The 70,126-nt window shown below is 36.9% G+C and overlaps 6 protein-coding genes and 2 non-coding genes across 18 annotated transcripts; 4 read left to right on the top strand and 4 right to left on the bottom strand.

Moving 5' to 3' along the window:
* Positions 1-1,888: 1,888 nt before the first annotated feature.
* LOC105043833 (tobamovirus multiplication protein 2A) lies at positions 1,889-10,041 on the top strand. The gene is made up of 7 exons (XM_010921551.3): positions 1,889-2,042; positions 2,210-2,574; positions 4,078-4,177; positions 6,089-6,169; positions 6,247-6,351; positions 9,358-9,567; positions 9,677-10,041. The coding sequence occupies exons 2-7, from the start codon at positions 2,330-2,332 to the stop codon at positions 9,782-9,784; spliced, it is 849 nt and encodes a 282-aa protein (XP_010919853.1). The 5' UTR covers positions 1,889-2,042; positions 2,210-2,329; the 3' UTR covers positions 9,785-10,041.
* Positions 10,042-14,416: 4,375 nt separating this feature from the next.
* On the top strand, positions 14,417-26,236 carry LOC105043834 (uncharacterized). Of its 9 annotated transcripts, none has more exons than XR_012140631.1 (7): positions 14,665-14,804; positions 16,983-17,297; positions 19,071-19,167; positions 19,325-19,378; positions 23,584-23,722; positions 23,846-24,092; positions 24,247-26,236. XR_012140631.1 is itself a non-coding variant. In XM_073255572.1 (5 exons), the coding sequence occupies exons 2-5, from the start codon at positions 17,253-17,255 to the stop codon at positions 25,872-25,874; spliced, it is 270 nt and encodes an 89-aa protein (XP_073111673.1). In that variant the 5' UTR covers positions 14,665-14,804; positions 16,983-17,252; the 3' UTR covers positions 25,875-26,236. The 9 variants fall into 9 exon arrangements, 2 of the variants coding, with proteins under 2 accessions (XP_010919855.2, XP_073111673.1); XR_012140633.1 differs by having other exon boundaries at positions 23,846-24,583; positions 25,801-26,236; XR_012140632.1 differs by having other exon boundaries at positions 23,846-24,820; positions 25,801-26,236.
* A 4,029-nt stretch (positions 26,237-30,265) lies between these two features.
* On the top strand, positions 30,266-33,711 carry LOC105043837 (S-norcoclaurine synthase 1). Its single transcript, XM_010921554.3, has 4 exons — positions 30,266-30,736; positions 31,966-32,213; positions 32,503-32,821; positions 33,294-33,711. Exons 1-4 carry the CDS (start codon positions 30,302-30,304, stop codon positions 33,537-33,539), a joined length of 1,248 nt encoding a protein of 415 aa, XP_010919856.2. The 5' UTR covers positions 30,266-30,301; the 3' UTR covers positions 33,540-33,711.
* A 3,936-nt stretch (positions 33,712-37,647) lies between these two features.
* LOC105043838 (S-norcoclaurine synthase 1) lies at positions 37,648-41,161 on the top strand. Its single transcript, XM_010921555.4, has 4 exons — positions 37,648-38,253; positions 39,203-39,450; positions 39,708-40,029; positions 40,662-41,161. The coding sequence occupies exons 1-4, from the start codon at positions 37,984-37,986 to the stop codon at positions 40,905-40,907; spliced, it is 1,086 nt and encodes a 361-aa protein (XP_010919857.2). The 5' UTR covers positions 37,648-37,983; the 3' UTR covers positions 40,908-41,161.
* A 320-nt stretch (positions 41,162-41,481) lies between these two features.
* LOC105043839 (protein PHOSPHATE STARVATION RESPONSE 2) lies at positions 41,482-47,343 on the bottom strand. Its single transcript, XM_010921556.4, has 7 exons — positions 43,519-47,343; positions 43,274-43,430; positions 43,078-43,154; positions 42,952-42,991; positions 42,285-42,339; positions 42,116-42,191; positions 41,482-41,978 (listed from the first exon to the last, which is right to left on the bottom strand). The coding sequence occupies exons 1-7, from the start codon at positions 43,981-43,983 to the stop codon at positions 41,784-41,786; spliced, it is 1,065 nt and encodes a 354-aa protein (XP_010919858.2). The 5' UTR covers positions 43,984-47,343; the 3' UTR covers positions 41,482-41,783.
* A 2,583-nt stretch (positions 47,344-49,926) lies between these two features.
* On the bottom strand, positions 49,927-50,015 carry LOC114914172 (small nucleolar RNA snoR14). The gene has a single exon (XR_003800792.1). It is a non-coding gene; the product is annotated as a small nucleolar RNA snoR14 (small nucleolar RNA).
* Positions 50,016-50,149: 134 nt separating this feature from the next.
* Positions 50,150-50,236, bottom strand: LOC114914169 (small nucleolar RNA U61). The gene has a single exon (XR_003800789.1). It is a non-coding gene; the product is annotated as a small nucleolar RNA U61 (small nucleolar RNA).
* Positions 50,237-53,311: 3,075 nt separating this feature from the next.
* LOC105043840 (ribose-phosphate pyrophosphokinase 1) lies at positions 53,312-59,354 on the bottom strand. Of its 3 annotated transcripts, XM_010921557.4 has the most exons (8): positions 58,997-59,352; positions 58,658-58,825; positions 56,949-57,197; positions 56,542-56,685; positions 56,226-56,393; positions 54,877-54,946; positions 54,427-54,508; positions 53,312-53,653 (listed from the first exon to the last, which is right to left on the bottom strand). In XM_010921557.4, the coding sequence occupies exons 1-8, from the start codon at positions 59,114-59,116 to the stop codon at positions 53,473-53,475; spliced, it is 1,182 nt and encodes a 393-aa protein (XP_010919859.2). In that variant the 5' UTR covers positions 59,117-59,352; the 3' UTR covers positions 53,312-53,472. The 3 variants fall into 3 exon arrangements, with proteins under 3 accessions (XP_010919859.2, XP_010919860.2, XP_010919861.2); XM_010921558.4 differs by lacking the exon at positions 56,226-56,393 and having other exon boundaries at positions 58,997-59,354; XM_010921559.4 differs by lacking the exon at positions 54,877-54,946 and having other exon boundaries at positions 58,997-59,353.
* Positions 59,355-70,126: the final 10,772 nt, after the last annotated feature.

Here is a 70,126-nt window from a genome sequence, read left to right as displayed (position 1 = left end):
AATAATCTTGATTGAGGTCACTAGAGATTATTGAGGCCACATGATATGAATATAGTTGTGATGCATGAAACAGGGTTATGATGATGAGCAACCCTTGTACTCCAAAAAAAAAAAAAGAAAAAGGGGTGAACTTTACTCCCTGAAAAATTGAAGTTATGATGATAACCAAATTGACAGAGAGATTATTCTTCAAATCGGGTTTACTTCACAATTTCCTTGCTTTAAAATAAGTCGCATTGATAACCATTTATTCAATATTGAATCAAAAAATGGATGCAAGCTTTTCAGGATATGTGAGAGAACAAATGTAATGAAAGGAAAAGAAAACAAAATGGCTCACGAATAACGTCTTTACCGTCTTTATTCACATCAATGTTTCTTAACAAAGATTATTTTCTTTAGTATAAGTTTTAAAGCAAAACTTGGAAAGTTGATTTTAAAATTATGTTATTAAGAAAACAGTAAAAATACCAGATAATGATGGTTGGAACAGTATGCAACCCATCACATCAGCCTTCGTTTTCTTCCCATTTTTAAGAAATATATAACTTAACGGAAGGGGCCAAAGCCGGTTGTTGCACCGTACCAGCTGTCATTTTAAACCATGCTTCGTGATCCTTGAGCAATACTCTGGTGCTAAAATAGTAGCGGCTAAGGGAGCATTAATAAATAGGATGTGACATTAATGTCATCCTATAACCTAAAATATGTTTTTTAATAAAAGTTTGTAGAACTAATCCAGAAGATATCCTACCGAATCGCGGAGCTCACATTCTCATTTTGATGATTCATACTGTACGTATATTTATGCAATTATTTTCAGAAAAAAATTGAAATCAAAGATTTTGTGGACGCTTATCGGAATTCCCCAGCAGATCAGACGAGCAATTTGAATTCGGCGGCGTCCGGATGCCAAGTACTGTCACCAACACGCTCTTTATCTGCTGGCCCGCGTCTTACTTTTGACGGTTAGCTTCGGGCGGCAAGCCCGTGACTGCATCCACCAACGTTGCCTGCGTCGAGGGACCACACTTTTTTCCAGCGAAGCAACGGATCCCACTCCCTCTCGTGGGCATCCGGAATATTACCGAAACTATCCTTTTTATCTCGATCAAAGTCCGGCAATGGTTGAACAATCTTCGGTCCGGCAGCTATTATTGCTTTACAGATATCCATCCAGCGTGCCAAACGATTCGTGAAAGACTGAACGTTTTCGTGCGGCAGAAACTGACACATCTGCTTGCTAGACATTTTGTTTTTTTAAGATTTATACTGATATAATAAAAGATATGAGATGCTAATTATATTAGTTTGAAATTTCCTACCTTTCTCAAATAAACGATCCATTTAAAAATTATTCATTTTTAAAGTGATAATTAATTATAAATAATTTTATTGTGGTTTATGAATGAATTTTATCAAGCATCCACTAAGCAAAAACAACATAGAAATATATAATAAATGTTTTCTAATTATTTTTTATTTAATTATCAATTATTAATAGAGTATAGTTTAAGTTTTCTTAAAAAAAAATTTAAATCTCCACTTTAAGCATTGAAATTTGCTGTTTATGGCTAGCAGGTGAACCCAATTTCAGGGCCTAAACTGCACCTTTACCGCTATTTCTCGGTTACGAGGCTAAATCCTGATTTGCATCACGGTGGCCACGTGTGAGGCGATAGCCGGAGGAAAACGCTGTGTCTTCCTCCGGAGGTGCAGCACAGCAGAGACATCAGGGGCGTTTTCGTTGATAAAGGTCGGAATGAGGTAAGATTCCAGGCCGAGGGGACGGGGACAGCACTCGGAATGAGGTGGCATCCACCGCCTCCTGTCGTTCCCCAGGCTACCGTCCCCTCCTGATCCCGCCACGTGGTGGGACGACATTCGTTCGGCCGGTGCGGCGCATGCAGATTAAAAAAAAAAAAAAAAGGCAAGAGGGTAAAAGAATAAAAAAAAAGAAAGTTGAAAAGAGAAAAAAAGAAAGCCCATTGGTCTTGGCTCGAAGACTCTTTCCTCGACGAATTCGCCATCGCCCTTTGAAGGTAACCGTGAAAACCTCGGAATTTCTTCATGTGATTCTTCATTAGTTCTCATTAAATCCGTCGTTTGTTTGTGGGATTCGCCAGTTTCACCGTTTTTATCTGAAAATTCTGATATAAATTCTTTTCTCCATTCATAGCACTAACGGCTTCGATTTCTTGGGAATCAGTTTTATGGAATTAGGGTTTCTGTTGATGAGATCGCGGTTTAAAGAGTGATATCTGATTTGAATTGGGTAATTGGAAGAGTACGAGGAGGAGGGGCTTTGATCGGAGGCTTTCAGGGGATCATGGCGTGTCGAGGGTTTTGGGAATGCCTACTGAAGCTTCTCAATTTCTTGCTGATGCTCACCGGATTGGCGATGGTGGGGTATGGTGCGTACTTGCTGGTGGAGTGGATGAAGATTTCTTCCAGTGAAGATGATGATCCGATATCGCCTGTTGGTGATAATTACGAATTATTGAAGCTTGGCCGACCCATGCTTGCAGTTGCTACTCTGTCCGACAGTATTCTTGATAAACTCCCCAAAGCTTGGTATGGTTCTTTTGACTTCTATTGACGCTGGGGTTGTTAAATTGGATGCAGTTTTAATTTTATGTTGGTTGGTGTGATAAATTCTGCTCTAAGCATTGTGCCGTCAAAACAAAAATATGTACTGATACGACGTAAGAGAAACTGGACTTTCTCTATATGATCTTTTTAATTTGGATGAAGTGAGGAGAGTTTATCACAATGGTAGTACTTGATCAGATCGTGAATGCATGAGCGATGGGGATACAAACATTAGATTTATTATTTAGTAGACAAGTTCATTGTTCCCTTATTTATTTACCCATCAGCATTAAATAGGCCTTTTATGTGACATGCTTCTATGTGCTAAACTAAAATAACTTGTATGTAGTTTATATTTGTATAATTAAATGGATCATATCTCACGGGGGCTTATAGTTTTTAAAATTGAAATCTATTTATAATTAACATGGAATATATTCTCATGTAATATCTTTGAATATAAAGTATAAATAAATGTCGAACTAGATTTTCATGAAGGCATCTCCAATGTATGAGAAAAGGCTTGCTTATGTTTATAACTGGAGCACACTTTGGGGAAGTTTTTCTACTTTGCTTTTGGTAGTTTATTTCAAAGAATACCACTGTTTCTTATATCATCGCTGATTATGAATTTATATTTGTAGGAAAAAAATCTTGAATAAATATAATGCAACCCTTATCTTTGTGGGCTTAACCCTCAGATTTTTATTGCACATTTTCCCAGTTCAATGTGTTGTACAGGCATTGTCTTATATGCTAACCATCATTCAAACTAGTGTACATTCCTTTGTAAGCATTCCAGAAGTTAGCAAAGAGTAAAAGTTCATCCATGATGGTTTAACGTGTTTATCATGAAATAAATTTTGAGCTCTAAAATATCCTTCAAAGATTACTGTGTGCATGCCCCATCCTTTAAACAAGAGGTTATCTAATATTGGCTGTATCATACCTGAGGGCTTATCATGGAAGCACATTCGAAAAATATGTTATCATGGATGATTCAGTCCTCTCATCATCATCAGCTAGATAGCTATCATTCAGTGACCCATTTGAGGAAGGACAATATCTGGCACTACCTATTAAACAAATGGGTTATCCTTTGCTTTGATATCCTTATCTGCAAGCCCCTTAGTGGACCTTATCTTAAAGGTCCTTAGTGGATCTGAGATTTAGATTCCTTAAACAGAGTGCCAAAATGGTGCTATGTTCTCTTCTAGTGGAGATTCCAGATTCTTTGTTCCAATAGTCTGGGAGCCTAGAAGTTGAATCAGAGAAAGGATAATTCTACCATAGTTTTTGTTATGTTTGTTGGGTAGTTTTGGAGGGTTTGGCAACATTTGAATGTGTATATCATTTCTAACTACGATACCAGGAATATAACCTATAGAAAATACAGCTTCAAGGGAATTTTTATTTATACATTCTGTCACTGCCAGTTGTTAACAAGATTCTTTTAGTTTTACTAACAATATGATGCTTTTGCAGGTTCATTTACTTGTTCATCGGTATTGGAGTTATTCTCTTCATCATATCTTGCTTTGGTTGTATTGGGGTAGTAATGAGGAATGGATGCTGCATATCTTGCGTATCCTTAGTTCTTGTTGATCGTATCTTTTATTTTCTAGTGGTTTTTTATCATTATAATCATTTCCTTGTTTCTCTTGTGGGCCCTTCATGCCTTCCATTCATAAGTTTCTTATAGTACTTGATGTCAATGATTGGTGTGCCAGTACCACGGCCTATACTGATTGGCCGGTGGCACAATTCAATATGCCCTCGTGTTGTTCCATGCCGGGCCTATTCCAACACAAATAAAGAGGGTGGGGGAGAGGGAGAATAGGAGAGAGGAAAAGAGAGAGAGAGGGGGGCGAGGGAGGAAGGGAGGGAGTGAGGGGAGAAGGTCGGTAGAGTGCGGCCTAACATAGCAAAGAGGGCGGGGTAGAGAAAGAGGAGGGAGGAAGAGAGAGAGAGGGCGAGAGATGGAGGTTGGCGGATGGCGGGGAGGGGGGGGAGTGCCCCTCTCCAGCTCTTTGTGGCCCTCTATCGTCGGCCTTCGTTGGCTGTTCGCCACCTCCATCTCCCTCCCTCCTTCTATTCCTCTCGCTTTTCTTCTTTCCTTCTCCCTCTCCTCCATCAATTTTTCATTTTGATTGCCAGAACCGTCTCGGTCCATTGTTGGTATAACTTAGTATGCCTCGAACCAGATGGTTCCGCATTCCTTGCTTGAAGTGCTTTTGTTTTGTTTCTTATTTTTGTATTTTTTTGGGGGTGGGTGGGTTGTGGTATTTGCAAGACTCTTCTTGTTCAAAGTGCAAGTTATTTGTAGAACAAAATGATGACCTCATGTATTTGCTTTTCTTCTTGTTAAAGAAAATCTTGGTGCCTAGTAATTTATAAGTCTACCTGTTCTCATGATTAAAAACGTCACTAGTGTTTGCAATCTTTTTAAGAAGTTACATGAAAGGACAAAATGCACTTTAGTTCAGAATCTTTTGTAATCAGCAGCATACTGGAAAACCTAACCTTACAAATCAGTTGAGCAGGTACAGTATGGGGATATTGGGCTGAAGTTACTTTAGACCGCAGGCCTGGAGATGGACATGGTTGCGTAAATCTGGATGAGTTAGTTTAGGATGGACTATTTGAAAGTTGCATTTACTTCAAACTGGGTGTAGTATAGTTTTATAAACTTTTCATGATCAACCACTAAAATTTGTCAACCTGTCTGTTCCTGTCAAGCACGCTTCATGTCTTTAGCCATCCAAGTGTTCAATCTACATAGATCAGTGCTTACACAATCTACATTGACAAGTGTTATGGCACCATTTTTCAGTTTTAATCTTTGGTTTATTATTTATTCCTTTAAGCGTAGTTCCCCATGTCGGACCTTGTTATTTTCTTCTGGATTGATATAGATCTCTCTGCCTTCCTCTTTTTAGGATTATGAGTCATGGCAGGCCCTCTTGTACCTAAATTTTCCTTGGTTAAAGGGTCAACATCATTCTTAGAGATTTAGATGTAGTGTCATGTGTTATTTTTTATTTATTTGTTTGTTTGTTTATACAGATTTGTATTGTGTCCTGGCCATACGGAACAAAGACAAGAGCCCCCAACACCACCTATAAAGGTGGTGGATCAAACAAAGCATGGAAAAATTTCAGATTCAACATAATAAGAAAGGAGAAATGGCATTTTAGTATGATATAGGGTATGGTCCTTGACAATGAAAAAGGTGAAGATTGGTTCATCAAGCTAACATCATGTAGCTAGGACAAGGTTTGTGATTGGGTGATCCTGATCTGAATTAATGCCAACTCATTCACACCTCCATCCACTATTATGCTCTATGCTTTATGTAATTTTGTTTCCTCACATTTTTTTAAGTGGAATATTTGATGTTGTTTACACATTCCATATATTTGTTTTACTTCAACCATAACATATGCTGTACCCTGATTTGGTCACGCTGATTATAGTGATTCTTTAACCCAAATAGTATTCTTTCTTGGTGATCTTGTTGATCCTTGTTGAGCTGGGAGCTGCAGCTTTCATATTCTTTGATCATAGATGGAAAGATGTGAGTATTTCCATTTCAAAATAGTTTGCTTTGTAACTTTTCTTGTTACATGATACTGACGGTAACTTCCCGTACAGGTAATTCCAGCTGATAAAACAGGGGATTTTGACATGATATACGATTTTTTAAAGAAGAACTGGAAGATAGCAAAGTGGGTTGCTCTTGGAGCTGTTATTCTGGAGGTAAGCGTGGAATGATTCAATTTTCTAATTTATATTTCCTTAACATTTTAATTTTAAAAGTGGAAAAAGAACACAAGAAAACTGAAATGACATATGTTGTAGGTTATGTCTCAATTTCATGTCTTAGATCGCATTCCATCATCCATTTGTATATATTCTATTAATATGCATCCCCCCCCTCCCCCGCCAACCAAAAAAAGAAAAAGATGATTATGGACTTTTTGCAACTTTCAACTTTGTCGAATGGAAGTGTCCTGGTTGCAATTGCATTAAAGCAGAGATGAATGTCCATTGTTGCTCCCAAACCTATATCTTATGTTCCTTTAATTTATTATAGAGACAGCCTAAAACGACCATACTTAACCTATGTTTATTTGTGGACAAATCTTAGGCAATAGTTAATTCCAAAGCAATTGAAGTAAACTCAAATAGGTGACCATGTGCTGCAGTTTTTATTGGAGTTGGTGTTCTGATGCATATTCATATGTGCTGGGTTATTTGGCTGAAATAGGGTAAAAAAAAAAAGAGATCATAATCAGCAAAAGAGCCTTACGATCCTAGTTTTCTCTGCCAATTTTTATAAAAAAAAATAATTTCTATTTTAAATGTGACCTACCTCTTCTATATAGGTTCACTGTGAATTTGGGTTTTAAACACTTCCTACTACAAAAACATTAAAAATCAATGTCTGATCCATTTAGGTAACAGTTTGGCCACTTCATGATATGCAGGAAGTGTAATTCAGGTTGGAGATTTTCCAAAAATGGTCAAGTTTTGTTTTTCTCTCTGGATTCAGGCCACTTATATCTTTTATAGGAGTGATCCAGTTTCGAAAGTTTCAGAACTCGTTGTCCTGAATGAAGCAAATATGCTCCAATGTATGTTTGAGTGGAGTTCAACGCACATATTTTTTAAAATATAAATGCACATATTTTTAATATTGGTACATATCTATTGACTGCTGGATGGATTTCATCTTTGAGGGCAGAGGCTGGGGTACTGGAAAATTTCTGAGCTGGGCCATTGATGAAAAAAATGAAAAACCAAAGTATCCAAATCTACAAAAGTTAAAACAGGCCGTTTCTGCAGTACTCCCGTTTAGGTGTATTTTGGATCTCCACTAGTCTACTTTATAGTGAATCCAAATCAAGCTAATTATGGGGTTTATGCTAATGTATTATTGTCATCAGTGAGTAGTATTCTTAGTGGAGGGTTAAACTAAATGATGTAACATGAGGTTTTTATTAGTCATGAATGTATGGGATACTAAAAGTTAAATTTAGCTATATAGTTAATGTACTTGAAAGAATGTAAAATTTTCCAATCTTTTGACGTCACACATGTTTATAGAGAGGCAAACAATGCTGTCAATTGGATGGTGATATATGTGGCTAATTACACGGGATCTACACTATGGACAACTTTGTTCCTACTGAATTTTCCAATATTTCATTTGCCGATTCCCATGAATGCTTTTATTCTAGATTGGTTTAATAAATCCGGCTTACCCAAAAAAAGAATGTAAAATTTTGAATCCGAGTCAAGTTATTTTATGTTAGCCAAGATTGAAAGTTTTCCTAGTTGCCCGTCTTTCTTTCAGCTAAAAGTGTTTTGGAAGTTAAAAAAAAACATTCTTTCCCTTATTCAAATTGTTATAATGATAATGGCCTTTTGGAAGGTGGCAAGACCGTTATTTATCGTATTCTCTCCCTTAAGGAACTATTTTCTTTCAGGTTACCATGACGATGAAATCTTGGCTGTGTGGACAGCTTTGCTGTTGTTGCATCTTGTTATGATAGTGATCAATCCTGTAATTTATCACTTGAGTACTGACTATAGCTTGAGTAATTCGGGGATTAACTTGGCTCAGCTGTCTTCTGTCTCCCAATCAAGCAACTGAAGTGAAACCATCTGTCCTTCAAAGAATGGATTAACTAAATCTGGAAGTGTCATTTGGGTTTAAGATCATCTTAGATTTCTATCTCAATTTTACTATCCCTTGCTTGCATTGTGATTTGCATGGATATGATGCTTTTGACAACATCATAATGCAATTTTCCTTTAACTTATCTGTTCCTATTTTGGACAGAATGAATCTGTAATTTTTGATATTTTTGAGTCTGCAGCTGTTCCAGCTAACAATTCTTTCTTGTTGTCTTAAACAGTTTAATCCTTAATCATCAATGAGGCCAAATTCATGCATTTTTTCTCATTATAGCCTGGTTATATGATACCTGTGCAGGAGAAGCTTCTGGAAGTTCAATGACTAAGAAAAGCTAAAATGCTTGCAAAATCTGTTTAAATTTGGCATACTTCATCTCTTTGAAGTCATTGATTGCCAGTTCTAGGGAATCATAAAATGACATCACTTGTTCAACAGCTGATGGAAAATCTGGAGAGAATTGTTACCATGAATTTTATTTTCACTCTGTAATGGTATGACCGTCTTGGTTCCAGTTGATGATATTGCTAACTATCAATGTCTTCTAGGTGATTACACATCTTTAAGAGTGGATTACTGGATTTAATCTGGTCAGAACTTGAACAATTCTAGGTGATTACACATCTTTATGGTTTGGTTCGTGTTGGGTCTGGTACCGGGCAATTTTAACAGTTCTCCATATGACCTATGTGGGTTTGGTTGGGTTTTTCATGTTTGGTCCAATTTTGCTAGATCCTTACCAAATCCATTTGGATGCTCCATTCTTGTTCTGCAGTCATACCCAATCTGTGGTTAAGATTTTACTATGATGGTTTCAAATCAGTTGCTCCATGTGTCCACTTTGAGTCCAATGCATCTTATTTTTTATGTTAAATTTTATCTCTTGATTTCTTCTTTGCTCCGATCTAATTTGCTGCAGCATGGTGGTTTCTGTAATTTAATTATTCATACACTTCATTGAATGTTCAATCCAAATCTCCCACCATGAACCTTGCCCCAAGAGTCAAGCTCATGGGAAGGGAAATAAATTACATTAGCAAAATGACACAAGTATTAATTTGCAGGCATTGTTGTTCTTGTTAGCTCTTATGGTGAGAGCAGCAAACACACCTGCTGACTACGACAGTGATGATGAGTATATCACCCCAGCATCTGGCATCCGGCAACCATTGATGCATCGACAAGGAGTTCCAGCAACTGGGGTGCCTGTACATGGTACACTGGATCAACGTCCAAGCAGGAATGATGCGTGGAGCCAGAGGATGAGAGAAAAGGTAATTTCTGTACACAGTACTTTCTTTTTCTTTAAATTATTGTTCGTAGTTGCTGGGCCTCTGCATCTTTAGTTGCGACTTATTTCTTGCTGCCTTTGCCTGTGGACAGTATGGTCTTGATACCTCCGAGTTCACCTACAACCCATTAGACCCGAGCAGGCATCAACAAGCCTCAGCACCTCCTCCAGATGAAAGGGGCCGTTGTACCATACTGTGAAACTTACTGTGGCTAGCGGAATTCCATGGTCATATTTTGCTAGTCATTGGTTGCAAAAGTGGGAAGCTTTTGAGAGTAGTCTGCTTCAGTCGGCTGTGCAGAATAGACCAATTGTGTAAAATTGGCATAAAACCTGGCATGTCAGACAAACCCTTCTTCGCTTCATTGTGTGGCAACTTGGATCGGATTTTGATAATAATCGTTGATCCTGATGAGTGACCGTCCCATAACCTTATAATCAGTGCTATTTTTCGTCATATCTTTGTTTATATATAATTCAAAAACTAGCAGTTACCTTTTATTGATAAAAACAACCCAAAATTACTGATTCATAGTAATGGAGGGTAGCATCTAATTTGAGCAACTACTAAAATTACATTGATTTATACTTTGATGGACTGTGAACTGGAATTGGATAGTGCATCTACAGTGTCTACTGTGAAGGTTGGCAGATTTTATTATTATTTTTCTTTGCAAAAGAGTTCAATAAGGCTGGATCTTGTTTCCTAGTTAGCTTTTGCATCGGAAGTATCTTTATATTTGTTTAGGTCATGGTCTTCATGATGCTCCAGGGGATGACGTTGAATTGTCTAGCATCAATTAGGGCTGTTTACTCAGTTTTAATCAATCTATACCGATTCGATCCAAAAATTAAATAATAAAAAAAAAATAAAAATTGAAAATCAATCTGAATAAGAAAGAAACCTTATGAAAATCAAATCGAAAATTTGGATTCGATTTTTTGATTTTTTTTAATAATTTTTTGATTTTTAATTATTTATTTTTGATATAATATATTTAAATAATTATTATAGATTTATTGTTAGTTTGTTATATTAGGATTCGTTGAATATATTGATTGATAATTTTTTATATTAAAAATTGATAATTGATAAGTAATGATACGTTGATATTTGATAAAAAATATGTTGATAATAAATAAAATATAATATATAAAAAATTATATCATTTACAATATAAATAAGCATTCAAGCATTATAGTAAATTATAATAATAGGTTAAATCTAAATATTCGATCATTCATCCAAATAACCAACAAATTTTCAACATTGTAAACAACATAAATTTAAATTATGATTTAAATTTTTGGTTTGATTTTTAAAATTTTTGATCTTTAATCAAATTGAAAATCAAAATTTTTGAAAATAAAAATTAAAAATTAAATCAAATTATATCATGTTCGATTTTTTGATTTGATTTGGATTGATTTTCGATAGATCGTGCATATTATATCATGTTCGATTTTTTGGTTTGATTTGGATTGATTTTGGATTGATGTTCAAATTATATCATGAACAGCTTTAGCATCAACCGTTGCATATTTCGTATTCTTGTGGTTGTATTACTACACCTTGTCCTCAACCTTAAGTTTTCCCTGTTCCTCCCTCTCTCCCCTGGCTATCGTATGCTGATGAAATTGGTGTGATGTATCAGAGGGCTTGATCCGAGCATGCGTACCCGCCCAAAAAAACCTGTGGAGATCTTGATCCACTTCAACACGCGCCCACAAAGACGCACAAAAGCGAACGGAAAACATCTCAGAATCTACATAAAGCTGGCTATTTCTGCTCATAAGTTTTGCGAAATGGAGGGGAAAAAGGAAAAAGTTCTGAACTGTAGCCTGTCTGTAATCAATAATCACCTAGATTGTCTGGATATTCCGAAATTCGAAGCTTGTGAAGCTCTGCTAATTGATTAGCTAATTCAACTGCAGTGCAGTTGCCTTGCACGCAGAGACAATCACACATTCCCCATTTGACGTTAGATGGTAGATCTCTTCAAATGCTTCTGCTGCTACTTTCGGTGGTGGAAAGGTGTCATTAGCCCACCCTATGATTCCAAGAGCATCTGCTTCAATCATCAATTTGGTATGGTAGATCTCTTCAAATGCTTCGGCTGCCACCTTTGGTGGTGGGAAGGTGTCATTAGCCCAACCTGTGATGCCAAGAGCATCTGTGTGTGTGTGTACGTATGTTAAGACCTTCTGCCTGCTCTAACCAAAAAAAAAAAAACACCTTCTGCCTGCGTAGAATTTGTGAAGATAGATTTTTCCGATCATCAAATTGAATTACTGCCGCATTTTTCTTAAAAGGAACACATCGCGGTGTTACGCAAGATCCTTCATACCTTCAAGCTATGGGGGAATTTTTGTATTGACATGTTGCGGCCAATCCTCTCATCGTCTGATCGCCGGGAACGAGCGCCTGCAAAAAAAAAATCCGCACTGATCGGAGGTGGCTCCGGCGGGGACCTCCGACGGTCAAGTCAGAGAGGAGACTAGGCAACAGTGAAAAAAAAATAAGGAGCTCAACGAGAGAGAGCGAGAGCTAGAGAGGAGGGGTTCAGGGGTTTCGAATGGACCTCCTCCAGCACTGTTGTCTTCTCCGTTTTATAGTAGAGCGCGACATGGCGCCGTCATTAATGACGCAGACAATGGGAGGAGTTGTCAAATCATCGGAGGCTGTCAGAATCGTCGTGGGTTGTCAAATCGCCGCAGGTTGTCAGAATCAACCCATGTCCTTGGCAGGACAATGTTTCAGGATGGTCACACAGCACGTCCTTGACAGGACAGCAGCCCATAACGGTCGTACGACATTTGGGAGGGCTGGCCGATCATACATCGGTATTCGGCTGCCGGGACATCGGATGATGATCCGGCGGCACCGTCGGCTGGTCTGGTGTCTTGCTTAAGTCGGACGTCGGCTGCCACCCCCGACAGTGAGTCGGTAATATGGGTTCGACCGTTCGGTCGGTCGGGAACAGCATGGGTCGGTTCGGCCGACACACCTTCGGTTTATCCGACACACCTTCGGTCGGATATTGTCGGCAGCCGTCTGTCGGGGTCGTCGGTCGGAGTCGTCCGTCGGGGTCGTCCGTCGGTCGTCGATCGGGGTCGTCCGTCGGGATCGTCCGTCAGGGTCGTCCGTCGGTCGTCGGTCGGGGTCGTCGGTCGGGATCGGTCCGTCAGAGTCGTCCGTCGGTCGTCGGTCGGGGTCGTCCGTCGGAGTCGTCCGTCGGTCGGTCAGGATCGTCCGTCGGAGTCGTCTGTCGGGGTCAGTCGGAGTTATCCATCGGAGTCGTCCGTCAGGATCGTCGATCGGTATATCCCAACATGACAAATTCTTAGAAGGCCACAAAAAACCCAATGTCCACCCTCTCTCCATTGATGGTCACCCCGGACCTTGTACCACCCTCCCATCCGTAAATAATTATATTTATCAATAAATCTGAGGGAAGGGCCTTTTTTCCTCCGTTTTTACTCAAGAAAAAAAAAAAAAAATTACTGCAGCATATTGTCAATGTGGTTTTGTACAGTGGCAGCAGCATCTCAAGGACCGTAAATCAGTTCACTGGCCGAAATACTTTTGAAAGATCAGTATTCATCAATTTTTCACTAAAAATTCGTTTGGTTCGTAGGAAAAAATTTTTTTATAAAAAATTATTTTTTAAAAATAAAATTTTCATATATTTAATTGATTATAAAAAAAATAATTTATTATAAAATAATTTATGTTAGATTAAATATTTATTTTTTTGTAAAAAAAAATTATATAAAATACTTATTATACTCTTAGTAGATATAAGACTACACCTTTTTGCTCTTAAATTTTATATAAATATAAATATTATATTTATATTAATATAAATATATTTAATATATTATAATATAATATTAAATTACAATAATTTATTATATTAATATAATATTATATATATTAAATTATATATTAATATAATATTAATATTTTTAATATAACAAATTTATTAATATAGATATAATATAGTATCAAATATAATATTATATTCATATAAATATGAAGATAATATTAATATTATATTATATTATTAACCAATATTTCATTATAATCATCGCTCGTAGGTTTTTTACTTCTCATGAAATATAGAAAGTATTTTTTTATTAAAAAATATTTTTTTATGAAAAAATATTTTTTTATTTTTTTTAAATTTTAATTAAATAAGAGATCTTCTCTCTATTTTTTAGGAATTGTCTCTTTTCCGTTCATTTTTTGTGAATCAAATGAATCTTAAATTTATTTTAACAACCAAAAAAATAAAAAAAAAAAAGCTAACAACAATTCTTACTCCAACTAGGACACCGTGCATTGGAAGTAACTATCTGTAATTCTTCTCGATTTTTATGCTGGCCTGAGGCCGGTGGATTAAAACATCCACCAAGTTATTTACGCATAGAAAGCTCCCGCCAACTTGAGCTTGTAAGTCGGGGACTTGTAACTAAACCTTTGCTGGAGCAGCGATTGTTAACAAATTTATAGGTATGTTCCCCCACCCCCAAAAAAAAAAAAAAAAAAAAAAAGGCATAGTCCGTATGAACTAACCTTGAAATTTAGAAAGTTATAAAAGCCTGTTTCCGAACTTCCCTTATAATCCGGTGCGATAGCCTAGGATGGAAAACAGAGGGCAAGCAGAGGAAGAGCTCGTGGTCACGTGGCCCGCTCCCAGCGAGATTACACACAAAAAAAAAAAAAAAAAGGAAAAAAAAGCCTAGATCTTGGGAGGTCCTTCCTTTTGGGTAATCCTAGTGAGAGCGGGGCGCTGATCTCTACGTTCCTACTTCCTCTCGTACTCCCTCCCTTTTTTTACCCGGTGCCCCGATCCTAACTTATCCTGTCGGATTTTAACCAAACCAACCCTAAAGTATGTGGATAATCTTCCTGTAGAGAATATAGAAACGTAGTCGGCAGGTGGTTTGACGACTAGATCTGAAGTTTATAAATCCGGATCCCCGCATAATTTTCCTCGAACGTTGTGTGAGCTCTGTAAATTATCTCCAACACCTTACAGAACCTTCAAAACGGCTCTCTCTAGTTGCGCGCCGGCGATGACCGCGTTCACGTCCGCCTTCCCACTGCCTCCGGGCGATTCCGCCGCCGCACGTGACGGCAGCCCTTTTCGTCGAAAGGAGAACGGTTCGTCGCGTCTGGGTTTCTCGAGACCCTCATGGATCGTCCGGACCGAGGTCAGCGCCCCCCAATCTCTCCTCCTCATTAGAATAATTCTGCCTTTTTACAGTGTTCGCCTATCGAAACGACGAAAGAGCTCGACAAAGGCATGGAAGTAGGCGTAGCTTAAGAGTTTATTTTGGAGCCAGTTTCCCTCAAATTTGAAAACGAGGGGTTCAAGATCATTGTAAAACCACTAGCTCAAAGAAATTTGGACATCTTTTTGGGCAAAGAGGAAAATTTTCTGTTGATCAATTGTTTTTTTTTTTAAAAAAAGAATCTTAGGGTTACTGTTCTTTCGGAAGATAATCCATCCGACGCATCAAGATCGTTTCTTGGAAGCTATTTACTGCGTGAGAGCAAATCTAAAGGCCTTACTATGCCTTTGGTAGCCTTTATTCGGCCATGTGGAAGTAATTTTTCCGCATGGTAGTTTGGGGGGCTACTTGATTGAAGAGGCTACCGCACGCTTGGCGGCTGATTAGATGTCTACATGGCTACAATGAATTATCTAATTATGTTGTTTGATATCTTACACCATTATTAAGCTCTTTAGCTGGCTTGCTGTGAAGATATTTTTCACAAATATTAGAGTATAACGTTCTTCATATGATTACAGGTAATTAATAAACTGTGCAGCACAAGTAGACCAGCATGTAATCCAGGAATCATTCTCTTAAAAATTCTACATTCTTAGTAGCTATAACGTCTTTGGGAATTTTTGGACTTTTTGAAACTTTGTGTGTGGAATTAAGAAAAGTTCGGCTTTAACAATTCTTATAACTGAATAGATGCGATAATTAAAGATGCTTATAGCAATACTTAGTTATTTATCATCCTCTAGCATCACAGGAAAGGTACGCATACATTATAGTTAATGATTTATCAGTTGTTTTGTAGTTAGGTGATCCATAGCTGACTGGTCCTTCTGTCCACAAGTGAATGAGTCATCTTTCAATATCATCCGAGCACTTCGACAATCATGGCTATATTGTGCATGACCTTTGGAACATTTTGTTCCTTGCATTCCTGTTCCCTACTGTGACACGTGATATTCTTTTTTGAGGATGGCACTTGTGACCAATCATTTGCTATGATGTTGGAAGTTGACTTATATGTTATACTGATTGACAAAGAATATATGACTGCTAAGAAGCATAATGTCAAAAAAATATGACGGACAGAAACATATTTTTCAAGGGTTTTGACTTAATGAAACTTCCTTAAAATTTAGAGGACACCTAATTTGAAGCTTCAACAATAATATAACATGTCTAATTTCTTTGTAGGAGAGGTTTAAGCATGTTTTCTGTACAAATGAGAGGCAGTGGACAAATCCTATAATTTAATCCAAATCAACAAGTATCAAATTCCAATGCTTTTTAGAGCTAAATGAATTCCTAATATTACCAAGATAACCTCCATAAAGTGTTACCCAAGCAAGTTAAATATCAAAAACCATCCTCAATTGCTACCATTCAGTTCCTAATCAAAATTTGAAGTCGGTTTAAATTTTGGTTTCAGCTATACCTAATGATTTATGGTTTCAAGAGTTTCACTATTCTATTGGTTTCTTGCTCATGTTTCAGCAATTTTAATTGAAAATTATTGAAAAATAAAAAGAAAAAAGTTTTAAAATCGATATAAAACTCGCTTACTTTAAAAAAAAATGAAGAAAACACAGATACTTAGGATATTTTTCCTAAGAGCCAAAGATCACCGGGTCCAATTTTAGGCTTGTTCGATAATGATTAAAATCAATAAGTTTTAGATGGTCTTTTTTGGGATCTTCAGATATGTACCAGGGTTTAAAGTGTAATCACGTCCTACCCTGTCTTGTGTTGCATGAGTCATCTTAGCTGGATAAAGAAATGATTTAATGGTGCAAAATTGCAAACTGCTATCTCACTAGTCTGAGCCAGGTGACATGACTCCATCCCAAAACAGCTCCCTGACATCTTCTGACCATTTTATTTTATTTTGGTTTCTATTGAAGGGCTCACCTCAAACCTTAATCTTCAAATCGAGAACATTAGTGATGCGAACCCATCACTCTACTACCATGAGCAAGCATAAAAATCATCTTTTGAAATCAATTTATTGTTCTGATAAGTTACATTATGCCTTGATAGAATAATCAAAGGAACATAAGAAATATTTATAATAAAGCATACAATTAACTCTCAATGGTCCAGGCAGCTGGGGAGCTTCTTTCGATGGGGTCAATCATCATCTACCCCTATCCCTGTTTCTTGGTTCCCCACAACCAAGAAAAGTGAAAATCAATTTCAATGGTCACCGGGAGCTGATGGTGAGGCTGGAGTAATCAGGAATCATGAAGGTAGAATCTTGGCTGCTGGTGCTTCACCTGTGCCAGAAAATACTTTGCCCATTCTGGATCTTCAGGCTGCATTGGACGGAATTTGACTGGCCATTATCTCCTCAGCCCATAGGATTTGGCTTGAATGGAAAAGGCGACTGCATTGATGCCTACTATTCTTTCTTCTTTTGTAAAGTTTCCCATCTTCTCTACTTCTCATTATCTATCAAGAATGGAATGAAGTTGCTGATCTGTTCTCCAAAATTGGCCATGGCTGCTAGAATGCTACTATCTGGTTATTGGGGTTCCCTCTATTGCTCAAATTGCTAATGCTGATGCTGTTAGTTATATTCATAAGAACTTAATGGACTTAGGCCCTTGTACTGACTTAAAAAAGAGGTGAGTAGTTTTAGAGGGTGCCAATTGGCTGAGTCTGTAAAGTCTCTTCTACGGATACAAGGGAGATGGGTTTGATCCAGCCTCAAACTGTTATTTAGCTGGGCCTCCTCTAGTCCTAGTTCTCAAAAGAAAAAAAAGAGTTGAGTAGTTTAAGAAATAATGGGAAGTAACATTAAATAAAAATGAACATAATCTTTTAAAAATGATTTGGACATTTGACGTGTACATATGATGCAAATTATCAAAAGATGGATTAAATTTGAGATGCTACGAAAGAGTTAGTTGACCAACATGACTTGAATGAGAGTCATGAAGACATTTTGAGGACTTGAAGGTTTAATAGGACTTGTAATATGAAAAAGATCAGTGTGGTCAACTCCAAATGCATTGGTAAAAATTCATCATTTCTGTCATTTTCTGTAAGGGGATCAGTGAATTATCTTTTCTTCTAAGAAAAGCATGCCGCTATGACCCCCCTTCATATCTTGTATCATGAATTATAAGTTTATATGTGTTAATAAGTAAATATATTTCTGTAAGGTTAATTGCATAGTAAGTTACCCAAAATGATGCTATGCATATATTAAAATAGCAATGGATATAGATTTTTCTATGATTATTTGTGATGTTACATGCACAAATTAACTATTAAAGTTTGTTTATTTGTGTAAAACATGTCTATGCGTCAATGTAAAATGGTTGAAATTTTTCCTAGGGGCAAAAATAATTAAATTGTTTAATCAAAGTGTGCCGGCTGTATATCGTCTCTCCATATGTTCATCAAAGATTGTCATTGTATCTGCTTTATCCTGGTTATTTCCAGTTCTGGTTGTTGCTTTGGATACAGTTCTCTGAGAATTGTTCTGTGACCACTATTGCTATGTGTTTGTTTTATGCTACTCTGATATGGGCATTAGATAGCTTATCTGATTAAACATGTAGTTCTGCACTGTGTTGCGCTTCATTGAACCCCCACAGTCAGGTTTCAAATTTATTCATCATCAAATAGTGTTTGTAAGCAAGTATCAAGCATAAAGCTTTCCCCCTTTCAGCACTCAAATATTCCACGAATGGTAATAATTAATGGGATGATATACTTGTTTCTTGCAACATTCTAATTTGATGGATATTAGTCTTTGGTTAATATTTTTTGTCCTGTCAGTTATATTTTATGTATTCATAGCTAGCTGTTTTTGTGAAAATATCAGATGAAGTTGGTTGGGCCTTCCACAATCTTTCTTTCTGAAGAATAGAAAAGATGAAATGGAATACTGAAATTTGGAAGGCATAAACAGGGTAGATTGGAAATTGATCATATGAGCATGTCATCATATTCATATATTCAAGTGCTGAAATTAATTAAGGAAAGGCCACATGTCAGGACTCTTTCTTTATTCCCTACAAAATATGTAAATTAGTAAAATTGGCAAAAGGACTTAGGTCAAAACCTTATAATTTAATGGGAATTTTTATGCATGATAGAAAAGTACTATTCTTTATTTTTGGCGTTGGCATTTGTCTTGGCTAAGGGTTTCTGGTATTCCTACAACATTATACTTTGCAGTCAAATGTTAAGAAAGAGAGAAGGAAGAAACCAGATCCATCTTGTGTAGTCTGCAATGGAAGTGGAAGAGTTGATTGCCATTACTGTCAAGGAAGAGGTCTCTCTCTCACTCCCCACCCCATCCCCCCCCCCTCTCTCTCCTTCCCTCCCTATATGCATGCACAGTGTTGTAAAATTATTCATACTGTCATTACTTTATGCTAGTTATTTTTCTAAGTTATTCACATCCTATGCATCTGGCTGGACATTTGCAGGCAGGACAAATTGTGTGCATCAAGTCATGCTTCCAAAGGAGAATGGCCAAAATGGTAAGTTGCCCGTTCTCACTTAAAAAAAAAAAAAAGAAAAAAGAAAAAAGGCAAAGAAGGGTGAGTCCCACCTTGCTTTATTAAAGAATAAAAGAATAAACACTGGTGGCTCTGGCGAAGGAGCCGAAGATACATTCAGCCCACCCCTAGCTGACTAGAACCCTCTTGCATGTTGCCATACTTTTAGTATACAACACAGAACCGATTCTTAACAAGGTTACAAAGATTTACAATCTTCTTTGGAGTCTCCTTCTTGAGAAAAATGCGGTTGGTTCTTTCTTGCCAGAAACACCAAGCAGCAAGCACTGACTTGTCCCCTCCTTCTATGAGTTTTCTTTGTAGTCGTCTATTCCTCCATTCAGTCCTCAGGGATAGCAAGGATATTCGCTGACCTTTTATACCCAACTTGTCCTCAAGTTTCTGCCATACTTTCTTCACAAAAGTACAATTCAGAAGAAGATGGTCCACAGTTCTTTATGATGATTACACAAGAGACAACCTTCTGGCACTACCCAAACCTTCTTTGCCATTACCTCTTTAGTGTGAAACCTGTTTCTAATGGCCAACCATGAGAAGATTTTATATTTTCTGGCACTGCTACCTTCCACGTGTCTTGTAATATGGGCACTTCGCTCCACCTTGATTGAGGAATCTGTAGAGATACTTAAGTGTGAATAGGTTTGACTGTCTAGTTTCAAACTTGGTCTATCACCCTCCTTTCCAATTGATACTATTCTTAGAATCTTTTCAAGCTTTGACCATTTCTAGACTGATCATAAGTCAGTGGTCCTTTCCTCACCACTCTCTGACTGCCAGCTCTTCTTCTACAACAATATGCCACTGCTAGGTTCTTCTCTAATTTCTCACAAAGCTTGGGAAAGAGAGAACAAGAGGTAAATTGCCCATCCAAGTATCATCCCAGAATCTGAAACTGCTACCATTACCAAGTTTGAAGGCTAGAGAGCATCTGAAAGGCTGGAAGCTCTCAATGTCTCGCTAAAGTGTGGATAAGGAAGAGAGGAATTTCTTGGTTCTAGGACCAAACCTTCTCCTTCTGTAATGGATATCATTAATTAGACTTCTTATGGGGATTTATCATTATAGAAGTAATGCAATACCACTTGCCTAAGATAGCAATGCTAAGATCTTCTCAATCTTTTACACCAAGACCTCCCTCTTCTTTTGATTTGCAAACAATTTCCCAAGCAGTAAGGCATGAAAACAATGAAACAGATGTTATCCCTTTCCATTCAATTTTCTTTAGCACCCCTTTGGCGACTGAAGATAGACATGTAATATATAGGGATATTTGATATTACTGCATTTGCTAGAGTGATACAACCTGCAATTGACAGGAGAACTTCCCTTTCCAACTCTCTAGTCTCTTCTCAACTCTAACTACATGTAAACATCTCCTTTCCACCTTCCTCAGTCTCTTTATGCTCAGTGGTTGCCCTAGGTACTTAACAGGCAGCTTTTTGAGTTTGCAACTAAGGGCTGCAGCATGTTGAGCTTGGTCCTCTTCAATTCCCACACAGATAACTGAGCTTTTGGTGTAGTCAATCCCCTATGCCAAACACCCTTTCAAAACTATACAAAATCAGTTTAAGAACTTCAAGCTGGTTGATTGGATATGCCTGGGCAATTCCCCACATTACTGAGGCCATTTGTAAGTCCTTCTGTTTCAGTCTGATTGATCATTCTAGAAAGGACATTAGCAGCAATAATAAACAAGAAGGGAGATACAGGGTCTGCTTGTCTCAAGCCACTCGAGTTTGTTGGAGATCCGTTCAAACTTTGGACAGTTTTGGCAAGCAAATAAGGTTTCTCATCCAGTACACCCACTTCCTGAGAAAGCCTCTGTATCTCCAACAAGAACCCAGTTCAGCTTGTCATAAGCATTTCAAAGTCTAATTTTAAGAGAATGCCATCCAGCTTCCTACAAAAAGCCAAAGCCTCAGAGCAGCCAAGAAGTCTAGAAGTAGCCTTCTGTTTATGAATGCAGACTGAGAATTTTGAACAAATTTCTCCATCAAAGGCACCAATCTATTAGCAAGAGTTTTGGGGATTATCTTGATAGTGCTTTGAACTAAACTGATCAGCCTGAAGTCATTTGGATGTGCTGCTCCTCCTCCTTAGGCACCAAGGTTAAGAAGCTATAGTTCATTTGTTCCAGATCTAGTTACCTGCAAAAAATTCATCAAATAGTGAGATAAAATCCTGCCTAAATAGGTCCCAAAACACAGGAAAAACTACATTAAGAACCAATTTGGGCCTGGTGCCTTGTCAGCACCCAAGGAAAATATCAATCTCCTTTTCTGAGAATGGCTCAATGGGTACATTCAAATCCACATCAGGTCAATGAGTACACTCGAGTGCACATCAGTTTCACCATAAAGTCTTCCCCAGTCCATACTAAATGGAGCTGTAGGGGCTGCTTCATAAAGATTTTTGAAATACTCCACAAACACTCCCTGAGCAATATCATTCTATGCCATCATCTCAGTGCCTCCATCAACTAAAACAGTTAGTCATTTCTTCTTCTCCGGCCACTTGTTCATGCCTTCTGTCTCCAATAGATTTCCACCTCGAGGTAAATCTTGTTGAGTTCAGCTTTGTTTCATCTCCTTTTTTCTTGTTCAGACACTGTGAGCCTTGTGCTTTTCCTTTTTCTTATCGAGAACGTCAAGGGATTTTAGGAGGATGTTTTTCTTAGCAAGTATTTCCTTCCTCTTCTTAGCAGCCCATTCATTTAGTCAAAGCTCTATATTCTCGCAGCTTAGTTGCCTGCCTGCACCAATGTCCTCCAGACCGTCCTTCCTCCTCACTTCTATCACTTATCAAAATCTGCCTCCTGTATCCACCAGTTCTCCAATCTGAAGGGTTTTTGTTTAGCTTTCATCTCCTCTGTGCTGACTCCAGTAGGTTCATGGTCTGAGCAGGAACAAATAAAAGGTTTTTGGATGGATACGGGATTATTGTTTTCCACTCCGAGGGATAGGGATAAGGAAGCGATCAAGCCTTGCTGAGAAAGGGTCCTCATGTCGGTTACTTATGTGAATTTTCTTCCCTTGAGTTCGATGTCAATTGGCTCTGGGGCTCCTGTAAAGTCAGATAGTTGTTCTGAGTCTAGAGGACATTGTTTCCTGCCCACTTAGTAGTCCATAGACCTTGTTACATTATAATCACCACCTGCAACTTATGACCCTGTGAAACAAGCTCTTCTTCTGCACGGTTCATTCCAGGATTCAGTCCTCAGGACTCTTTCATTTGGTCCATACACTGATGAAAAATAGAATATGAACTGGCTCGCTTGTTCCTTCAGATTCACTGATACAGTGAAGACTCCTGTATCACCAGCAACTAACTCACATTTCCTGCTGTTCCAACCGACAAATTTCCACCAGGCACTGCCATCTCCATTCAAATAACCCCACGCTTCAATCAGACCTCCTCCTCCTATAGCCTTTAGAACAGCCACTTGTGGATTTTGCAACTTAGATTTCTGAAGCAAAATGATAACACATTTAGTTGCAAGTAATAGCTGCCTAACAGCCTATTGTTTTGAGGCCATAAACAGGCCTATTAACATTCCGCACATTAGCAACATTAGAGGGAAGAGGGATCACAACCATCCATAGAGACCATCTCACACCGTAGGCCAACATTAAAGCTGAAGCCCAACCATTTCCAGTCTTCCAGTACAACCAGCAACTACTAAAAATACCCCTCAGAAATGGGGTGACAAAAACAGCAGCCCCAAGCCCCATACGCATCCATAGCCCAGTAAACATTAATGATATGAAAGTCCACATTACGTTAACATCATAACATGATAAAAACACAAGAAAATGAAAGCAACACCGTGATGGCAACCGAAGGTCCATGCAAAATCAAGCCACAGGGCTTGCCATCCCCTGAGAATCTACAACAGCAATCTGAGCTGCCTTTTCAGCTTCATATATTCTTCAGTTGCAGTTCAGCCTCCTTTCCCTTGCTCAACACAAAGATCAAGCCACATTTTCTCCCTAACTCGATTCACACTTCTGGTTCATGTGAACTGAGAATCAGCTCACCGTCTACCATCTTTTTTGCAGATTTTTTTTTTTTGTCTTCCTTGTCTTCTTTTTCAATTGTTTTGTTGTCTTCACAGTATTTATTGTTAAGTGCCTGAATTCTGGTGCTTCATTTTGGTGGTTTCTTAGATGAAGCTTGACCCACTGCAGTCCCTAGTAGAACAGTATCTGAAACGACCTTCACACAGCTGAAAGTCCATATTGTATCTACTCCTGCCAGGTCAACAGCTCCTGCTGGGTTGCCCCAATACCAGGATGACCCAACAAGGTATTCTCCATTCTCTTGGTTATTAAATCTAGACTGCAAACTTCTAAAATCCTCACCCTTTGAGGGGACAAGACTTTCTAAACTTTCGAGAGCAGCAAGTACAGAGTCTGATTACTAATGTAGCAGGAGTATGTTCACCTGGAAGGAAATCAGCCACCTGCTCGTTAATGACCCAATCTACAACAGTAAGTTTTTCTTGAGGACCATCAAGGTGCAGAGACATGGGAAGATCCATTAATGCACTAGGGATTGGTTCATCAGCAGAAGGTAACTGGATGAGGTCCTCATGCCCCACAACCTGTGAAGCAGGAGCAGCAAGTTGGGTGTTTGAATTGGAATTTGAATATGGGGTTTCAGGTTCCCTATACTGGTATTTTCTCTCCAACCTGAGAATCAGGAATAACCTCATTCTCTATTACTCTAATCTGGTTAATGACATCAAGATTGTCAGAAGGTTAATGCTAGCATCTGGAGCAGACAAATGATATTCAAATTCTCATTACCTCCATTTTGATTCCTGGCAGGATTAGGAATTGCATCTCTCTGCTTATTAGACTTATCAAAGGAATTCGATTCTTGCTGTACTTGGTTCCTATCCTTCTGGTCCCCCAAAACTCATGCTGGATTTGCTGAGTTTCCGCCAGGCTACACATCCCAGAGTGCAGATTCCGTTGCTGGGAAGCAAATAGAGGTGGAGGGGGCGATCATGTTCCACATGCCTGATCTTTATTCTAACTTCATATTTAAAGTCATCCATTGAAACATCCACGAACGGAGGGATGGAGACTTGGTTCTTACAGAAAACAATAAGATGGAGAGAGAAAAGGTCTAAGCAACCAGCACTTCTAGAGTCAACAGCATGTAAGATGCCAGACCTTGGTGATTGATCATGATTGGTTGTGAGATGAAAAGGAGCTAATCAAAATCCACAAAAGACTTTGCGTATGGTAGAATAAATCTATTTATAACTTCTCCACTTATGAAGAGCCCTCATATTGCTGACATTTCATTGAGGATCAGGGAAGCCTAAAAGTCTCAAAGACACGATGGACGAGACCTTGGTGAACTCCATCATCTCCTATGGACCAAGGCTTAACGGTAGAAGAAAAGACACTAGAATTAATATTTTCTTTCTTTTGAAGCTAAAAAAATGTTTTGTTGACTAGGAAAAGTAACAATGGAGAGGCTCTGACTGTACATTTTAGTGATTTGGTTATGGGGCTCGGGTTGTATCTTGAATGATTGATCTTCCTTCCAATCTCAACTGTTGGATTATGCTTTGCACAGTATTCAAAGCACAACGAACCACTTCCTTCCATCCATAGTATAGATTATGAAGCTGATGTCGTGCTTTAAAAACTATGCAAAGTGTGATCCAATGGTTAAGGTCATGAAGATCAATCATTCTTTTGCGTGGAAGATACAACCCGAACCCCTGGTTGTGTAGGTAATACCCTGAGGCTTTAAAAAAGCAAATCTCAGCATCATCTGGGTGACTTAAACTCTGCTTGTATCTGGATCTGCCCTTGCTACTGCTTCCCTGTGCCATGACCTGTACTCGTTTCTGGCTTCCATTTACACTTGCGGGAAAACTACAAACTATATTCTTCCTTGAGGCTCCATTTTCCTTTTTGCTTTAGCAGCTCTCCTACACCTGGCTGTTGTGTATCCAATGCCACTACAGATAAAGCAGGTTATAGCATTCATACATTCTTCCACCACCACCATACTGGAGGGATGTGTTCGACGTCAATGCGTTGAGGCATGAGCTTAGGACGGTTAGAGTTGTTAACAACATTAATGGAGTTATAACCTCTTCTACCTTCGCTAGGATACCATCAGGAGCTCTGGAATCCGGCAGAATATCTAACCAGCCCGCCTCTTTGGATCACCACTTTGTTCAACCCTTCCAGCCACACGTCTTTCTCCACCTCTAATCTGCTTCTCTTCCTCTTCCTCCACCGTTCCATACATCCTCTTCCTCCCCTTTCTTCCTAAGCCAGTTCTCACTGTTACTTAATTGATGTCTTCACTGGAATTATTCTTTTTGTTATGCAAATGTTCTGAACTGTTGGCAGGTGCAATGTTTGTGGTGGAAGTGGACTTGGGTATTGTAACAGATGCCTTGGAACAGGGGAATACAGGGATATAATGGGTTTTCACTTTATGAAGATCAATGGCAACTCATCGTGATGTCATGAAGAGAAGTAACAATCTTCAGGAGATCTATTTATGTATGTGGCACATTTCAGAGTATCTTGTCCTGTGCACTCTTATTGGTGTCTTTTCTCCATTTTTCTACTACAGGAAAGTAGTCATTCAACTAAACTGTAAGGTTTTTACCCAAAAAGAAAAAACTCAACTGTAAGTTCTGCGATGTATTACTTTTTTGCAGCTACACCAAAAGATGGTGATCTATATCTTGTAATAGCAGTGTCAATTGTGCATTGCCCGCTACTAAATCCCATTCTGAACCTCAAGCTGGATAGCAAAGGCTTGACAAATTGTTAGCTATCCTACGTCAATATAGATACCACTACTATTTTTTTAACTTGTAACTATTTTATGACCTTTAATCCATTAACTTTCAACATTCTCTAGCAAATGATCACCGTGGGATCACCATGGTTATCTAAGATTATTGGTGATCCCTATCATGAAATAATCTGATCTTCAATGATCTAAGATCACTGTATTAGGTATGTTATGGTCCCATAATTAAAGATCCGTGGGTATTCATAAATAATCTACTTGGTATGCGACAAGAATCTAAGATTATTGATCATATAATACTAAAAATATCTCTGATATATGCTTAGAAGATTTTTTATATGTTCTTAGTTTACATGGACTAAAAGTATGAGTACTTATATTGATTCTTATAGTTGTTGTATTCAAATAAATAAAAGCAGTGAAGCAAAACACCACTTTGTGATACAAAGTCATTATTAGCTTGCTAAAAATAAAGATTTTATTGTTAATATGGAAAAGAGAAAGTAAAGGCTCTGAACTCCTTTTATGTTTTAACTTTTAAATGAACTTGTATTATAGATTCAATCATCTATTCTATTGTTGGTATTTTCATAAAGTGGGGAATGAATATGTCAAAGTAAATCAGTGATGATATATAGATGGAAGTTAAATTTTTTCTAAATAGTTCTTCCATTTAAATTTACAGCAATTTCCTCTTTAGGTACACAGGTTTCTTATTGTTCTATTATCAGTAGAAGAATGGGAAAGAAAATCCCTCCAAAAAAAGAAATGGAATAAAAATATTTGATATTGGGTAGAGAAAAATATTTTAATTACTTTGTGTATGGTATGACATGTGCATAGAATAAACTATGGCATCATTGCTCTTTCTTTTTCTTGAAGTTATTCTTTGTTTTTCCTTTTTGGTTTTGAGGGCGGCATGGAAATTAATGAGATCAGAAAAGAAATCAGCCATCCAAAGTTTATATTTTTTGGTATTACTAATTTTTTTAGCTAACCAATCTACTGACCCATTGTGCTATATGAATATATGACTAGTCTGAATATGTACAACTTGTCATTTCAGAAGGAAGATAAAGATGAATCCAATATTCAATGGATGCAGCTTAAAGAAATTTTGTGCTTAAAAAATTTTAATCAAACATCTAATAAAATAGGCAGATCTATTGAATGAAAAAAATCTATGCATCTCAAAATCTGTACCAAAAAGAAAAAAAAATCTATGCATCTACAGATAGATCTATAAGATGAAATAAATATGATTTTCTATATAGATATCAATGGTAAGGAAAACCAAGGGGATCCAATCAAACATAATAAATCAAAAGATCTCATAAGTGAGATTGGCCATCCAAAGATTGGCCAACTAGTCTGCTGACCTATTATCCTTTATGAATATATAGCCAACCTAAATATTTAAACTTATCCTTTCAAAAGAAAGACAAGGATGTATCTGCATCCAGTGCGTATAGATAGTTTCAACAAATTTGTGTTTATAGAATTTTGATTAAACATCTTTCAAAAGAAAGACAAGGATAAATGCACATCTAGTGCACATATATAGTTTCAGAAAATTAGTGCTTATAGATGTTTGAGCAAACATCTTGGAAAATAGATAGATCTATAGGACAAAGCTAGAGAAAAACTTTATGCATCTCAGATCCTAGAAAAAATCTATGCATCTCAGATATACAGATAGATCTATAGGATGATAAAAATATAATTTTCTGTATAGATATTAATATTTAGAAAAGCAAGAGGTCTCAATTAAACATAAGAAATTAAAAGATCAAAATATCAAGAAATCAAAAAAAAAAAAATCAATACCCTATAAAATCAAGAAATCACTATGGCCAAAAGTAGAGAAGAGGAAGGAAATAAGTGTAAAACAACATGCTGTATGGAGTAAATCGACCGTATCGATCCAAAATCTAAAATAAATACCAACAAAAAAAATATTTGTAGAGAATCATGAAAAAAATTTATGGAGAAAAAATTGAAAGAGAAAAAATAAATTTATTCAAAGAAGAATAAAGACTAAAATCTCACAAAGATACATCATAAAAATCTCTATACGTACAAATAATCTCTCTTCTTTCTTTTTTCTCACATTTTTTTCACTGTCTTTCACACTATTCCATACACACCAAGGAGACACCAAAGATCTTTTTAAATAAAGCAGCATAAGAGTGAAAGTTTGACTCTTACGTGAACTCACAAACCAAAGATCTACTAAAATATTATTTCAAACAATCTTTAGAATGAAATAATTAAATAAAGTAACATTAAGAATAGAATCCTAAACTCATTAAAACCAATGACCAACTAAAAATAGAATTCTAATTAGATTTGAACTTAGCAATGAGTCTCAACAATAAGATGGAAATCCAAATCCCTCAAGGATGGTGATTCCTCGTGAATGTTCTTTTCTAAATAGTTTTTTCTGGACAGCACTTTCTTGAAGTCCCTCACATGCAATGCATAAGGAATTAGGCAACACTCAATCGCTAGATCAGGGATATTCTAAAATTTTATCCCAAGATTGCTATATGGGGGTGTTCTTCAATACCCATCCTTAAAGATGAATTGTTCATCATCGAGCTAGATGGTGATTTGAGAAGTAGAGATAATCTAGGATCAATAGGGTGCAATCAAATATAGTAATCTCATCATTTTTATTCAAATCATCTTTGATCTCAGATGTATCATCCTATATCAAACACGCTTTGAGACTCTATAGCTTGTTCAACTACAAAAGAAGAGTTCAATTTTGGACAAATTGGTATATAATGTGTTTGGAACCTATTGAATAGCCAGATTGGAAAGGCCAAGGAGGTAAATGCAGCCATCTCTTGTTGCCGGCCTGAAAATGTGGGGAGTTCTTACCTGACAGGATCGTGACTACTAAAAATTCAAGTAGATGGGGTCTCCCAGCTATCTGTTTGTCCGGCTAGGTGACCGAACCAATGCTCAACTTGGGCAGTGAAAATGTATTCTTTACATCAAACCTTCGAACATCTTGCACCCAGTCGATGACAAGTTAATCATTCAGAAATCTTTGTCTGGTCCTTTGAAGGGGCATATTGAAAAGTGAGACTTGTGTTTATTATATAAACTATTTTTTATCTCTTAAATAGTTTCTCTCTCACTTTGTCGACCACACCCACGTTGTGGTCCTTCTTAGGAGTTTTTTAAAGAAAAATCTTTAGTTATATATTAAGTCATAAATTTAGTTTACGGCCAAACAGAAACTTTCGCCGGTAACACCATTCACAGAGTCTCGAGAGAATTTTGGGCAAGCCAAAATCTTTATATATAGAAAACCGGGCCAATACGATAAGCTTGATTTTTCTTCCTTTTCCAATTATTTTTGAAATATGATACGATGGTATAATAAATTATAATAAATAAAACTTTTAATAACCAAATTTATATCCATATTAAGTGATAAATCTCAATAATGACTAAATATATTAAAATCGGCAACATTAATATATGTTATATATTTAGTAATAAATTTATATAATGGTCAAGCATATTAATACTATCCTATTAACATTTATTGTTCCTACCGCTAAAAATAACTTATATATAACTGACTTATAATTTTTTTTATTTTTAAACTAATTTTATAGTATATAATATGTTAAAATAAAATATATTTATACTTAATATATTTATTTAAAATATGTACAGAATTGTTTTAGTTATGCTTCACATACTTTCAAAAAAAAATAGATTAAATTAGTTCTCTTACAATTAATTCATATTCATAAGATTTTAAATAAAATAAAAAAATAAATAATCACATATGAATAAGAAATACAATAATATTTACATAGTATTACTTCTTAAGACTTTTGTCTTTTAGTATTGTTTTAGTATCCATTGATTTATGCTAATTGGACGTTGTTTTTTTTTTCTAAATAAATATTTTTTTTATTTTTAATTAAAATTAAAATTAAAATTTTTTATTTCAAATTATATGTATATGAATTGTTATAGAAATTTTTATTTTAATTTTTTTCTACCGATTAAAATAAGGTATCGCCATTACCTAAAGTAAGCCAGCGCCGGAAGTAAGTGATGCTGCCCGTCCGATGGTTGAGCCTGACGGATGGATTTAGTGAGGGCAGGTGGCCGCACGTACGTGCGCGTCTTTTTCAACTCCACTGGAATATCCCTTCCTCACCTCACGCCCGCTTAACATCCAATGTATTCTACGAAAACAATTCTAGAGGAGGAGTAGAAATGGAGACCGGAAACGATGGTGGGAGGCCAAAAGATCTGGGAGGCTCCATCCGAGTGGAGAGCGTTCAAGCTCTTGCCGACGGTGCCCACAACTTGGCGGCTGAGATCCTCCACCGGTACATTAGACCGGAGATAAATGGTGACACCTTCAATGATGGTGACTCTGAAGACATCCCTATCATTGATCTGAGCAGGCTCCGTGATCCCCTGTTCGGGCAGGAAGAGATCTCCAGGCTCAAATTTGCATGTGAGGAGTGGGGATTCTTCCAGGTTAGATAGAAAATTAACGAATCAGGTTTGTTGATTTAGTTATTTATATAAATTCTATCGAAATTTGTGGTTGTTTATTGCCTATCTGATTCTTTTCCAGTTTAATTTCTTCTGCATATTTGTTTTTCTTTACTCCTTTTTCTGGGTGTTGTGAGACGAGTGCAAATTCTCTAAAGCCCTAGTTGTTTAAAAAAAAATCTTAGAAGTAGCATGTGCTAGATTTCAATTGGAATCCGGGTACATGGAAGTAGTTGATTTTAAGTAGGAATTAAAAAAAAAAAAAAAAAACAAAAATTTCTTTGGATCCATCAAGAACTGCTACATACCCAGGTTGTAAGATTTCCCACCCTGCAACTTTTGTAGAGGAAAGTCTTAAGAGGGAGCTCGACGCTGATCTCGTCTTCTTAAACACAGTAAATGATCTCCTAATCCAATGAATTTCTATACATCTCATCCATTTTTTTCTCTAATAGCAGTTTAGTGTTTTTTCCCCCGAGAACTATGAGAGCTAAAACCCTAACCACAAACCTAAACAAGGACAACATTGAATCCTGATCTCTTGTATTAACCGGAAAGACGTTATCAACTTGGATGGTTCGCACCCTCATACCATACAATATTTGGAGATTAGATATGAAGTATATCAAATTGAGTCTAAAAACCTAATAATTGTCTTGTCAGATGGTACACCCTGTGAAATTTAGAACTCTAACTGTCATCAAGATGGTCCAACCTCCTGACTTCAGTCAAAACTGATCAAGTTATGATTGGGCCTTTTATTTTGATGAACAAGATTGAATATGACCATATTCAACAAATGCTGGCACAGGATTTTTGTTCCTAAAAGTCGGGATTAATCGAAGAAAATAGGTTGAACAAGTGCATTTTCAAAGAAACTTCTGACTTTGCAATTCCACTAACTACCACTTTACGAAGTAATATAAACATGGTAGCTTAAGACAACAATTCTCTTTCACTCTCCGGATTTTTCTGTATGTCTCTTTGCAAATACTCAATGCATCTCCATCAATCCAAAGAAATGCGCTCTTATTTGCCAAGTGATCTAGCATAGTGGATCAAGTGATAAACTATATCTCATCATCTTTGGGACACATAACAGCTACTAAACTAGTAATTCTTTTTCCTATATCCATCTGTGTTTTATGTCTGTGTTGGACTTGATGTTGCCAGCTCCACATTATTATGCAATATCATGGTGAATTTTGCAGCTGGTAAATCATGGAATACCTGACGAAGTGGTCGAGAAAATGAGGGCAGATGTTGAGGAGTTCTTTCAGCTTCCTCTAGGAGAAAAGGAAGCAATTGCACAGCTGCCAGGAGATCTTGAAGGCTATGGTCAAGCATTTGTGGTGTCAGATGAGCAAAAGCTTGATTGGGGTGATATGCTTTTCCTATTTACTCAACCACCACATTTCAGGAACTTGAGATTCTGGCCTGCTCAACCTCCTACATTTAGGTAATGTAATACTGAAAGCTCATACAAGAACACATAGTTTCAAAGATAAACTAGATGATTGAAACGCTAATTCTGCAATGTGACCATAAGTTATCACAATTTAGAAAACTTGCATCATGATCAATGGTGTTTGTCTTGATTATCTCCTAGAAAAATTATTGTAACAGTTTCTGTTTTCATTGCAAGCGGTGAAGTTTAAACTTCTTCTCTTAGCAAAAAAAAAAAGAAGTATAAACGTCTTTGATGAAGAAAAGAAACCTTTTGCTAATTATATTGGGAATGTTTTCAGGGATACAATGGACAGATACTCATCGGAGCTAAAGAGAGTCTCCCATTGTCTCTTGGGATTAATAGCTAAGAACTTAGGAGTTGATCCCGAAAAATTTGTCAACATAATTGAGTCACAATCAATGAGGATCAATTACTACCCACCATGCCCCCAAGCTGACAGAGTCTTGGGTCTCTCCCCACACTCCGATGCTGTTGGCTTGACATTGCTCCTCCAAGTCAATCAAGTGCAAGGATTGCAGATCAAGAGAAATGGGGGATGGCTCCCAATCAAACCACTTCCTGGTGCTTTTGTCGTTAACATCGGCGATATCATTGAGGTAAGTATATGAAGAAAGAATGATGAGAGTACCAGTGGAGCTCTGATGTCATGAAAATAATTAAACAGGGAGAATATTGAGAAGGAAACATCTCATCTTTTGTTTAAATATGAAATAGGTCATAGATATCCCTCAAGTCATACAAAGTTTTCTCATCTAGGAATCTCATAGTAAAAATATATTAAGGTGCGGAAAATTTTGTCAGGATGGGCTAACCATACAAGTACAGATTCGGGTGCTTTTCCTCCCTATCTAATTTCTCCTTTAAAAAATTAAAAAAGAAGTTTAATCATGCTATGATAACTGATAGAGATTAAAGTTTTCTTTGAACTGGTATGGTTTGTTTGAAAAATTGAAGGTGATAAATTCTTTTAGTGGGTGCCAACTGGTTTCGTTTAGTGAGGGCCAAAAACCCCCTCTAGTTGTCACAAACTATATATGTTAACTGATTCTAGTTTGATTCGTTTGACAGATCTTAAGCAATGGGAAATACAAGAGCATTGAGCATAGGGCCATCATAAACAAGGAGAGGGAACGCCTTTCAATTGCTGCATTCCACAGTTGCAGTTTTACCACACCGGTAGGCCCACTTGCAGAGCTTGTCAAAGGGAGCAAGGAAAATTACAAGACCTTGAGCTTTGAAACTTTCGCAAAACAGGTCTTGTCCAGCAAACTTGATGGGAAGAGTGTCATCGACTGGATGAAATTGAATCCATAAAAATTGTTTCAAGATGTTATAATCTTATGAACAAATATGTTGTTCATGTGTAAGATTGTCAACTAGTAGAAGGCTGTCCATGTATTTGTTTCTTCTGATCTCCATCTAAGACTAGAAGAGCACAAACTGAACGCTCCTTACAAACAAAATAATCAGCATTTTGTTACTCTGAGAGGAGATTTCTTATGAGTTCCCTGAAAATGACCTTTTCTTTTTAGAAAAAAAGAGTTTATCCCCCCATCTATAAGGAAATAATCATAAAAGACTAAGTACTTGTTTGGATGGTATCATCCCTTGCCGCTTGAACAAGAGGATAAGAGTTCGATTCTGGTTAGCATTGGCCCTCGAGGGGTGAGGCGGATAGGAGGTAGTAGGTGATGAGTAGTCTCCGAAACAAGAGGGGGGCGGGGGAGGGAGAGAACATGATGGGTTTTATCTAGATGTACATGGGGTCAAACCATCTCGGGCATTGTCTTGAGACTTATCCTCAAAATAATCTTAGGATCGACCGTGATATCAAGACAGACTCTAAAAGATGAACATCATCTAGACGTTTTGGTAATCAGACGGGCAACTTCATCAGACTTCGTCTCCAGATATCATTTTCGGCCACCTAACAAGAACATCTACACACTGTCGATGACTCATATGGACCGCCCTTGAGGGTTTGGTCCATGCAACTTCATCAGCTCCCATGACTCGGGTGCCTATCAACCTCAAGGTCGGGAGCTTGCCGACCATACATGACGATTTCCTACGACCGACACCAATCCAAGCCAAGACCTCAGCTATATGCCAACCTCAAATTACTAACCTATTCATTCATATGAACCACTATCACGAATCTCTCAACAAACTATCTAAGCATGGCCACTGCTATAACCGACATCTTTTGACTGACATATTCTATGTCCTAATGGCCTGACAGACCACAGCCTAGTAGGACAACCAATCGAATTCAGGCACAACACTCCACGACTCCGTCTCTATATAAAGAGGCAAGAAGGAGACCCTCGAAGGGGGTAAGACATTACACAATACTAAGCTAACACTCTCCCTCTTCTATTATTTTCAAGCTCTAATTGACTTAAAGATCGGAGGATCCCCTGTCGGAGGACTCCCAATAAGTGTGGACTTCTTTTGCAGGTCTCCGTTGGCATCGTGGCATCTAGTCCGCTCACCATTCTCAACCACTCCAGCATCCGTCGTAGCCTTGACGCAATGTATGATAATTCAGGAACATGATGGACAATATAATCATGACTTTATTATGTTATATCGAGTGTTTATTATGATTTTATATTAGTGTTTAAATTTTTTTATATATTTTTTTATTATCATGACTTTATTTGTACAGATTAGTAAATTGTTTACAGATTATACTTTTGGTATTTAATTTTTTTTAATAAATTTTGGACAGATTTATATTTTTTGTGCAGATAAGTAAATTATTTTTAGATTATTTTTTTTTTTAAACAGAACATTGAAGACGCTCTAAGGTGTCGGTACTCTATATGCTTATCGATGCTTTAAACTTTAAAGTATTGGTATTGCATATCATTAACGATGCTCAAAAGCACCGGCAAATACCCAATGTAATAGCTTTCCGACACGTTTAAACGTTGGCAAATTGTTAAAACTTACTGACGGTTTAGCCCGATTCGAAGCGCTTAGCGACGCATATAAGCGACGGGAGTCGCCGACGCTTTTTTAAAGTGCCCCGCTAGACTCTCCTGCCCTTCCAATTAGGTGACCGGACCAGTGCTCAACTCGGACAAGTTGACCATTTTGGCAACCAATTGGTGACAAGCTGATCATTCAGAAATTTTTGCCTGATCCTTTAAAGGACCATGGTGAAAAGTGACGCGGTGACGTTTGGATGTAACTTGGACTGGCAACATAGGGTTGGGGTTCCAAGTTTCGACAAGCTATTCAGCAATCGGCCTAACAGAGGATACGTTTTTTTTAAATCTGCACTCGGTCTGAGTGCAATAAAACATGAAGTACAAAAAACAAACAAACCCAATGAGCACAATAGCTTTGCATCCCTTGGATAAACCGTGGCTCAGTGTCAGCACAGTTTTGTTCTGATCTCAAGATCTTCCAGGCCCATGATTGGATTCAGCCATCATGAGTTTCTAAGGTAACTTTTAGTTAATCTTATTTGGCATTCTTCTTCTTGTCTTTATTATGTAAACTGTTTTTTTATCTCTTACCATGATCCGATAGTTTCTCTCACTTTGTTGGTCACACCCATATTGTCATGCTGGTTGTTGTCCCTTTTAGGGGTTTTCTAAAGTAAAAATTGTGAGGATGGTTGCTGTCATTTTTTTTGGCATATTAAAGTAGACTGTTGGCTTCTTTTGGTGTGTTTTGTCCTGCTGGTGACCATCGGTGGCCCTGACGGGATCCCCCATAGATATATTAGGGTTGAAATACAAGTTGAGAATGATATAGCCCATGTGATACATGGGATATATATATATATATATTTTTTCCAACTATTCTTGATAGTGATTTTCGAACCAATATGAACTAAGCAATTTGATCTATTCTAAATCGAAATGACAACAAATCGGAATAGATCAACACTCGATTCACTTAATTACTCTTCCTTTGCACCCTCTAGGGTTCGATGATTCAAGAGTCTTTGAGACTCTCTTCTTCATTTTTTTTTTCTCTTCGCTGGATAATTCCCCCTCTTCGATGCAAAACTCTCATTCAATCAAAGAACTCTCCATTGGTAGATCCAACTAATCTCTCTCTGTCTTTTTCTTTTTCTGTCTCTCTCAAAATCTCTATTGTCAGATCGGGTCTTGAAGCTCCCTATGGACTCTCCTTCCCTTTCCTTCATCTCCTCTCTCTCTCACCCTCATTCTCACTCTCTCACTCTTACTTCCTTTCCTCCCTCTTTCTCTCTCTCTTCCTATTTCAATACACTAGCATAATGTGGTACAAATTTTATAGTACTGAATTGGTCACTACCCATTACAACTCTAGTACCGATTCATATGAATCTTGATCTTTGAAATATAGTATAGCAATGTAAAAATCATAATAAAAGAAGCCTTAATAGCAAAATTTTTATTATATATTAAGCAATAAACTTTAATTACAACCTACTAGAAACTCTCATTAATAATGCTGGCATTCACATGGTGAATGAAAAATTCCACACAAGCTAAATCTTTATACAAAAACTCTTATTATTAATACTGACCCCATGCAATATGTTAGTTGTATATTTATTTTTCTCCTTTTTGGAACTATTTTTGAAATGTGATATGATAGTATGACAAATTATAATAGATAGTAGATTTCAATAGCCAATTTTTTTTGTACATTAACAAACTTTAATAATAACTAAATATATTAATACTAGCATTATTAATATACCTTGTATATTCAATAATGAACTTATATAATGGCCAGGCACATTAATATCAATGTCATTAACACTCAATATTCCGGTGGCAAAAATATAACTTCATACAACCCACGCAATATGGAGGGTATGATTCTTTTTTTTTTTTTTTTTTCAAACTGGTTTTGTAGAATATAATATGCTTGATGTAAGATTTATTTATACTTGATATGTTTGTTTAAAGTACATCAGACAAATAAAATGATTTTAGATGCATTTTACATATTTTGAAAGAATAAGATTAATTAGATTTGTTCTCACAAAATTGGTTTATATTTTTGAGATGTGATAAGAACATGAAAAAAAAATATATGTGAATAAGAGACACAATACTACTTCTAGGATATATACTTTTAGATTTTCTATCTGCAAAAATTTACTTGATATCTATTGCCTTGTACTAATTTGATGAATTTTTATTAAATAAATATTTGGTTCTCTTTAATTTTTAAAAATTTAAAATTACTTATATATATATATATTGTTGCTAAAGATGAAAGTATGGTCTCTTCTTCTTCTTCTCTCTGTTTTTTTTTTTTTTTTTTTTTTTAATATAACAATTTTGGGAGTGAAAGGGAGGGATGAATAACCAGGAGGATTTTATTGTAGGGAAGAGGTTAAACTAGACTCAGATGTCACATTTACCAACCATTACCTAACGCAACATTGATGTTTGGTTGCCTGCGGCCCCTTTACCTTATCAACGTGGTGGTTTGCCTCCGCCGACCTGCGCCGTTAGCGGGTGGAACTGGCCGTCCAACGACTGAGCCGGACGATGGATCTAGCGGTGGTAGGTGGTGCGCACGTGCGTGCGCGTCCGTTGACTCCATCGGAAGTTCCCCTCCTCTCCTCGAGCCGGACGGATGGATTTAGCGGTGGCAGGTGGTGCGTGCGTGCGTGCGCGTCCGTTGACTTCATCGGAAGTTCCCCCGTTGACGCCATCGGAAGATCCCATCCTTACCTCACGCCCCCTTGACATCCGACGCATTCTACGAAAACAATTCTAGCGGAGGAGGAGAAATGGAGACCGGAAACGATGGTGGGAGGCCAAAAGATTTGGGAGGCTCCATCCGAGTGGAGAATGTCCAAGCTCTTGCCGACGGTGCCAACGACTTGGCGGCTGAGATCCTCCACCGGTACATTAGACCGGAGATAAATGGTGACACCTTCAATGATGGTGACTCGGAAGACATCCCCATCATTGATCTGAGCAGGCTCCGTGATCCCCTGTTCGAGCAAGAAGAGACCTCCAGGCTCAAATTTGCATGTGAGGAGTGGGGATTCTTCCAGGTTAGATAACCAACGAATCATGTTTGCTAATTTAAGTGGGAATTTACAAAAAAAAAAAAAAACAAAAACAAAAACAAAAACAAAATTTTGTTTGGATCCATAAAAGACTGCTGCATACCCAGGTTGTAAGATTTCCCACCCTGCAACTTTGAGTAGTAGAGGAAGAGTCTTTAGAGGGAGCTCGACGCTGTTCTCTTGTCTTCTTAACCACAATAAACGATCTCCTACTCCAATGAATTTCTATATATCTCACCCATTTTCTTCTCAAATAGCAGTTCGGTGAATATTTTCGAGAACTAGGAGAGCTAAAAGCCCGATCATAAACCAGGGCAAGGACGACGTCGAATCCTGATCTCTTTTAATTAACAGGAGAGTCTTTATCGACTTGGATGGTTGGCACCCTCATACCATGCACTATTTGGAGATTAGATATGAAGTATATAAAATTGAGTCTAAAAGCTAATAATTGTCTTGTCAGATGGTACACCAAGTGAAATTTACAACTTCAATGTCCTCAAGGTGGTCCAACCATAATCAGCAAATGTTGGCACAGGATTTTTGTTCCTAAAATGTGGGATTAATCCAAGAAAATAGGTGGAACAAGTGCATTTTTAGAGGAACTTCTTACTCTGAAATTCCCTTAACATCCACTTTATGAAGCAAGATAAACATGGTAGCTTAAGAAAACAATTCTCTTTCATTCTCTGGATTTTTTGTATGTCTCTTTGCAAACACTCAATGCATCCCCATCAATCCAAAGAAATGTGCTCTTATTTGCCAAGTGATCTTGCAATGGATAAAGTGATACCCGGTCTCATCATCTTTGCCACACACAACACTTACTACACTAGTAATCCTTTTCCCCATATCCATTTGTTTTTTTATGTCTGTGTTGAACTTGATGTTGCCAGCTCCACATAATTATGCAATATCATGTTGAATTTTGCAGGTGGTAAACCATGGGATACCTGGCGAAGTGATTGAGAAAATGAGGGCAGATATTGAGGAGTTCTTTCAGCTTCCTCTCGGAGAAAAGGAAGCAGTTGCACAGCTGCCAGGAGACCTCGAAGGCTACGGTCAAGCATTTGTTGTGTCAGATGAGCAAAAGCTTGACTGGAGTGATATGCTCTTCCTATTTACTCAACCACCGCATCTCAGGAACTTGAGATTCTGGCCTGCTCAACCTTCTACATTTCGGTAAAGCAATTCTGAAAGCTCATACAAGAACACATAATTTCAAAGATGAACTCTAAATGATTAAAACACTAATTCTGCAATGTGACCATAAGTTATCAAAATTTAGAAAGCTTACATAATGATCAATGGTGTTTTTGTCTCAATTATCTCCTAAATATATAGACTAATGGTTTCTGTTTTGATTGCAAGCTGTGAAGCATAAACTTTTTCAGTGAACAAAAGCAACTTTTTGCTCATTATATTGGGAACGTTTTCAGGGATACAGTGGACAGATACTCATCGGAGCTAACGAGAGTCGCCCACTGTCTCTTGGGATTAATGGCTAAGAACCTAGGAGTTGATCCCCAAAAATTTGTCAACATATTTAAGGAGTCACAATCAATGAGGATCAATTACTACCCACCATGCCCCCAAGCTGACAAAGTACTGGGTCTCTCCCCACACTCCGATGCTGTTGGCTTAACACTGCTCCTTCAAGTCAGTCAAGTGCAAGGATTGCAGATCAAGAGAAATGCTGGATGGCTCCCAATCAAACCACTTCCTGGAGCTTTTGTCGTTAACATTGGCGATGTCATTGAGGCAAGTACATGGAGAAAAAAAATGACAGGGAGTATCAATGGAGTTTTAATGTCATGAAAGTAATTAAACACAAGAATATTGAGAAGGAAACAACTTATCTCCTGTTTAAATGTTAAATAGATCATAGATATCCCTCACGTCATACATAGTTTTCTCATCTAGGGGTCTCATAGTAAAAATATATTAAGGTGCAAAAAATTTTTTCAGAATAAGCTAACAATGCCGCTACAGCTTCGCAAACCCATATGCAGGGTCGGATCAAGTCATGTAATCATTAAGCATCGAGTCCTTGGACCAAACACTAGTAACTAAATTAATAGTCGACTAGTTTAATCATGTACCCAAATAAATTAGGGTGCTTTTCCTCCCTATCTAATTTCTTCTTGAAAAAATTTAAAAAGAAGTTTAATCATGTTGTAATAACTGACAGAGGTTAAAGTTTTCTTTGAACCAGTATAATTCTTTTGAAAAATTGGAGGTGATAAATTCTTTTGGTGGGTGCCAACTGGCTTCATTGGTAAAGTTGCTTGGAGTTGTTATCAGTTATTTTAAAGCCTTTCATCTCAATGAGGGGCATACATACATACATACATACATATATATAAACTGATTCTAGTTTGATTCTTTGACAGATCTTAAGCAATGGGAAATACAAGAGCATTGAGCATAGGGCCATCATAAACAAGGAGAAGGAACGCCTTTCAATTGCTGCATTCCACAATCCCATTTTTACCACAATGGTAGGCCCACTTCCAGAGCTTGTCAAGGGGAGCAAGGAATATTACAAGACCTTGAGCTATGAAAATTTCTTGAAACACACATTTTCTAGCAAACTTGATGGGAAGAGTGTCATCGACTGGGTGAAGTTGAAGCCGTAAAAGCTTTTTCAAGATGTTATAATCTTATGGAACAAATATTTTCTGTGTTCATATGTAAGATTGTCAACTAGTATAAGGTTGTCCATGTATTCGTTGCTTCTGATCTCTATCTAGGAGTAGGAGAGCACAAATTGAATGATCCTTATAAACAAAATAATCAGCATTCTGTTACTCTGAGAGGAGATTTCTTAGGACTTTGCTGAAAATGACCTTTTTAATGAAAAAAGAGGTTAGCCCACTTTATTAGAAAATAACTATAAAGTATCAAGTACTTGCTTGGCTGTTATCACCTCTTGCTGCTTGGACAAGGGGGTGAGGTTTCTGTTCCAGTTAGCATTGGCCCTCAAGGAGGTGAGGTGGATATGAGGGAGCAGGTGGTGATTAGCCTCTCCTAAACAAGAGAGAGAGGGAGGGAGAGAGAGTACATAAAGTAGCTGTAAGATGTCAATGTACAACTGATTCTATATTTTCTCAACTGCGTTACAGATTTAGTTAATATCTCATGTAGGCAATAAATCAGATGTGAGAAAAGCTGTTTCACACAATATTGCAAGATACAAGCTTCACATTTAAAGATCTAGAAAATCTACAGGCTTATCATTCAAGTTTCGAGTATGAAAATAGGATTTACAACATTGGCGTATAGCAAGATCTAATTCCCTAATCTATTAGTAGTTTTTGATTTTGACAGAATGAGGACCTATGAGTATTTATCCTGATACTACTCATGAACACAATTTCTCCATCAAGATTCTCAAAGTTCTTTTTCAGATGCTTTGCCTCTCTGTTTGTCCAATTTCAGACTATACATGTTGATTACCTTCTCGTAGAACTTGAATTCTCTTATTGTTTCTGATCAAATTTAGATGCAGATGCTTAGGGCTCTGATTTAGCAAGAATGACCTCTTTGTTATTTTCATATTCGCCATTGGATGAATGCTCTGCAATACACTGGTCAACACCTTTAGTTGAGTTGTGATTCTCAAAGAAGCTACAACTTTTTTGCTGAACGAACATATTTTCCAGGTAATTTGCATGCTCCTCAATTCTCATCTGCAATTTTTTCTGGAACTGCGGCAGTAAACAGAAGCTGACATCAATATGAGTAGATCATGAAGAAAACATGGTATTCAGTGGCTGGAAATGAAATTTATTGCAATCTGTCACTAGGTCATGCTCAAAATTTTCCGAAATGTATTCAGTGTCACCTCCAAATGGTCATGCAAGCTTTTCTGGACATCCATTTGCATACGAAGTGTTTCAGAAATCTGAAGTCCTACATTCCTGTAATGTAAAAACATATTATACCCAGAAGTCCAGACTATCCAACTAGCAAGATATGCTGGCACTGGAATAAGAGAAAAGATCAAATGTTACCCCCTAAAATTTGATAATGGCATCATATCATTATTGATTCTCTTCCAATTCTTCCCTGTCGTATCAAAAGGGACCATGGTTATTTTCTCATATGCAGCTACTGCAATTGTCCCCAAGTCTTGGGTAAGAAAGCTTACAATCTGTCCCTTTGCATCAAAATAGTAAATAAATAAATAAATCGGACAAAAAGAATGGTTCGTATCTGCAATGCTGCTTTGGAATTTTAAACTCCACAAATCTATAGTATATCATTGCAGAACAGAGTGGAAAGAGGACTGTTTGAACTTTGATTGTTACAGGCTGTTACAGCTTCTCATGAACGTGGATGATTGTTGACTTACAGGACATTAACACACTAGGCTAGGTGCTCTGTTTGTCGATGCCAAATTAATTAGTATGAAATCAGAGGTGTGTGAAGATTTTAGACATTTGTGATAAAATATAAGGTAAACAACAACATATTTTAAAGTCCCAACAAAACCAGTGTTCCATGCTGACATCTATCGGACGTATCTTCTGCTCCCAGTGAGAAAACATGAGTAAGGTCACGAGTGAATTTCACGGCAAAAATTTTCTTTTGTATCAGCTTTGCCGAAATTATTATTCATCAAGTTCAACCAGAAATACCACAAAGAACTCAGCCAACATGAGAAAAGTTCTGATATACCTCCATGGAAATTTGGCACGCACTTGGCAGTCCGATATTTCTGCAGACATGAGAAACAGACTGATAAGAAAAATCAACAGAAAATAGAAAGGAGTGGTAAAAACATTTCCAAAATCCAAAAATTACCTGTAGATGGCTCTTGATGTGAAGAATTGTCAACCCTTGTGATTTCATAAGTGCTAATATTCCTTTTGGAGTTGCTTCTGCACTTAAAAACCAAATTTTGTTAGAATCATCATCTCTTCTCTTGAAATATCAAACATAGAGGGAACTCCATAGCATCAAGGTATTCTGCTTAGGTATTGGACTGCCCATTACTTACTCATTGCCCCTCCAAGATGATTAACAGCTTCTACAAACTGTTCATGTAGTTCATGTGTCCATCTAATACGTTGTTTGCCAGTCGCTGCACCACATGACTGCATGCTACTATGAACTGCAGTAGTTCCAGTCTGAGAATTTGAAGAGTAGAACATTTCCTGGAAAGGAAAAAAGGAATTACAAGCCTTAGAACCAGATATCAACATCTAATCAAGAAATAAGACTCTCAAAAAAATTCAGGCTTACCCCATGTTTGGATCCTCCTACTCCCCATGACAAATCTGAATTATTCCCAATTCTAGTGCCCGTACATGCAAGCTCCAAGCTAGTACCTTTTGATTGCAGAGATCTAACATTATCATTATTTTGAGCTTGACAATCAGTAGGAAAGTAAATGCTCGAGGCAGCATCTAACTTTCCAGATGATTCATAATTAAAATTAGTCATTTTTCCTGTTATAGTTTGGTGATGAAGACCCAGATGTTGCCGAGGTTGCAGAAATTGGGTGGATCCATTGAACAACCCAGAAAGTGAACTCTGGTAATTGGAGTGATGAGACTGCTGAAGAACCACTCCACCATGTGATGCACGGTAGTAGTTGTTCATAAAATCAGGAAATGGAAAACCGGATGTTAGAGACTCAAAAGATGGAGAACAGATAACTTCCTCATTGGAAGTATATGAATTTTCCATCTTTCCCTGTGGGTTCATTCTCAAGACCAGAGAGCTTTGTAGCTGTTTTCCCACAGAACAAGAAATTACAGGAAAAATTGATCCAACACAAATCAGAGATTACAACTAAATCAATGTTTAGGCTATAATATGTGCATAGTTCACAGACTTCTGATTCCTTTTTTCAATGATGAAGCTTCCAGATACTCCTCTCAGGTTCTAATTCTCGAATCTAAGCATATGCAACAGCCTCCATCCTTTAATCATAGAGTTAATAATTTTAAATTGATCATATACCCCAAATGCATGAAAACCCTTTATTCTCCATATGTGAAAGAATTCTGTATCATACAACAAGTCTGTTAGACTTCACTATCCACAACCATCTGCAATTGATTCCACACACCTTGTATTGCAGCATCCAGAGATAAGCAATTATCAGCCATAAAATAATTAAACAAATTCCTCTTGCCAAACATAGGGCTCTTTTTCTCCTGAGTTTTGCTTAGAATGGATGATTGCCATGTGTCAGAGCATGTCACAAATTAATGGTCACTATGATTAGCCCAAGATGCTAAAGGTTTTATATCATGACAATTCACTTCTCACCTCACATGATCTGATTTGTGCTTCTTCAGCTAAAGAATTCAGAATCAAGTCAAATAGCTTTCACAACAGAACCATTTGAATCACTTGTAATTCAAGTGTTAATGTTTGAAAGGAACCTAAAGTAGGAGAATTGATTCGCAAATGCAGAGAAAATAAAGATGATAACTCTTCTACATATAGTCCAAGAAGAGAGAGAGAGAGAGAGAGAGAGAGAGAGAGAGAGAATGAATCGTCCCCTTGAACAAGGAAAACATAAGATCATGGTGTTCATTGGACCCACTTGGCAGCAGGGATTCCAGCAAAATAATAATAATAATAAAACCAGCAAGAAGATGCAGGAAAGGTGAGCAGATATGGTTTGTATTCATATTCTTTGATTCCTTCCCTTTAAGCTTCTTGAGAAAGCATGTGAATATGACAACTAACACATATAAGAAGTGTTGAAAGTGGTGCATGAAATGTTCTGAACATTCATAGCAACAACCTGAGTCAACTCATCCCTGGGTAACAACTGGAGCCTAATTTCTGAGTTTTCTCTCAACTCAGAGAGTTAACACAATATAAACCTAAGGTACTGCATCAACCAGGACCAGAATGACATAGTATGTAGGAAGTGTGTTCCTTTCTATATACTTTAATAAGGTTTTAAATCCTGTGGGACGAAGGTGTCACGTATCTCCATGGAACTGGACGCTCCACTGTCCCATCTTGTCCCATCCGATAGCCGTCCCGATCATGCATCCCGGTAAATATCCTCATTTTCTCTCCCTTCTTTCATTTGTTTCTTTTTTTCTTTTCTTCCTTTTTTCTTTCTTTTTCTTTTATCTTCCTTTTTTTTTCTTTTCTTTTTGTTTCATTTTCTTATCCCTTCCTTTCTTTTTTTTTCTTTTTCTTATTCTTTCTCTTTCCTTTCTTCCTTCTTCCTTTCTTTTTCTTCTTCATTTTTCTTCTTCTTCTTTCCTTTCACTTTTTTCCTTTCTTCATCTTCCTTTCTTTCTTTCCTCTTTCTTCTTCTTCCCCTGCACGGATGTGTTTCAAATCCCGACCCCGTCCAGATTCCGTTTTCTCACAAGAATAGGATGGGACGGCCAAGATGCCCCCCATCCCTCGGGACATAAAATCTTGTGCTTTAACACTTTGCAAGTGTTCTCAATTATCTTCTAATAGATATCTACCAGTTATTAGAACAGCATAGCAATTTTATAAGTGTATCTAACTTCAAGTTCCAAGTAATGAAAATTTTCTATAGAAAAAGTTCCAAATAATGAAGAACAGGAAAATTAACAGATAGAATGAAAATGGGAGACTTAAAGGGGATTGATGAGATTGGCTAAGTAGTTTGAGCTTCTATGCAACTACAGCATCTCCAAATATGACTCCTTGCAAAAATATCCATGAAGTATGCTCTCTTGATAACTATAGGTAGAACTTTAGTTTTGCTTTAAGAAAATTATTTTACTAGAGCATAGAAGTCGTGATCTTGAATTGCGAATAGGAGAGCTAAGCTCCAAGAATTGGAATCATAGTATGCTCTCTTGAAAAAGTGAGACTTAAAGGGCATTGATGCAGATAGGCTTAGTTAAGTAGTTCGAGCTTCTACGCAACTACAGCATCTCTTGGTATGACTCCTTGCAAAAATATCCATGAAGTATGCTCTCTTGATAACTATAGATAGAACTTTAGTTTTTTTATGAAAATTGTTTTACTGGAGCATAGAGGTCATGATCTTGAATTGCAAATGGGAGAGCTAAGCTCCACAAATTGGAATCATAATAGGAGGATCAGTAGCCCTTCTTTCTTATTTTCTTGGCAGCATCTCTAATTTTATCCAAACACAATTTGTGATTTCCAATAATCTTCAAAACGCACAAAAAAATGGGTTTCTTGAATGTGTTTTGAAAACTTGAGTAAAATCTTTAAAGTTCATGAATTATGCTCTCACTTTAGCAACCTTTGGCAGCTACATAATTAGAGATCAATAACAACATAGAATATCTTCAGATATATGGTAAAAACTAGTTAATGTTTATAATATCATTTCTTATTAAGATTGTGATGTCAAGTACAGTGATGACATATTGTAAGCTAGTTCTGACCAGTCAGATCATTGCATTATCAATTAGTAAGCCGTTAATAACTTAATATACCAAAAGTAGGATAGGATACATATATTTGCATTCTACATGGATATCCCAAAAAATAGAACATCACCCCTTTTGGGCAATCTTACGGTCTTACCATTTAGATTGTCAGCAAAGCAAGAGTGCCATTAATACACTGCTCACACAGAACTATTAAAGCATAATTTTAGAACATTAATATCTGATAATAGCAACACTACCTAGGAACTAGTATCACCTCTGGTGCTGTGTGAGAAAGTATTCAATAGGAAGTCCTCCTTTCATTACAAAGTTCCATTAGAAGTGTCATGTAAACCAAAATGGAAGATTTTTAGGACTGCAGTGGGGCAACAAAGTAGATAGTTGACTCTAATTGCATAGATTAGAACATTTGGTTGAGAAATTCTTGCACAAGACAACCCAATTTTAACAAATAAAATAAAAGTTGCATGAGATTTTAGTTAAAATATTTATTTGATATTCATCTACTATTCCAAATGTAGGGAAACTCTCTCCTCTTCTTTTTTTCATACCAATTTCTTCCGACTTCAACTAGATTCTTATTTTTGATGGTACTCCTACCGACTTTGAAGTCGCCAATTTGACTCTAACAAATAATATATCTAACAAAGAAAGATGCCAAAGAGAACCAAAATGAAGAGATCTGCAGCATTACCTGATCAACCAAGCATCACTTTACCAACAATGAAATTTGTACTGGGTCCCAATTGAAATGAATCTAGTTCCAATGCTTCACAAGAATGAAGAATAAATAATTAATCGCAGCAAACTATACGTGGTTTACCACTAAATAAGTTACAACCCTTTCTCGTCAGTATGAAAAGAAAAAAAATAATAATAACTTTGAAAGAATATCCCTTCTCATTAAGGATTAAAGAACCCTGCTCTCTACAGCATTGGCAAAAAAGTCCGAGTGTTATCGAACAAATAAGAATTAGAAACAGTTAATAACCCTGAATAGAATCACATGAAAGAAAACTGAAGAAGATCTCGTAAGAGAATGACCTAATATAATTACTTTCAAGAGCAATACCAAAGAGAGATACTCACAAAGAAACCTCTTGAGAGACCCATCCACATGCTGCTTCTATTTTCTGTTTAATGCCCCTACTCAATCTAGAGAGAGCACATCTTGTACACTTATCCATCTTCTCTCTCGTCTATTAATTTTTCTTTATGCTGATCCAAGAGAAGAAATTGCCCACCATTTCTCTTTGCTCTCTTCTGCTGCTCAGAATTGCACGCCAAAGCATAAACCTTTGGTGAAAAGAATATCCGGGGAGCAAAATCAAAAAGGGATTTTTGCATGAACAACCCTGACGTGTGTTGTATTAAATAAAAACCCCGACGTCGTTATTTACACTTTGGCCCGTGTACGTTGCTGTATTCGGCATATAACCCTTTCTATTATTTGTTGTTGCATAAATAATTTCAATAGTTATTTTAGGGTAAGAACATGCCCACTGCTTTTCCTCTTCCTTATTTCCCTTCCAATGATCTCCTAGACCATTTTATTGCCCTTTCCACTCTATCAGGCACCTCCTCATGAGGGCAAAATGTTCTTGTAACATGGCTTGGTAGAAAACATTCTGAAATATTCAACTTAATAGAAATTTCTTAAGAGAGAGGATGACAAAACTTCAGCAGGTTTATCCCACGTCCCTCATCAGAACGTCAATATTACATTCTCGGTAGCTGGTTCTTGCAGAGACACCACAGCAGTTCAACTATACCAACTGTTCTCATTCTTTTTTGGGGGGTAACAGACTATGCTCATCCTTTAAAACAAAATAAAATAAAAAATAAGATCCTTTGTAGCAAGCACAAATCCCACGTAACTTAGTAATCAATTGTTTGACAGCTGGTTGTCGATCACTACAACCATTCCACTCTCATTCCATGGTAGAGGTCCAGAACTTAAGCAGGCAAAATGTTTCTAAGAGATAGATCACAAATTCCAGATAAAAAAAAATTTCAGGTTCCTTGGGAAACCCGGATAAAGTGTGTCCAAGAGAAAGGTAAGATAGGAGAGCACGGATGGATGCAATCAGGAACCCAAAAATGTTAGTGATGCTTGTCGGAATTAAATTCTGGCATCAGTTTTCTTGTTTCTCAAAGATTAAACATTTCCTTTATTAGTGAAATTTTGTTTACCATTGTTAACCTCTTCGCACCATCCACCATATGAACAATTCCATTGATCCAACATGCTTCCTATGAAAAGGTCGTGAAAGATTTTTCCTTTTTTTGTTCCATTGAATTGTATGGTCAAATATTTTCTAGATGAATTCTGTTTCTCCCACCAATAACTTTCGTATATAGATAAATATGGAGGAAGTAAAAACCTCCCCCAGATTTATTTCAGGAGATCCTTGAGTTTTTATCTGTGCAAATTTTTCTCTAAAATTAAAAAAATAAATATCTATAAATTTTTAAATAAATTCAAATTATTTTTAAATTAAAATTATTTTTATATAATAAAATATATTCGAATAATCTGAACATATATTGATATTGAAATCAGATAATATGCGTAATTCTGTATAACTTAAATATAAATTCGTACAACTTAAATATAGATCATGAATCTACGTAATCAATCTGTGTGAACCGCAGAATCTAAAAATAATTTTTTAATATTTTAAAGAATTTATTTAATTTAAAAAATTTAAAAATAATTTCAGATTTATTTAGAGATCTGTAGATAATTTTTTTAATAAAAAAAAAAATAGATCAGGAGAGAGAAAAAGAAGCTTTAGGGCTTAGTTAGTACTGTAACATCTGGCGATAACTCAGACAGACGAGGGCTCAGAAGCGATAAATTACGACACGGGATTTTTAAAGTCTATGAGATCGGAAGTTTCCATGGTTCATGACTCATGAGAAGCCATACAATCTATTTTATCTTTAAGCTTTAATATTTTTTTTAAAAAAGAATGCTGCATCTGAAAACGAGGGCTTGGCCAAGCCATTCAACGGTCCTATTTCTTCTTGAGAAGAAATGTACCTTTGATTTGGAACTGTAATTGCTCTAACAAGAAAATTAGCCCAAAGCACTTCTATCGATAGAAACATGGGCAAGATTACACTTACGCTTTAATTTCCAAGACCCAGGAAATTCTGCAAGAAAAATATTTAATTTCTACATTTGCAGCAAACAAAAATCCTTGAAGCAAAAAATAGAATATTCATCTCATCTATTTCGAAAATTAGAAAGGAAAAATTTTGGGAAGTGATCGGAACCTGTCGGGATTTCATGACTAACATCATGTTTTTTACTATCAGTGGATTGACAGACCATGAATTTCTTCGTCACTTCAACCCCCCAAATAACAACCATATTCATTCAAAAATTCTTAGATTAAAATCATCGGCAAAGCAAAAACCACGAGTAATAGATTAGCTTTACAAAATAAGGAAAATTTATCAAGAAAAAAAAAAAAAAAAACACTGATAGGCTCAGAACTTCTTAGAGGGTTGTGTTGCCATCACCGATGGACGCATCCATCTCCGGTACACGAGATCACATATCATCATCGCCTTTTATATAAGAGAAAAAGGAAAAAGAAAAAAAAAATAAACAGCACGACGAGAGAGAAAGAATATGAGAGCACAAAGAAGAATAAATTCTTTGATGAGACTGGAGGAGCGGACGCAGAGGAGGTGTGTGCCAGACTTTTTCTTCTGTGTTTATAGGAAGTAAAGGGTATGAAACTGAAACCCTAGCTTTTGTACATCTGGGAATGCCTTGGGGATCTAGAATGATTGCATCCAGACCGTTGATTTGGACCTGGACGTGGAAGAGGTCAATCTGGTGCTAGATTTTTCGTTACATGGAATTGGGTTAGCCACTGGTCCACCCTCTCGGCTCGCTTCAGTTCGGTTGGGTTCGACCGGGCTGGGTTAGGATCGGTAATTGAATTCTTGTATTAAAGAAGCATGAAGGCTATGGTAATATCGTTAGACGTGCCTGTAGAGCGGGAATAAATCCTAATATTAGCAATATGTATGTAAATATCAATTTTTGAGACATAAATCTGTAAAAAATAATTATATATGCGCTAAAAAATATGAATATTTTTTTTTTTTTTTTTTTTTTTTTGTGGTGAAATAATGGGAAAAGCCACCACAAACATTCTTTCATAAGTTGTTTTTTTCTCATTACAACAGAATCTGCTACTGGTTACCAAAAAAAAAAAAATTAAAATATCTTAGCTAGAAATGCATGGACAATTTTAATTATAACTTGAATCAAAAGAATACTTATGATGGCCATTTCTATTTTGTGTGCCAATCAAGGTTGTCAAAAAGCAAAAAAACACGCTTAAGATGATAGAAGCCCAACATTGAATATAATATTCATATCTTTCAAAACATCATCGAATCTAAATACCATTTTTCATAATACACATTTTAAACAAGAAGTAGCAGGAATAAACCAATTGAGATCCTAAAATGGCTTGAAAGTTCAAATATGATAACAAGACACCACTTTCTGGAAGACGTTTATATTTTTTTTAAAACAAAATATAAATAAAAGGTAAATTACAGAACATTTTAGGATAACCTTTATTTATAAGTGCTAGAAGAGACCAAAATGCCTTCCAAAATAAAAACAACCAAATCCCAAAAAAAAAACACACAAAAGACAAACAAACAAAGGAAAGGGAAAAGTCGGAGAACATTGAAGATTCGTGAGCTGCTTACCGCAAAAAACACCCTCTTGCCTTATCTCTAGTGCTCAACTGGGTGCTGCTTTAGTAAAATTGCATGGGTCTAGGATTGTTGAGGTGCTCATTGGTCTTCTTCCCTTGCCAAGCACCTAGGCAAGCACTCATAATACATCTTTCTAATTACAAAAAAATACATGTTATTGTTTGCAAACCATCCACGTAATGATTTATATCATTATGTGAATAGCCTACATGTTTTAGAAGGGCTAATTTAAAGTTCATTTGAGAATTTATATATAGTTTCTTGCAAGGCGCAACTACATAGAGGTGGCAAAAAATATTACAAGACCAGCGAGGCACTTACTGTTAATTATTCATTCCACATGTTTCCTAATAGCGATCAAAGAATGGTTTTACAGTCACTATGTTAAACTACAAAGTAAAAAGCATGGACCTACATAGAATAAAATGTCACAAGTATAAAAAATGTTGTCATTTTTCCGATACATACGTTTCCAACTTTTCACATAGTGATAACAGAATGATTTTGTGGACAGTGTACAGGAGTGTAGCTTTGGAGAATAGTTGGACGTTTGAAGTACCTTGGTGGGGACAATCAATGGGAGTAGACTGGATGAATCACCCTGCAACTCAAGAGTCTTTTAGAACCTTTTCTATGGAGTCATTTTTGCAAGTTTTTAAATATGCATGGTCTGCAACATCCATTCTCCAAACCAATCCAAGTCCTAGATATATGAGAAGGTTAAGGTTTTCATATGGCTACTCCTAAAGATACGACTCCACCCTGGTAATCTATTGGCAAAGAAGGGATTGCCAATTAGCTATGGAAATGTGATGTGTGGAGCCTAAGAAGAGTTTGTTAATCATCTATCATGTAATTGTGCTTTTATCAAAGGTATCTGATCTGCAATATTTGCATCATTGGATGTGACCTTTCTATAATCACATTTCCCAAAATGGTCATCTCCTCAGATCGGATGACCGGCCAAATCTAGGATCATACTTTCTAGACTCTTCCAGATCGGCTGTAGCCGACCCTTACTTACATTGGCCATACCCAAGGATTCGGTCAGCCGAGGCCGAGGTGGAATTCTATAACGTTAGGGGTCTGGGGGCATTCCAAGCCAGCTCCATTTTTCTGGATGAAATAGAGGAAAAAAGCATGTATCAGCGAGGAATCACCGTGTCTGGGATCAGCTTTTTGAGGAATCATCTGTTTATTAACACCCTGCAAAACTATAAAAGGCAGGAATTGTGGCATATTTGAGAGAATTCTTCATTACATGTTTTCATCAACTATAAATGTTTAGCATCATGAACATGCGGTTTATTTTGAAGAGTACTACACTTCATATGTATCCATATAGTAGACCAGAAATATTTTCGAGTCACCATATGGAAATATAAAAAGTGGAAAAGGAGTCCCTTTTTCCAACTTTATCATCAGAAACATAAGCTAGTTATAATCACCAACAAGGAAAAAAAATTTGAAGGGTAAACTCAAAGAACTTGGTTTGTTATAATCGATGTATGCCCACGTTTGTCTTTCATCACAATATGTTCCAGTGAACTATTAGCCAAATGGAGAGCGTGAACCTATTCACATGGCACATGAATGAATTCCATATTAAATCATAGTGCACAGATACCCATGCAATGGTGGACATAGAAATACTAGATTTACCCAACAAAGTTGAAAACCTCATAAAAATCAACATAGTTCATGTACATTTCCACCATGAAAGAGATGATAGATGATTAACGTGGTTATGGTTTGCAGTCATATCCACCATAACAATCAGCAGACGGAAACAGACAGCCAGTGCTTCTGACTTTAAGAATTCAACTGTGTTAGTCTATGGTAAGTAACAACACCCATCAGGTAAACAGATCATAGGAACATTCTAGGCAGAAATGCAGAAATTTGAAGAAACTAGAAAAGGTAACAGCATTTAGTCCAACATGCTGAAAGTCCAGTAGAATGAATTCCGTGAATAAAAGAGAACAAAGACAGAATTTACAGGGCTTCTGAAACACATACAAAAGATAAAAAAGAACAAAAAAATGATTTCTCTATAATCCTGTCACTGGAAGATGCTACTGACAGAACTATCATCATGGACACGCCAAATTGTCTCACCTAAAAGATTTGCAACTGAAAGAACTGTCAGCTGAGGGAAACTTTGTTGCTCTAATACTGGAATAGTATTTGTGATGATAACTTCTTGAAATAGGCCACTCGATAACCTCTTGATTGCAGGAGGGCTACAAGAAAAAGAAACATGTCAATATATTGATAAACCATACATAATTGGTGCACATTCAGCATTCAAGACACAACAGAATCAAGAGCAGATGAACATATAGCAAAACACAAACAAAAGAAACACATAGAAGGTAATATTAATACAGAAAGCATATTGAGACATTCATATCCTCATAATATGCCAACAGTCCCCCCCCCAAAGGGACTTCAATAGGATAATCATGCAATTAACAGGGCTGAAGTCTCCATTCTATGTATAAGAAATGTTAGTCTCCATTCTATGTATTAGAAATGTTACTATGCTCTGGTTCCGATAGTGAACAACCTAAGTCAATTATCTCTATTACCAATGTAATCATATGAATTTCTTTCAAGGATGAAGCTTGGTAACCACAACAAGATGCAACACAGGCAAGCACAATTGTAGAAGAGGGAGGAATTTATAGCAAGTTATTATCGCAAAGTGAACTGCTGAGATGCTTAATGGCTTAAGTTAAGAAGACATGGGAAAGTAAAAGAAAAGAGAAAGATGGCGACAATGATGAGAGATATTAGCCCAATCTCAGATTGTGATGAAAGCATGTCTTAATAATTCAAATACAGAGTTCGTTTAAGCTATGAGATTATCAGAAGCAGGTACAAGGTGGTGCATGACTAAGAAGGAAGATTAGCATTTGTACCATGAGAAGTTTTTGATTTACATGTGTAATACATTAGTTTTACAATCTTTAAAATCAAAATTCAAGTGCTCTTTCAAAAGGAAAAGGGATACCTAAAAACAGCATGGGTGCAGCAAGCATAGACTTCTCTTGCTCCCTCTCGATGTAATAAAGCTGCACCTTTTGCAATTGTTCCTGAATCAATCAATAAAATAGTGATTAAGATTTCCACTTTGTAAGACAGTAGATTAAGGATACCAAAACCATCTAACTAAAATTTCTGAAGTTTGTAACAACCAATAAAGAATTCATAAAAAACATCTCTTTGGCACATCATTGTGTCAACAGACCAAATATCAGGAGGATCAACAGCTAACAAGTTTTGAAGACAAAATTTGCCACTTAAAGCACTAATCTTTATTTTATTGTAAGTTATTGGAGCATTTAACAGCATAGTGCAACTAAGCTGCAGCAAGCAAAAAAAAAACCATCTTTCCGGGCATTCAAAGTGTATTTGTGCACCAGTGAAGAAGCATGATTTTAGTAATTAATAGCTGACTCACCCGCAGTATCAATCATATCATCCAACATGACAGCCACTTTACCCTTAACATCCCCAATCAGATTTGTTACCTGTACAGGTAACAATTTCATGTTTTGTTACAGCACAGATTGAAAGAAAATTGCATTTATTATGTTAAAAACAATGAATACACACATAATAAAACTTAAACAACAACAGATCCATGATAACACATATAGTTGAATCAATAACTGGATCCATTTGAATCTAGGATATGATAAAAAATTTGAATGAGTCAAACTTCATATCTGGATTGTTTTATCCAACTTATCATAGAATGCCAAAACAACCATTCTTACTTTTTATAAGAGAAGAGATCTTAATTACACCGCCACTTATTTCCATACATCAAAGAAACCTTCTTTGAAGTTTGATCTCATGACTTTTCATTATAAAGTAATCATTTCAGCAAACACTTGCACATAAAGAAACTTCTTTTAGGAACAAAGTTTGAAATATGTAAAGTTTTAGGTTCAGACTTTTGGAGTATGCAAAAAATGCTTGATACACAGCCTGCTTATTTCGTGAAGTATGTATGGCTTATCATTGCCCCCAAGCAAACAAGAGAGAGTATAGGTGGTTTTTCCTCTTTTTCTTTTTTTTTTTTTTGTGTGTGTGTGTGTTTGGTGGGGGCGGAGGGGGAATGTGTTTTACCTTTGATTGTGATTTCTACTAATTAATATATGTGTGTGCAAGCATGTGTGCATGTAAATAGTATATCAGAAACAAGGATAATAGACAATCCAAATGATTTTCCACATTTGATCAAATCATGAGAATTAAGAAGCAACAGTTCCACACGTCTATTATCATAAAGCTATCCGATTCCCACATATCTAAAAGTGCAAAAATGTGGAAACAATCTTGGGCAACTTAACTTCCAGTCCCCAATTTGCTAGCCATTTAACTAGCAGGGCTTGTTGACCAAAAATTTGATCCCTATTAAACTTTAAAACCATAACTTTTATGTAAAACAAGGCATAAAGTGAATAGAAAACAAGCATCAGCGTGCATAGAACAGGCACAACTGAGCACCAAAGCACCAGTGTGCATAAAAATACACACCAGGACTAAATAAAACATGATGAAACCTTAATCATTACATGGCGGTCAAACCATGGGACAGAATTAACACTCCAAATAATTTTTTGCATAAATAACTGTGTATATGTTGGGTATACATTGTCAAGAGGTGCATCTTGTGCCAAGTTTGCTTGAGTACAGTTCAGACTGATAACTAATGTAAGCATGAAATACAATCATTTAAACTTGAATAAATCAACATCATAGTTATTAAAAGTTTACTCTAGCTGAACCTAATCATATCACCTCAGCATCATTGTGTCTATGGCGCCTCTTATCTACAATAGCTAGAGGTGCATCTGATAACTTCTTGGCGAAAGCACGTGCCCTTGCTACACCTCCAACATCTGGAGAGACCACTACCAAATCGTTTGAACAAATTGTCTTGCTGGCCAGGTAATCAAGGATAGCAGGCTGGACAGGTATCAAATGAACAAGCGTACATAGGCAATTAGATACAAGTTGCACGTACGATTCTCATCTAAACAAACTGTGGGGGCTCAATATATGTGAGACATCATATCAATTTGTATGAAATAAATGCAGAATTAGGGGCACCTACTTGACCATACACATGATCTACTGGAATATCAAAGTATCCCATTGACTGCCCAGAATGAAGATCACATGCAAGTACACGGTTTGCACCTGCTTCTGTAATTAAGTTTGCAACAAGTTTGGCTGCAATGGATTCGCGTCCTTGAGTCTGAGAAGACAGATAGATAGCATGACAAAAATGTTAATTTGCTAATGCTCATATGGCTCCGCAACTGTGGAGAAATTTTATAGCACAAATATCCAGGGAAAATAAAATGAATTTGTAATTAATATAAGTTGCAACAGAAGTTCAAAGAAGTAATGATATGATAAATTTCAGTCTTAATAACATTTTATTGGTACCAAGAATGGCATTAACTGTTTCTAGATGAAGGTAACAAACTTGCCAAGTACATAAAGGCAAGTACTGACCTTTCTATCAGCTCTAGCATAACCAAAATATGGTATAACTGCAGTGATGTTTCTTGCAGATGCTCTGCGGCACGCGTCAATCATTATCAAAAGTTCCATAAGATTCTCATTTGCTGGAGGACATGTTGGCTGGATTAAAAACACATCACATCCCCTCACACTCTCTTGCAGCTGCACATAGATTTCACCATCAGCAAACCACTTTATCTTAATCTTCCCGAGTTCCAGGCCCAAGTAGTTTGCAATTTCCTACAAGAAAGAAGAAAATGTCATTAGTCATTACCTAAATTTTTTTTCTAGTAAGAAGCCTTTAAATATTGGATTGCAGTGCAAAGGAAAACTTATGCAGTTAAAGAATAACAAAATTAATTTTTTTTTAAAAAAAATCTGTTGAAAAGAGTCACAAAATTTGGTTATAGCCTGAGTTCAAATATTTAGAAGCAAGTTTGATACCTAAGACTGCAGAAAATAGATAGCCCATTTCAAGAAGAGAATAATATTTAATAAGAGTGCATGTCAATTGCAGCAATCTCAATCTAGCAATCCAACAAAACCTCTATCATGCTAGCTTCTGTTGACAACTTAATTTCAAAAGAAATCACATCTAAAACCAGCACGGAATGTCATGTGCAAAAAGCTGGCAGAACAGCAAAATTATAATATCAAAGGGACAAAACAACAAATGAACCAATCAAAACACTAAATTGACAAAGACAAGACTCAGCATGATCTAAACTAGCATCTTCCATCCACAAACTTGCAGTCCTTTATCCACACCTTTGACAAGTTTCGAAAGTTCATTGATCTCCATCAATACATATAGTAGGATGAAAGGATTTTTTTTTTTTAGCAAAAAAAAAAAAAAAAAGACTGTGTTGAAAAAGAGTCCATGCATGGAGGCACAAGAATTGCAACAATAAAAATGCAAAGAATTGATTGAGATGCTAAAATCATGGGAAATTAAGATCAACAGAAGAATCATAAAAAATCTGGTTTAGATAAGTGTTAAAGGTCCAATAAATAAGAGGAAATGATAATATTATGTAGATGAAATCTCTGAGTGCAGAACTTGCATGAGCAAGAAGATACTGTCCTTATTAGTTACAAGGGGATATCTAGCGAAGAAGGATCTGCAAATCACCTCTGGTTTCCCGTTGCTAATGGCGATAGTGTGTTCTTTAAGAGGATATAACAGAGTGCATTTACATTCAGCACATGCAAGGAATTTGCACCATACAGAGTACACAAAGTGCAACTTTAAATGGGAATATGGCAGGAAATTAAAAAAAAAAAAAAACCTTGCTAGGGTCCGGTACCCAGATATATGGCCAGGTAGTCAACGACAGCTAAATCAGGATAAAATGGACCAAATGAATTACATCATTTATTCATGCACCTGCTAAATTATTTCCAGTGCTGGTTGTTGAACACCATTTTAATGTATGTTTTTTTGTTAAAAAAATATAATGTTCATCGAAGAGATGACCACCGGAGACAACACAAGAAGGTACCGGAACAGAAGCATAGGACTATAGTAGATGTCTGCCAGAATAACATATGAAGATTAGTTCTTTTAAAATTTATGACCGTCTAAACGTGGAATAATTAGAGAACAATATGGTTTTGAAGACGAACCTTCAGGATTGTGTGATTCTAATGAAATCAACCATCTATCAAGAAAACAGGCACCAAGAACCAGAGTAATTCACCTGAGCTAGCGCGGGATTCGCAGTACCGGAGAAGATGCGCAGCCTCGTGTCAGGTTCCCTACCCCTCTGTTGCATGGGCGGCCCCGTCAATAATCCCGGGTCACGGATAACCGGAATGCACGGCGCCGCTCCATTGCTCGATTTCAGCGGCCCGATCATCTTGCACGTCTACATTCCACACCAATACAATCAACACCAAAAATCAAACCTTATTTCAAGAAACACAACAACCGAAGCCAATCAGAAGCATAGCATCTGTGGAGGATTAAAGAAACAAGCTTTCATATAATCATTTTTTTTTAAAAAAAGAAAGAAATCGAATGTACTAGGGGCACGGACCGCAGGGCTACGAGGGGAGCCGAAACGGCATCGAGAGGGCCCAACGAGGACGGAAGCCCGAGAGATTGGGGAAGGGCCAGAGGCCGAGATAGAGGACGAGAACAGCACCATTGACGCCATCTTGCTCGCTCCCTCTCAAGCCAAGGCCAGTGCGAAATCTTGAATTGGGGAAGCTGGGGTTTCGTGTTCTCTTTATTCTGCCGTGGAGTTCGCGGGCTCTTTTGCTTTGGCAGCGACCGTCACTTTTGCGCCCTCAGCGAGCCACGAAGGAAACAACGATCGGGAAATCCTCGACGAAACGAATGGCAGCGCGACCTCATCCGGGCAGAGATCGCGATTAGCCGCGAGTCCTCGGCGCCTCGTTTTGAACTGGGAGAAGAAAGCGTTCTGGTTGTTTCTTTCTTGCGCAAGAATGATGGATCTTATTTCGCGATGTTTACCGTTGGATCTCTCCAGACACATCTCTCAAAGCAACCGGGAACGCTTCACTAATCCGTCCACACAGATCTCGAGGGGATCATTCTCGATCCAACGGTGGATTCGCGCAAAGGAAGGGCTGTTCTTATTTCAGGCGAAAGATACAACCCTGCCCAAGAAAAGGGAAAGCGGCAAGCAAGGCGGACTCGATCTCGTAGTTCGCGGAGGTATGGCTCGCATCGTGAAGCGAGACCTTCGTGCGTGATCCAAATAACACGGCAGGAACCAGAAAGATGGATGGTTCGTGGCAGCTCCGGCCGGGTCCAAGAAAGCCGGGCTAGATGTAGTCTCTGCCGCTGGACATGTAATGGACCTAACCCTATAACTGAAGTTTGGCAAATGTAGGTATTGATCGAGCTTGATGTTTCTTGGGATGCCACTTGAAGATATTTTTCTGGTGGATTATGCCTTCATTGATGTGGTAGTGCATGGCTGGATGAGGTTGAAGCGTGTGCTGGTGTCCAAGTGCATGACTGCAACCAACTATATACAGCAGCATTGACACAAAAACAGAAAGATACATGCATGACTTGAGCAAATGAGATATTGCCACAGATTAATCTGCAAGTGAATGTTATTCTCTGATCTAGAATATAGGTTAGGTAGCACTATAAATGGTCTCAAATCAAGAGGCAATATCATTGTTTGTTTAAATTACTACACCAAGATTTGAATTACCAGTCTCACATCGGCTAATAAAAGAATTCTACATTGGTTTATAAATATTTACATCAATTTTTACATATGGCAATAGATTGAATATAAATCAAGTCAGCTAATATACATATCTGTCTCGTAATTAAAAACTTAACATTTATATTTATCCATACTTATCTCGAGTCAGATCAAATAGAGATGCGAATTAAGTTAGATCGAACAAATAAGAGGAGCCGGATCAGATCGGATAAAAAATTCACATGTAAATATTATAAATTAATCATAAGTTTAAAAGAGGATTTATATTAAGATTATATTAGAAAGGTGAGGTATATCATTATTCATGTTTGATCCAAACCTACTTCAAATTTTTTTTTTAGATTTTATATCCTCCTTGAGTTTTAATCTAGTCAAATAAATCTGTCCCATTCAAACCAGATTGGATTGGATATCTGACGAATTGATAAAGTTTACCACCCCTATCAATTCTACAACTCATAACTTCAAACTTTAGGACTATGAGTATGAGTCTACCACCGGCAATATCAAAGCCAGGATAATGAGATACAAGGGTCAATTATTGTCATTGTTTAAAAATAACACACCGTCCAAATAAATTTTATATAAAATATGATTTGATCTTAGGTTTCGGAAATTCAATTGAGGCCCAAACTTCCACAGCTTTGGTTGGGCGAAACAATGCATGAGTCTTGCTCCTCAAGCATGGTTAGAGATGAAGGTACTGCCGTAATTGTCTTAGACCAATGTGGGACTACTTAGAGTAAGCAATCTTAAATCATATATTCCTATTTTGATCCTATTGCATTTGCAAGAACAATTTTACCATCCACATGCAGATGTACATACTTGCTAAAAATTTTATATTTGGAATGATTTAATTATAATTGAATCCTAAAAATCCAAAATAGCTGATTTGCAATTTTCGAATTCCTTTTTTTATTAAATCAAAATTTTCACTCAAAGTCCATGAACCTTGGAATGCATTCTACTATAGAAGTCTTGGAAAATTTTAAGCTTTTAATTAGAGAAATCTAATTAAAATTACTACAAAAATGTTGAAACATTATAGCAGATGAAAGGAGCAGCCATGGTCAAGGGAAAAAAATAGAGCATCCTAGGAGCACGGATATAATTCTCCAGCCTGGTTATTCTCTTTCCTATGCCCCATCGATTGAGGCACCGTCCAGCGTGGGAGATAGTACCCGGGAAGGGGACATTTTTTAGGAATAAGAGGAAAGATGGAATATTTCAGGAACAAAAGCATACATGTTTTCAAATCAAGATTTTTTTTTTAAATAATATATTTTTAATAAAATATTTTGAAAATATCGTGGTTCACAAAGTATTTTCAAAACTATGTGGGAGGGCACGTCAGATAAATTCATAGGTTCAACCCATGAATTTTGAGCCACATAATAAATTTTGGGTTAAATCCATAAATTCAAAAATTCGTGGCTTGAGCTTCCGATTTTTTTTTTTTAATTCGTGATCCCAAGTTACGTTTTTCTTCCTAACCCCCGATGATCTGCCAGTCCCTCCTCCCCCAAGCCGTTCCCCCTCTTCCACCATCCGGTCCCCCCTCCCCCATGCTGTCCCGCATTGCTCCCCTCCCCCCGACAATGGTCGCGCCCCCTGGGCCCCGCCCCTCCTCCACATCCCTCCCCCCGCCTGCCTTTGTGTTTCCACCCTTGGATCGCACCCAGACCCCCCCGCCCCCGCTACTCCCCTCCCCTCCAACAAAGTCGCGCTCCCTGGGCCTCGCCCCCCTCCACGGTCCCCCGACTGCCATTGTGTCGTCACCTTCGGATCACGTCGCCTGAACCACTTCTCCCCCCGACCCCACCCCTCCCCTCCCCTCCCCTCCTTTTCTTTCCGATGCTCGGATCGCGGTCCCCAACCCCCACCACCACCCCCTCCCCCCAACCCCGGTCAGTCCCCATGCTACTCTCCTTCTCTCCCACCGTGGGGTCCCCCTCACCCCCTACCCCACACCCCCGCTTTTCCATCTCTCCGGTCATCTTCTGATCAACAGGCCACTCCTCATCTTCGGCTGCTCCTTCTGTTGGATTCTGGCCTGACTGCCTTTCGCCAATCAGATCATCGGTGTTCCCATCATCCTGGTAAATTTTTTTATATCATTATCTATTTTTTTGAATTGTTACGAGTAAAAAAACTAAAATTAATAATTATAAATTTTTTTAAGTATGTAAAATTTTATAATATTGTAAAAAATTGTGGAGTCACATAATTTGTTTAAGTGAATTGTTATTAGAATATTTTATTTTAATTACTGACCTTGAGCCATGTAGTTTACTTTATTTTACATTTAATTGGTAATTTTATGTAGAGCATGCTAAAATTATTATATTTGTTATGTATGTAGTGATGGAAGAAAATATCACGGTCTTATGCTACATAAATGGTTCTATAGTTTATGGATCAAATGACATTGAATATATTGATCATCCTCAAAGGGCAATTAGAATTAAACCTGAAATTAAATTTGAAGAGTTGAAGAATAAATTATGCAAAGTCTTTCATGTAGACAAAAGCAAAAATAGATTCACGATAATATATAGATATCCACAAGTTGTGCAGTCGATATTATTAAAGTATGAACCGATTCCGATTAATAAAGATAAAGATATTAAAATAATCTTTTCAATGGTTAGTTCGCACCTATATTTATCGGGTGCAGAGTTGTATCTAGAAGTATGGCCTATTAAAGCTGAACAGGATGAATATAAAGTAGTCGATAAGGATATAAGAACTCAGGGCATTGAACAGATCAGTCCATTTAGAATAACTCAGGACACTGAACAGATTGATCCATCTAGAACAACTCAGGGCATTGATTATGTACCAGGGATTCAAAGTTTCAGATATGCAGAGGATCAGTTCCCTATAGTGGATCTTGATGTAGCAGGTGTCACTATCAGACAATCATCAATTTATACACCTACCGATGATATGGTGCATATAGATAATCAGCTATTTGAGGAAGATGACATACGAAGTGGAGATGAGATGAACTTTCATCCTCAGCAAACTGGTACTTCTACTAATATAGAGTGCCGACCTATGGAAAAGCACCCAAATTCGTAGAGCGGTGGTGTCCAGAAATCCATACATTTCATCTGCCACTTGGTGAGTGCACTATCATTTTAGAAGACGTCAGTATTCAGTTGAGTTTACTAGTTGATGGTCTTCCAATGATAGGTAGCACACATCAGGACTGCATCAGATCTGTTTTGACTTGTTAGGTGTTGTCCCACCTGTTGATAAACTCAAAATTGCCGATTGAATCTTACATGGTTGGGACAGCAGTTTTTCGAGCTACCACTAGATGCAGACATTATAGCCATACAACGTTATACTAGGGCATATATTCTGTAACTGATGGAGGGGTGTTTATATATAGATAAATCAAATAACATGATGCATATAATGTTTTTGCCACTACTTGCCAATTTTTAGGCTGCAGGACACTATAGCTGGGGTAGTACAGGCTTAGTATGGTTGTATAGAGAGCTTTGTAGGGCAAGTAAATAGATGCACATGATATTTGGGACCTTTGATTTTACTTCAGGTGTGGGCCTAGGATAGGTTTCCATCTATAGCTCTTGTAGATTACTTCACCTCCTATAGATCCTATTATGGATTTGGCAGGTGAAGGTGCATTACCAGTGGTCCTCTAACCATGAGGTATGTAATTGTATGTGCCATTATAATGTCCAAACTCCAAGTTTTTGTATTTGAAGTATACTTGTATGTACCATTATAATTTTATCATGTAGGTGGAGAGATGCTTTTGAGGTGACGGAGGCTTCCACCCATATTTTACTAAGTTATCGGCATCATCTTGATCGTCTCGTATTTGAGCAGGTATAAACATAATTGATTTACATTATTTGGATAATCTCTTGGAACGACTATGTTCATATTACTTATACTTAACCCTGTGGATGAAAAGGTTGTATAGTAGCCATATACTCTTTGGTCTTAGCAGGTCTACCAGATTATTATTTTAGTGGGCAGCATATATGGTGGTGTCGAGTGATACTTCTATGTTTTTTTATTATCGAGTGGCACTATCCGATAGAGTGATGCGCTAGTTCAGATAATGAAAGATTATTTAGAGATTTGTGATACGGATTCCAGACTTCATCATATTATCTTCGAGGGCGAGCTGATCATGATGGGGAAGAATTCATCAGCAGTGGGTTGCATTTTGATAGAGTCGACAAGATTATATTGTAATAGTCCGCGGTCGACGGTATGATGGACTATTATGATAACTACATGGAGTAGTATCATCGCATTACATGTCGATTCATTTGTCATGGTGGAGTGATGATTGACTTTTGATAAGATTTCATATTTTATTTTTTATTTTTATGATAACACAGATTTATTTGCCTACTGCTCATCCTATGTTTGTGTCAGAGTGAGTCTGACGAGGATTCATCATTTGGCTCTCCAGACTCCTTATCCACATCCGGATAGCTCATCAGGATATTGTACTTCATGCCTCCATGCCATTCGACAACATGCTCGTATCACCACCGATATCCAGATCATGCCGTGGCGCTGCAGAGTCACTGCTTCACGTTTCATGCATCCCTCATCATCAGGAGCGCCTGCATTGCATAGAGGAGGTACAGACAATATTGCTCATCATCATTTTCAATCTCGGATCTTCCATCATTCAGTTTATATATACCCTCGTCATGGTATAAAAATTTGATAGGTCGCGATGTTTCATTAGACACCGTAATTATCAAATTAATTCTAACTTTATAAAAATTAAAAATACATAGAAAATAGTGAGTCGGGTCGAATTCACAGAAAGGCAATACTTTGATTAAAAATTTTTGATTTTATAAAAAAATAAAATTTTGAAAAAAATATTTTAAGTTGAAAAATAAAAATTAAAAATATAAAAAATAAGTCGATATTAAAATCTACTATTTGGATCCTAGCTTCTACTTGCAATAAAAATAAATAACAGAAATATAAAGTGCATAAAATAAATTGGTACTAAGATCTACTAACTAGATTCTAGCATCTACTTACAAAATAAATAAATAAATAAATAATAAAAATTTAAAATATAAAAAAATAAATTTATATTAATTAAAATTAAAATTAATTATAAAAAATTAAAAAAATAATAAAATAAAATAAAACTGTAACAAAGATCTGAAGTTGATCAGTACAGCCTCGTCGGAAAATGGTTGACGACCTCTCTTTCTTCCTTCATACTCCGTAGAACAAACTGACTTCTCTTCTTCTCCCCTTGGATCTCTAAACCTCTCTAATTTTTTTTTATTTTTTTTAATTTTAATTTTTTTATTTATTTATTTTCAGACCTCCTATTTATAGGTAATTTTTCATCTTTTTCTAGTAGCAAAAGAATCCTAAAATCCTTAAAATCATATTATATCCGTATCTCAATTTTCTGGCCGTCGGATCTTCATTGGACCACCCAGATCACCCCAAAGAACGTTGATTAAATCCTTCTTTCGATTGGGATCCACCGCAGCCATTAGATCAGACGTTTGATGTGTTTTCGATCGTTGGATCGCGCTCAAATTCCCTTCTTCTGGTTAGTTTTTAGCCGGCAACGAACAGCAGCCATTGGATCTCTTTCGGAATTAATTTGGACCGTCGGATCGTGCATTTGAAGTGGGCCACCATCGCTGGATATGGGATAATATGATTTCAACCATTCGATTGCATATCTGGATTAATCTCCACCATCCGATCGTGCAAATTTCTTCCATCCACCTGTAAATTGCATTAAAGATCGTGTACTGCTCCTGTGGACTACATCCTTGAGTCTGTGGATCGAGCGATCGATTCACCATGCACCGAAGGCTATAAAAATTATTTTTTTAGATATTTTGGCTTGATTTTGCTTCGATTTTGTGTCTGAAAAAGTGAAAAAAAAATATGCGTTAAATTACTCATTAATTCTTCATTATTTTGATGCTTAAATTGTTCAATTAAATTGGTATCTATTTTTCACAAATATGCTCTAATTCATATTTTTTAAAATTATTTATTTTTATAAAAAAATTTAATTTATTTATGAAATTAAATTTTTTAAAAGATGTTAGCATCATAAAATATCAAAAATAAATATAAAAATATATGACTTGTCACCCATGTATATGCATGATAATATGATCTAGTTTCAGTCCATAGAGAAGACTGCAGCACATTTTGAGTATGCAGTGATCGAGTACGAGGGATCGAGTGAGAGTCTGATAGAGTATCGTACTGAGTCACATGAGGGTCCGACTGAGGGTTCGGGCAAGCATTGTATCGAGGAGCATGACGGTCCAACTGAGAGTCCGAACGAGCATCGTACTGAGGAGGGACTGAGTGAGGCTCCACTAATGAGTCGTCGAGTGCAATCTGCAAAGAAGAAGCGAAGACCGTCTTGTGGCACATGATGTATATATTTTTATATTTTTTCATGCTTCTAGGACATATGGATTTATGGATTTATAATATCACACATGTTTTACTTAATACATTTTGGCATGCCAAAGGAGATTTATGGATTTATCTAAGCAAAAAACATTTAACAAGAAATTTATGGTTCTCATAATTTGACAAAAAAATTAAAAAAAATTAAAAAAATTGAACTGACCCAATAATCGACCGCTAGATCCTGCGGTTGACCGCATTAGCATATTTTGCGTGCCATAGTGGTCGGCCTGTCTGCCATTGTGGTCGATTGGACAGGCCAACCTGGGTTGATCGATCGGCTCAGTGTGCAGCGGTCGATCGAAATTATCAGACAGTCGACCACATGCAAAGGGAATTAGGCTCCTGGTCGATCGGCCTGAGCTACCTAGCTCGATCGGTTGGCTCGGTGGGCAACGATCGATCGAAAGTCTCAGGCGGTCGATCGCAATGGCACGGCTTGCGTGCCATAATGGTCGACTGGCTTGAGGTTTCGGGCTCGATCGATTGGCTTGGTGGGCCTCGATCGATCGGTTTCCTCAAGTGGTCGACCATCCTGACCAATTTTTAATATATTTTTTAAATTATAAATTTTTTTACTCAATTTTTTTATAATTATTGATTGGACACTATTGCATTCTTGGTTTAGGATATTCTTGGACACTAATTATTGATTAACCACTTTGCTGCCAAAATCATATCTTAAATTTCACATAATTTTGATCAGATTATAAAATTTTTATCTAAAATGACGACAACAAAAGAAAGCTACATATGCTTACATCAAACCGAAATATATTTATCTAAAAAATAAATAAAAAAAATGACAGATCTTCAGATGAACCTCACATGCTGCAACCAATCGCTAAAGTTTAATCATCCGAAGTAGGGTTCTGTGGTGGTAGAGAAATTGACGATAAAAATATGGTACGAACTGATCGAATCATCCAAATTTCTGATCCAATCGGACACCCATTTTTGTGCAAATCTCTCATCCAGCCAAGCATCCATATGTGCAAATCTCTCGTTAACAGATATCTCTAATGCATCTATGCGAGCAGATAATGCATGCTGATCGGATGACTGTTGATCAGACTGTGTAGTATGTGTATGCTGCTCTCTATCGGTAGTCTGACCACCTCCTTTACCGTCATGTTCTTCTTCATCTACTGTAGACATACGCATCCATACCCATCATGAAATGTATACCCATAAGCCTCAGAGATGCATAATTGTAAATATCACTACATTTAACCTTGATAACTTTATCATCAGCCGTGATGTGGACATCAAATACCTCAAATATAGCAGTCAGAACAACTCCATATGGCAAGATGATTTTTGAACTTTGAAAATATTCATTCATATAAAATATCATTAAATAGGACAAATTAACTCTATCACCTAAAAGAATCATTCTGAGGAGATAAACATCTAAATATGATACATGTTCTCTATGACCTCTTCTGGATAGAAAATTAAACGTAAAAATGTAATGGATTAACCTAGTTTCAAGTGGTAATAGATTTGCATCAGATTTAGCAGTCGTACTTATATTATCCTCAAAAACAGTTCTAACACAGAAAGCATAGTCTAATACTGGATGATTCCCAACAGTACTATTATTGAAAAATCTATCACCATCTGATGGAATATCCAAAATTTGATCTAAAACTTCACAGTCAAATTCGATCACTTATCCTTTAACATACGATGAAATGGAACAAGACTTACTATTAGAACTAAAATTACTATAAAAATAGTAAACCAGAATAGGATACGTTGGCTTGTTGAGCGTAATCATAGATAGCCAACCCATCCTTTCAAATAAAAATTTAATATAAAAATTACTAAAACTATTTAAATCAACTATTCTACCTCCTACAATTTTTTTTCAAAAAAATTTGATTGAAATTTTTCACTACACTCACTATTTAGAAAAAAAGATTCTTTATACCTACGAGATGATTTTCTTTCTCTATTCGAGTTCTCTTTCCTTTCGACAAAACTCCATTTTTTTTGAAGCCATAATCAATTTTAAGAAGGGGATCAGAATTTGTGGACTAAATGCACTAATACAAGAAATTTTTGAAAATCTCAATGAGTAGAAAGGGTTGGTGGTGGATTTAAAGAGAATGAAATTATAGGTTGGACCCACGATTTCTTTAATTTATGGGTTGAACCCAAGAATTTATGTAACTGTAAACTATTTCAAAAAAAATTATGGGTTAAACTCATGAATACAAAAATTCGTGGGTTCAACCCACGAATTTTATTCAAATTTTTTAAAAAAATTATTGATAATTTGTGGGTTGGACCCATGAATTCTTGAATTCATGGGTTGGACCCACGAATCCATTTAGATTAATTCGTAGCTTCAACCCATGAATTCAAATATCAAAATTCGTGCAAGAACCACGTGGACTAAAGAATTCATGGGTTCAACCCACAAATTTATCAACGTGGGCCAAAATTTGTGGGTTGAACCCACGTATTTATTCAACATGCCCTCCCAACGGTAGTTTCGAAAATAGTTTGTGAACCACAGTATTTTCAAAATATTTTATTAAAAATATATTATTTAAAAAAAATCCTTCAAATCGAGATATAATGAGGTTTGTATGTGATGGAACCCATACATACAAATAATAATAATAATAATTATTATTATAAAAATATTTTTAAATTCTAACCCAATTTTTTTTATATTTATGTATTTTGAAAAGCATCCAATTATTTATTTTACCAACAGATTGTGATAGCTTTTTCTCTCAATAAACAAAAATGCCTTCGCTCATCAATAAACTTGGAGGTAGAAAAAGATTAAAAAAAAATAGATGAGGAGAAAGGAGAGGATGGGAGAAGGGACACCAGTAAAAAAATAAGTTGGAGAAAGAGGAGGACAAGAAAAAAAGAGATTGGAGAAGAAGGGGAGGGAGAAGGATGGGTTGCTAACATAAGAGATAGAGGTGGAAGGGACCATCGTGAAAGGAGATGGTTTGTGAGCGACTTAGATAAGAAGAAGAATGAGGAGGAGAAGTAGATCGGAAAAAGGGAAGAAGGTAGAGGGATGAGTTTGGAGGAGGAGAAAGTGGATGAGAAAGAAGAGGAAGAGGAGAGAGAGTCCGCTGATAAGAAATGGATTGGAGAAGAATAAGGAGGAGAAAAAAATGGAGAGGAAGAAGAAGAGGAAGGTAAGAAGAGATGGAGATGGAAGGGGCCACCACGAAAAGAATGATTTATAGACAGCTTGAAGAAGGAGGATAATTAGGAAGAGAGATGGATGAGGAGGAAGGGAAGGTGGAGGTGGAGAAATGGATGGAAATAGAAACAATAGTTATGAAAGAGGAAAAATAGATTAAAAAAAGAGAAAAAAAATGGAGAAAGAAAGAGGAATGCTCGTAACGTAGAAGGAGCTAGTTTTTAAATGATCTTCAAGACTGAATTTGCTAGTTATTTAAGAGTGATTGAAGTTTTATCCTCTCCTCACCATCGAAA

This window comes from Elaeis guineensis, chromosome 4 (genome assembly GCF_000442705.2).
Source record: "Elaeis guineensis isolate ETL-2024a chromosome 4, EG11, whole genome shotgun sequence".
Classification (NCBI taxonomy): Eukaryota; Viridiplantae; Streptophyta; class Magnoliopsida; order Arecales; family Arecaceae; genus Elaeis; species Elaeis guineensis.
Note: the sequence above shows the minus strand (reverse complement) of the source record. Positions and strands in the feature narration are given on the sequence as shown.

What these genes read in the sequence shown, in the direction of transcription:
- LOC105043833 (XM_010921551.3), top strand. Translation starts at nt 2,330, where the DNA reads ATGGCGTGTCGAGGGTTTTGGGAATGCCTACTGAAGCTTCTCAATTTC. An exon ending in GATAAACTCCCCAAAGCTTG is followed by an intron (nt 2,575 to 4,077) that starts GTATGGTTCTTT and finishes ATGCTTTTGCAG; the next exon opens with GTTCATTTACTTGTTCATCG. An exon ending in ATGGATGCTGCATATCTTGC is followed by an intron (nt 4,178 to 6,088) that starts GTATCCTTAGTT and finishes TAACCCAAATAG; the next exon opens with TATTCTTTCTTGGTGATCTT.
- LOC105043834 (XM_010921553.4), top strand. Translation starts at nt 14,667, where the DNA reads ATGACCGCGTTCACGTCCGCCTTCCCACTGCCTCCGGGCGATTCCGCC. An exon ending in CCATTACTGTCAAGGAAGAG is followed by an intron (nt 19,168 to 19,324) that starts GTCTCTCTCTCA and finishes GGACATTTGCAG; the next exon opens with GCAGGACAAATTGTGTGCAT. An exon ending in AAAGGAGAATGGCCAAAATG is followed by an intron (nt 19,379 to 25,800) that starts GTAAGTTGCCCG and finishes AACTGTTGGCAG; the next exon opens with GTGCAATGTTTGTGGTGGAA.
- LOC105043837 (XM_010921554.3), top strand. Translation starts at nt 30,302, where the DNA reads ATGCTGCCCGTCCGATGGTTGAGCCTGACGGATGGATTTAGTGAGGGC. An exon ending in AGGAGTGGGGATTCTTCCAG is followed by an intron (nt 30,737 to 31,965) that starts GTTAGATAGAAA and finishes TGAATTTTGCAG; the next exon opens with CTGGTAAATCATGGAATACC. An exon ending in ACATCGGCGATATCATTGAG is followed by an intron (nt 32,822 to 33,293) that starts GTAAGTATATGA and finishes TTCGTTTGACAG; the next exon opens with ATCTTAAGCAATGGGAAATA.
- LOC105043838 (XM_010921555.4), top strand. Translation starts at nt 37,984, where the DNA reads ATGGAGACCGGAAACGATGGTGGGAGGCCAAAAGATTTGGGAGGCTCC. An exon ending in GCTCAACCTTCTACATTTCG is followed by an intron (nt 39,451 to 39,707) that starts GTAAAGCAATTC and finishes GAACGTTTTCAG; the next exon opens with GGATACAGTGGACAGATACT. An exon ending in ACATTGGCGATGTCATTGAG is followed by an intron (nt 40,030 to 40,661) that starts GCAAGTACATGG and finishes ATTCTTTGACAG; the next exon opens with ATCTTAAGCAATGGGAAATA.
- LOC105043839 (XM_010921556.4), bottom strand. Translation starts at nt 43,983, where the DNA reads ATGAACCCACAGGGAAAGATGGAAAATTCATATACTTCCAATGAGGAA. An exon ending in ACATCAAGAGCCATCTACAG is followed by an intron (nt 42,992 to 43,077) that starts GTAATTTTTGGA and finishes TCATGTCTGCAG; the next exon opens with AAATATCGGACTGCCAAGTG. An exon ending in GCTTGCATGACCATTTGGAG is followed by an intron (nt 41,979 to 42,115) that starts GTGACACTGAAT and finishes TTACTGCCGCAG; the next exon opens with TTCCAGAAAAAATTGCAGAT.
- LOC105043840 (XM_010921557.4), bottom strand. Translation starts at nt 59,116, where the DNA reads ATGGCGTCAATGGTGCTGTTCTCGTCCTCTATCTCGGCCTCTGGCCCT. An exon ending in GCTCCCCTCGTAGCCCTGCG is followed by an intron (nt 58,826 to 58,996) that starts GTCCGTGCCCCT and finishes TGTGGAATGTAG; the next exon opens with ACGTGCAAGATGATCGGGCC. An exon ending in TGATATGATTGATACTGCGG is followed by an intron (nt 54,509 to 54,876) that starts GTGAGTCAGCTA and finishes TGATTGATTCAG; the next exon opens with GAACAATTGCAAAAGGTGCA.